Raw genomic sequence first — 72089 nt, forward strand, 5'->3', positions numbered from 1 at the left:
TTAGTACCTAAAGTTATCTTGTCTCCGTAAATCTTGAAGTTCAAATCTGTTTGAAAAGTAAGGAGCTGAAAATTTAGTTTTCAGAAATAATCAATGTATGAGATATATGTGATATCTAAGACCTTATTGCAAGATGATAGAATATAAATTTGGTGAGACTACATAAACTCATAAGTTTTATGGGAATGTACGAAGGTTGAAGACGCAAGGCGTCCCAATCCTCCAACTATTGGGGCACTAACGATATTCGCATATCCATGAAGTTATTGTCCTTAGTTTGCACCGTTGCTAAGACTCGTCGTTTTCGAAGCATCACGTGATGATGATCGGGTGTTATAGATTCTACGTGTGCATACAACGGGTGCAAGCCAGATTTGCATATGCGAATACTAAGGTTAAACTTTTTGAGCCTAGCATGTACAGACATGGTCTCAGAAAGTCGTCATGAATTGATGGATAAAATTATGAGTGAAACTGTTCATCATATTACAAAGTTACTAATAGTGAAATCTAGAACACTTATCATATGATGATCAACTTCAAAGTAAGAACCTCAAGGTTATTGGTATTTGACCAACAAACTTAGAAGTTATTAAAGATGAAGTGTTTTTCTGAATAATGAGGAGAACTAAAAGAGAAACTACAAAAGATTATTGGTAGAAAGAAAGAAAAGACTAGAAAGTCTAGCTCAGGTGTATATAAATGATATACATGTTATGGTTGTATTCCTAGTTAAGTCACACAATGAAATTCTTGGGTATTAGTACCATATTGGTTGGTATGAAGTGTCATACAAAACAACGCAATACAAGAATACAATGGCCTAAGTGATTGACAAGGAATATGATAGGAATGCACGTCTGGAACAAAAATAAAGTGTTATTATGTTCGTCGTTGGCATTCTATCTAGCCCTTAGAATTTATAATAAAGAACTTAATAATTGTTATTTTGCTCTAGTCAAATAAAAATAATGAGTTGTTCAAATTATGACATTACTCCATGTACGATGGATAAGTTATTATAAATCTTAATGGTGAAACACACATACATAACACTGACGCTAAAATGCCATAAGGCAAAATGATTTGAATTCCACTTATTTGTGGAACCGCCATTTAGGTCATTTTAGAGAAGAACGCACGAAGGAACTCCATGCAAATGGATTTTTTTGGAGTCATTTGATTTTTGAATCGTTTGGCGCTTGCAAATCTTTTCTAAAGAGAATAACTAAAATACCGTTCATAGGCCAAGAGTTGAACAGGCAACTAACTTAGTGGAAACATGCATGATGATGTATGTGGTTCACTGGGCATAGTTGTGTGCGGGAGATTCTTCCACTACATGAAAACTTCCAACAATGAATTGAGTATATATATGTAGATATATTCGATAAGGAAGAAGTTTAAAACATTTGAATAGATTCAAATAAATTTCAGCATGAAGTGGAAATCATCGTAATAGAAAAGTCAAATATCTATGATTGGATCATGGTGGAAATATTTGAATTACGAGTTTTAGCGAACATCTAAGAGAGTTATGAAGTTGTTCTACAACTCACGTTTCTTGGAGTATCATAGTGATGATGAAGTATCTGAAAGACGTATCCAAACCTTGTTGGATTAATGATGAGATAAAATGAAGCCATTATATTTTTTGTGGATTATGCTTTAGATACTACCGCTTTTACACTAAATAGAGCATCATCATGATCCGTTGAAATGACACCATACAAGTTATGGCATGGGTATAAACCCTAATAGTCCTTTCTTTAAATTTTGGTCTAAGAGTTTACAACCAAAATCGGATGAATGTCTTTGTTGGTTATCCCAAAGAATTGATTGGGAATTCTTTCCACTATGAAGTAAACGACAAAAGTGTTTGTCGTTGTTACTTGCTTATTTCCAAGAAATTGTTTTCTGGCGAAGTATTTGAGTGGGAGGACAATAGAACTTGATAAGGTTTATGAACCTGAGCATAATGATCAGAGTAGCGCAGCATCGGAAATTGGTTCCGGAAGCGGTCACGACGATCATGGCTCCCATGACTACAAAGTGTTATAGCCATGGAGATCAAAGTACATATTGAACCTTGTAGGTATGGTTTACTTTGTGATCAAATAAATGATTTGTGGACAAAGGATTAAAAGAAGTTATGATGGGCCCTGACTCCGTTAAAATGGCTATACGCCATGAAATCCAAGATAGATGAATACTTTTTGAAAGTAATGGATCTATAAATTTGATGGACTTGGATGAAATATCCTTGAAGAAGCTCGACTTGTCGAAAAGTTGTTTACGACAAAGTTCAAAGAGTTGAATACGATAAGATTAGATCTTCTGTAGCAATGCTTATAGTCTATGTGGATTATTCTAGTAATCACTACATATTTCTTTTAAGAGATATGCTAGTAGGATTGCAAAATACATTACTTATCAGAAGTGTGTATTAAAGGTGTATACAAGATACAACCAAGAGTTTTGCTGGTCCGTGGAATACTAGATAGGCAACTGGATGAAGTGAGTATCGCGGAGTTGGAATCTTCACCGGATGAAATAGTCAAAGAGTTTTTGATTTCATCAGAGACGATGAAGAGACTTGCATTTGCAAGAAATTAAGTGGGAGCGCTGAGACATATTTATAATACTTATGTAGATGACATATAATTGGTTATAAATGATGTAATTATATACTTGATTAAAAGATTTCATTGAGAAACTAAACTTCAATGAAAGGATATGGACTGAAACAAATTTAGTGTCAAGATCTATGAAGATAGATTGAAACACATAATAAGTTTAAGTCAAAGTACATAAAATAGATATTGAAGCAGTTCAATATAGAAATATTAAGAAAATGTTCTTGTCATGTGAAGGTTTAACAAGACTTGAGTGTATCTGACACTCAATGAGTAAAAACACATGAGTGATTATAGATCACGAATAATATGTACACAATCAGATATCCTGTGCTCTAAAAGTGTTATGAGCATGTACCAGAATGATTCATATGATGATCATTGAAAAACAGTAAGAATATTCTTGAGTACTTAAGAAGAACCAAGGATATATATATATATATAGTTTTGTATGGAGAAATGACAAACAAATCGCCGTAAGGTGTTGCACCAATATTTGTTTTGTCACATATAAAAAATAAAATCTCAAATTAGACTAAGTGTTGTTTTAAAAGGTAGCACAATGAGTTAGAAGTTGTCTATGCTAGATTTAGAAGAGTTCTAAACATTGTGATGGATTCTACAAAAGAAGACAGAGTATGTCATTGTTTTGACAATGACAAAGGATGTTAAGTCAAAAGGTTCTTTGAGAACTTGGTGTAGTTCTGATAGTGTCAGAACTTTGAAGCTATATTGTGTATGACAATATTAGTGACATATTTCAGACCGCGGAATTAAGGTTCCACCAAAAGACCAAACATATTTAATGCCGACTCATTTGGAAATGAGTGATGCGTTGAGACACAAATGAATTACAAAATACATATGTTTCTGAGCGTGTCAGATCCGTTGACTAAAACCTCTCCCGTGAGCAAAACATGATAAAGCACCGGAAGGCCAAGGTGTTATATCTTTACAAATGTAAACTAGATTATTGACTCTAGTGCAAGTGGGAGACTGTTGGAGATATGCCCAAGAGGCAATAATAAAATGGTTATTATAATATCTTTGAGTTTATGATAATGTTTACATACCATGCTATAATTGTATTAATCGAAACATTGATACATGTGTGTTATGTGAACAACAAAGAGTCCCTAGTAAAGCCTCTTGTATAAACTAGCTTGTTGATTAATAGATGATCATGGTTTCGTGATCATGAACATTGGATGTTATTAATAACAAGGTTATGTCATTATATGAATGATGTAATGGACACACCCATTTAAGCGTAGCATAAGATCACGTCATTAAGTTATTTGCTATAAGCTTTCGATACATAGTTACCTAGTCCTTATGACCATGAGATCATGTAAATCACTTATACCGGAAAGGTACTTTGATTACATCAAACGTCACTGCGTAAATGGGTGGTTATAAAGGTGGGATTAAGTATCCGGAAAGTATGAGTTGAGGCATATGGATCAACAGTGGGATTTGTCCATCCCGATGACGGATAGATATACTCTGGGCCCTCTCGGTGGAATGTCGTCTAATGTCTTGCAAGCATATGAATAAGTTCATAAGAGACCACATACCACGGTACGAGTAAAGAGTACTTGTCAGGAGACGAGGTTGAACAAGGTATAGAGTGATACCGATGATCAAACCTCGGACAAGTAAAATATCGCGAGACAAAGGGAATTGGTATCGTATGTGAATGGTTCATTCGATCACTAAGTCATCGTTGAATATGTGGGAGCCATTATGGATCTCCAGATCCCGCTAGTGGTTATTGGTCGGAGAGAAGTCTCAACCATGTCTACATAGTTCGCGAACCGTAGGGTGACACACTGAAGGTTTGATGTCGTTTAAGTAGATATGGAATATGGAATGGAGTTCAAAGTTTTGTTCGGAGTCTCGGATGGGTTCCAGGACATCACGAGGAGTTCCGGAATGGTCCGGAGAATAAGATTCATATATAGGAAGTCATATTCCAAGTTTGGAAATGATCCGGTGCATTTATGGCAGGTTCTAGAAGGTTCTAGAAAAGTCCGGACGAAAGGCACTATGGAAGGTGGAGTCCCGGAGGGACTCCACTAGCATGGCCGACCAAACCCTAAGGGGGAGGAGTCCCAGGTGGGCTCCACCTTGGTGGCCGGCCAGCCCCACCTCAAGGAAAGGTGGGAGTCCCACCTTGAGTAGGACTCCCCCCTTGAGTAGGTTTCCCACCTTTGGGAAGTTTTGGTGTTGGGGTCTTATTTGAAGACTTGGACTACAACTCTTGGGGCTTCCACCTATATAATGAGGGACAAGGGGAGGGTGGCCGGCCACTCTTGCCTCCAACCTTGGCTGCCCCCTTCATGGCCGGCGCCCAAGGCACCCCTCTCCCCAAACCCTAGCGCCCCTCCTCCACATACAACTCCCGCATACGCTTAGGCGAAGCCCTGCCGGAGTTCTCCATCGACACCGCCACCACGCCATCGTGCTGCCGGGATTCCGAGGAGGATCTACTACTTCCGCTGCCCGCTGGAACGGGGAGAAGGACGACGTCGTCATCAACACCGAACGTGTGACCGAGTACAGAGGTGTTGTCCGATTGTGGCACCGTCAAGATCTTCTACGCGCTTTTGAAAGCGGCAAGTGATCGTCTACCGCAGCAACGAGAGCCTCCTCTTGTAGGCTTTGGAAATCTTCAAGGGTTAGTCTCGTTCATCCCCTCGTTGCTCCCATCTTCTAGATTGCATCTTGGCATGGATTGCGTTCTCGCGGTAGGAATTTTTTTGTTTTCTATGCTACGAATCCCTACAATCTCCCCCCTTCAAAAGGCGTCGACCTCGACGCTCCAAGGTCTTCTCCGTCATATGGTGTCAAATCAGCAACATTGAAAGAATTACTGACACCAAACTCATCAGCTAGAAGATCTATTGAGTATGCATTATCATTGATCTTGGCAAGCACTTTGTAAGGACCAGCACCACGAGGCTTCAACTGAGACTTCCGCTGCTTCGGGAACCTATCCTTGCGAAAATGTACCCAGACCATATCACCAGGCTTGAACAACATCTCCTTGCGCTTCTTGTTCATCCTTGCAGCATTGCTCTTGCCTTTCTTTTTGATCAGCTCTTTAGTCTTCACATGGATCTTTCGCACAAAATCTGCCCTCTTGGATGCCTCCATATTAACTCGCTCATGTATGGGCAAAGGCAACAAGTCAAGTGGAGTAATGGGTTTGAAACCATACACCATCTCAAAAGGACATAACTCTGTAGTAGAATGTACCGCCCTGTTGTAAGCAAACTCCACATGCGGCAAACACTCTTCCCACTCCTTCAGGTTCTTCTTGATCATGGATCTCAACATTTGTGACAATGTTCTATTCACCACTTCAGTTTGACCATCAGTTTGGGGATGACAAGTAGTACTGAAAAGTAGCTTTGTCCCCAGCTTTCTCCACAGCGTCTTCCAGAAGTAGCTCATAAACTCCACGTCACAATCAGAAACAATAGTCTTTGGGACTCCATGTAGTCGCACAACCTCCCTGAAAAACAGGTTAGCAATATGCGACGCATCGTCGCTTTTGTGGCAGGCAATAAAGTGTGACATCTTAGATCTACCACAAATATAGAATCATGGCCTCTCTTAGTACGCGGCAAACCCAACACAAAATCCATACTAATATCCTCCCAAGGTGTAGTAGGTGCCGGTAAAGGAGTATACAAACCGTGAGGCTTCAGCTTGGACTTGGACTTGTTGCAAGTAATGCACCTCTTCACATACCTGTCCACATCCCGCCTCATCTTTGGCCAATAAAAGTGGTCAGCTAGCATGAGTAGCGTCTTCTCACGCCCAAAGTGACCCATCAAACCTCCAGCATGTGATTCCTGCAATAAGAGCAAACACACAGGCGATTCTGGAACACATAGTTTGTTAGCTCTAAACAAGAACCCATCATGTATGTGATATTTTTCCCATGCTTTACCAATAGCACACAAGCGATATGGTTCAGCAAAATCATGATCAGTAGCATACAAATCACATAGTACTTCTAATCCAGGAATTTTAACATCAAGTTGAGTTAATAGCATATTCTTCCTAGATAGAGCATCAGCAACAATATTATCTTTTCCCTTCTTATGCTTGATAATGTATGGAAAAGACTAAATGAATTCAACCCATTTAGCAAGACACTTATGCAAAGTAGACTGAGCTTTCAGGTATTTTAAAGCTTCATGATCAGAATGTATGGTAATTCTTTTAGCCACAAGTAATGTTGCCAAACCTCAAGAACTCTAATTAAAGCATAAAATTCTTTATCATAGATAGGATAGTTCAACTTAGCACCAGACAGGTTCTCAGAAAAATATGTAATTGGGCGACCCTCTTGCATCAACACACCACCAATTCCAATACCACTAGCATCACATTCAATCTCAAATTGTTTATTGAAATCAGGAAGTGCAAGCAACGGTGCAGAAGTTAACAATCTCTTAAGTTCATCAAAAGCATGATCTTGGGTTGTGCCCCACTCAAATATGACACACTTTTTAGTCAAGTCATTCAAAGGTGCAACAACAGTACTAAAGTTGGGCACAAATCTTCTATAAAACCGAGCTAGACCATGAAAACTTCTAACTTGACTCACATTCATGGGAGTAGGCCAATTTTGAATAGCTTCAATTTTAGACACATCCACCTCTACTCCATGCTTAGAGACAACAAAACCCAGAAATATGACCTTATCTTTGCAAAATGTGCACTTCTCAAGATTACCATAGAGTTTATTATCGCGCAACACTTGCAAAACGTGTCGAATATGTATATTATGATCAGATTCATTGCGGCTGTAGATTAATATGTCATCAAAGTACACAACCACAAACTTGCCAATAAATTCACGCAAAACATGGTTCATCAGTCTCATGAAAGTGCTAGGTGCATTAGTTAGACCAAAAGGCATTACTAACCACTCATATAAACCAAATTTTGTTTTAAAGGCTGTTTTCCACTCATCCCCTTCTTTCATCCTAATTTGATGATAACCACTATGCAAATCAATTTTAGAGAACACAGCAGCACCACTCAATTCATCTAGCATATCCTCTAAACGGGGAATAGGATGACGATATTGAATAGTAATGTTGTTTATCGCTCTACAATCTACGTACATACGCCATGTACCATCTTTCTTAGGAACTAGAATAACAGGAACAACACAAGGACTAAGGCTTATGCGGATATAACCTTTGTCGAGTAGCGCTTGTACTTGCTTCTGTATCTCCTTTGTCTCTTCGGGGTTTGTTCTATATGGTGCCCGATTGGGTAGCGAAGCTCCGGGAATCAAGTCAATTTGATGCTCAATACCTCGCAATGGTGGAAGTCCTGCGGGTACCTCATCCGGAAACACGCCGCCAAATTCCTGCAAAATATTAGAAACACCAAGAGGAAGAGGGGTCATGTCGTTAGAAACCAAAACCGTACCCCTGTACAAGAGCACAAGAGGCATGGTTGTAGGATCCTCACTAAATTCTCTCATGTCTTCTTTGGTGGCTAATGAGACTAAGGAATTCACTCTCTCACTTTTCGTTATATCACTCACGACATTACAATTCTCTCGCCTATCTAAAGAAGCATCCTCCAAGTTTACTTCAATTTTCCGATGAGATTCATTGACAATTTGCTGTGGTGACATAGGTTGTGAGTTAATTTTCTTACCCTTGAACTCCAAGTGATATGTATTGGCGCGACCATTGTGTTGCACAGAATGGTCATAGAGCCAAGGCCGACCCAATAGTAGGTGGCACACTGATACGTCTCAAACGTATCTATAATTTCTGATGTTCCATGCTAGTTTTATGACAATACCTACATGTTTTGCTCACACTTTATAATGATTTTATGTATTTTCCGGAACTAACCTATTAACAAGATGCCGAAGTGTCAGTTCCTGTTTTCTGCTGTTTTTGGTTCCAGAAAGGCTGTTCGGGCAATATTCTCGGAATTCGACGAAACGAAAGCCAAACATCTTATTTCACCGAGACGGACCAGAACAGTGCGGGTAAAGCATAGTTGCAGGATCCTAGGCTCGGCTCAAGATAAAGAGCGATCCAGGGTCTTGGTTTCAATTCTCCTATTGGTATTGCCTAGTCTTCTACTTCAACGTACGGATTCAAGCCCAGTAGGTCCACCGAAGGGGAGACGGAGAGGGGGCCCAGGGCCCCCAGACCACAGGGCCGCGCGGGTGGCCCCCTGGCCGCGCCGGCCTATGGGGAGGGCGCCCTGGTGCCCCTCCGACGCCGCCTCTTCGCCTATTTAACCCCTCGTGACCTAAAAACGCGACACGAATTGACGAAACTCCAGAAAGACTCCAGGGGCGCCGCCGCCATCGTGAAACTCCGTTTCGAGGGACAGAAGTCTCTGTTTCGGCACGCCGCCGGGACGGGGAATTGCCCCCGGAGTCATCTCCATCGACACCACCACCATCTTCATCGCCGTTGCTGTCTCCCATGATGAGGAGGGAGTAGTTCTCCCCCGAGGCTGAGGGCTCTACCGGTAGCTATGTGGTTTATCTCTCTCTCCCATGGTGTGATCTTTATGTGATCATGAGCTTTGTATCACTATTAATCTATATGCTACTCTAGTGATGTTATTAAAGTAGTCTATTCCTCCTCCATGATGTAATGTTGACAGTGTGTGCATCATGTAGTACTTGGCGTAGGTTATGATTGTAATCTCTTGTAGATTATGAAGTTAACTATTACTATGATAGTATTGATGCGATCTATTCCCCCTTTCATAGCTATTGTTGACAGTGTGTATGCTATGTTAGTACTCGGTCTAAATTGCAACGGTCTATTATGCACTCTAGAGGTTATTTAAATATGAACTCTGGATGTTGTGGAGCTTGTTTACTCCGGCTTGAGGTGTGCTTTTATAGCCCTCCACAACGAATGGTGTTTGTTATCCAACAAGAGAGTGTAGAGTAGTTTTATTATGTGATCATTGTTGAGAGTGTCCACTAGTGAAAGTAGGATCCCTAGGCCTTGTTTCCAAATATCGAAACACCATTTCCAACAAGTTCTGCTACATGTTCGCTTGCTGCCATTTTTATTTCAGATTGCAATTACTACTTATACTCATCCATATTACTTGTATTTCACTATCTCTTCGGCGAACTAGTGCACCTATACATCTGACAAGTGTATTAGGTGTGTTGGGGACACAAGAGACTTCTTGTATCTTAATTGCAGGGTTGCTTGAGAGGGATATCTTTGGCCTCTACCTCCCTGAGTTTGATAAACCTTGGGTGATTCACTTAAGGGAAACTTGCTGCTGTTCTACAAACCTCTGCTCTTGGAGGCCCAACATTGTCTACAAGAATAGAAGCGTGCGTAGATATCACACACCGTCATAGGAACCACATCAAAATAAATGGCATCCTTATACGGTCCAATCGCAAATTCAACACGCACCATGTAGTTTACCTTCATCTCACCATTGTTGCTCAACCACTGAATATAGTATGGATGCGGGTGCGGTAGATACTTCAACTTCAGCTTGGTACACAACTCCTTGCTTGCTAAATTGCGGCAACTCCCGCCATCAATAATGACCTTGCAAGACTTGTCAGGACCAACTAAAGCCTTTGTTTGGAACAAATTGCAGCGCTGAGTAGATGCACTAGGCAACACATTAAGAGCACGCCGCGACACAACAATGGTGCGAACTTCAGACGGATAAGCATCTTCACCATCAGTGTCATAGTCATCATCTTCTGGAGTATCAGGATCAACATCATCTCCAGTCTCATACTCATTGTCCTCATTGATAAGCATGACTTTACGGTTAGGACAATCTCTCTTGAAGTGACCTTTACCTCCACATGTATGACAAACCATATCACGATTACGCGTAGTAGACATGTAGACATGTTAGAGCAACTCGTACTTGCAGCAGATTCGGACTTCTTTGTGTTAGGCACATTGGAGACCGACTTGCTAGGCGGAGTAGAGTAGGGTACGAAGCGCATCGAGGGCGCGGGCGCCGTAGATGGGGCCGCGCGGGGTGTGAAGCGCCCAGCTCCTGTAGCTCGACCTTTAACCTTTGCTTCATCAGCCAATTGTGATTTAGCTTCTCTTGCATGATGTAACAATTGATTCATATTGGTGTAACTGTAGTGACGAGCAATGCCTTTGATATCATACTTCAAGCCGTTCAGAAAACGCTGCATTGTCATCTCAAGAGACTCACGGACACGGCCACGCTGCATAACCATCTCCATCTCCATGTAGTATTCATCCACAGTCTTCACACCTTGTCTCAACAGGGTCAACTTATCAAATATATTCCGCAAGTAATTTGTAGCCACAAAGCAATAAGTCATCGCCTCCTTCATAGCACGCCATGTGCGTATAGGTTGCTCATCATCCTTGGCTCGATTACGAACAAATGCATCCCACCAACGCAAAGCATACCCATCAAATTCAGAAGAAGCAAGCTTGATCTTTCTATCTTCAGTGTAATGCGGATGTAAACTCCATAACTTCTCAATCTTGAGCTCCCAAGTGAGGTATTCTTCAACATCAGCACCTCCTTCAAACTTGGGTATAGAAAACTTGGGCTTACCCAATCCATCTTCCTCATCATGTCCACGACCATTGCGGCCAAGTGCAGCCCATCCTCGAGGACGATTACCACGTGGCGCACCACGAGCATTGTGTGCGTCATCTTGAAGCTCAGGGTCTTCCTCATCTTCTTGTTGTTGTTGGGCGGTCAAATTCTCAACAGCTAAGCGCAAATCAACAAGACTGCGTTGTATATCCGTCATTTGATATTTCATCGTAGTGACGGTCTCACATGTAGTATCCAGCTTCTGGGAGATTTCTTGGACCGTCCCTTTAAGATCACCATCCTGAGCGTGGAATTCACGTCGCATCTTATTACGAAGAGCCTCATACTCCCTCCATGTGATGAGGTATGCAGAACTCTTGTTTTCCTGGTTAACAAGTTTTTGATCACTAGCAGACATCGTTAGTAGATTAGTGCCCTAAATCAAAAATATATGGTGGTACTCTCACAACTCACTCAAAAACTGATAAGAAAAGGAGATCTTACCGTTCCAAAGTAAATTAGTGTTGCTTACCACTTGTAGTAACAACTAGTGCACGGATGTAGCGAAGCGAATATCAAGGGTATAAGAAAAAATCACACGGCAAAGCAGGATATATGTGGGGTTGTAGGTAGGCTACCTATTTGCACCAATAACAAGCTCTAGCGCTGACCGTAGACAACCAATGATACTCACACAAGGCGATAAATGTGGCAAAGCAACTATATGTAGGAAAGTTTACAATGCACTAGAGAGACGCTAGCAAAGCTCAATGAGACAGGCACAAGATTGCTCAACTACGGGTGCAGTAAAGTAAACTTAGGCCTTCACTTGATTCTTCTAGCACTTCACTTTTCTTTTTGGATTTTTCTTTTGTAACACAACTATGTAGCTCTTTTTTTTGCTTTTTTTTTCAATTTTCAATTTTTTTTATTTTATGACACAACTCCTTGATAACACGGCCAACTAGATATGCAAAGCACTGATAACCTAACGAGCAGCCTGTCGAGTGGTAAAACTAGTCTCTTATGGGAAAGTTCCTAGTCACTTAGATAGGCTGTGTCTATGGTTGGGAACAAGCACACTGTACGCTATGTGGACTTGGAGTAACAAAAACTGAAACTAGATGATAATAGAGAATTAAACCCTAACAATACTAGATGCAAGAAAAGAATAGCAAAAAGAACTACGCAAAGCAACTAAAACTTGAAATTAGTGCAATCTAAAGCTATGGCAAACCCTAACCCTAATATTGTTGGCTTTTTCTGGATAGGAAAACACTCACAACTCAACTATGTGGTGGATTGCGGATGGCTTACCGAGGAAAACTGGAAATCTGATACCAAGATGATAAGGGGTGGCCTGATCTTCTCAGTAAGCAACGGTGGTGATGATGATCACGGGGTGATAGCAGCGGAGGAACACGATGATGTAGTGGATGATAACTTGTATGACGCAACGAGATCTCTCGATTGGTCTCTGTCGCCAATGCAACAGCTCTCAACCCTGCAAGATATTCGCAACTCCACACACTTGCGCACGTAGCCGCCGACCACGAAGCGGTAAGTTGCAATCTACTAATTCCCAATGGAACAATATATCACACAAGACTTTCAGATCTACACAATATCAAGCAATATGGTGTAGGGATTCAATAGTTTTGCTAAAGCAAACAACTAAGAACTAGGATTTATCTTAAACATGGTCTAAAGCAACTTTGGGGGCGTCCTATGTGTTGGAGATGTGCCCAAGAGGCAATAATAAATGGTTATTATATATCTTTGTGTTTATGATAATATTTACATACCATGCTATAATTGTATTAACCGAAACATTGATACATGTGTGTTATGTGAACAACAAGGAGTCCCTAGTAAGCCTCTTGTATAACTATCTTGTTGATTAATAGATGATCATGGTTTCGTGATCATGAACATTGGATGTTATTAATAACAAGGTTATGTCATTATATGAATGATGTAATGGACACACCCAATTAAGCGTAGCATAAGATCACGTCATTAAGTTATTTGCTATAAGCTTTCGATACAAAGTTACCTAGTCCTTTCGACCATGAGATCATGTAAATCACTTATACCGGAAAGGTACTTTGATTACATCAAACGCCACTGCGTAAATGGGTGGTTATAAAGGTGGGATTAAGTATCCGGAAAGTATGAGTTGAGGCATATGGATCAACAGTGGGATTTGTCCATCCTGATGACGGATAGATATACTCTGGGCCCTCTCGGTGGAATGTCGTCTAATGTCTTGCAAGCATATGAATAAGTTCATAAGAGACCACATACCACGGTACGAGTAAAGAGTACTTGTCAGGAGACGAGATTGAACAAGGTATAGAGTGATACCGATGATCAAACCTCGGACAAGTAAAATATCGCGTGACAAAGGAAATTGGTATCGTATGTGAATGGTTCATTCGATCACTATGTCATCGTTGAATATGTGGGAGCCATTATGGATCTCCAGATCCCGCTATTGGCTATTGGTCGGAGAGAGTTCTCACCCATGTCCACATAGTTCGCGAACCGTAGGGTGACACACTTAAGGTTTGATGTTGTAATAGTAGAACTTGAATATGGAATGGAGTTCAAAGTATTGTTCGAAGTCTCGGATGGGATCCCAGACATCACGAGGAGTTCCGGAATGGTCCGGATAATAAGATTCATATATATAGGAAGTCATTTTATAAGTTTGAAAATGATCCGGTGATTTTACGGAAGGTTCTAGAAGGTTCTAGAAAAGTCCGGAAGGAATCACTAAGGAAGGAGGAGTCCCGGAGGGACTCCACCTCCCCATGGCCGGCCAACCCTAGAGGGGGGAGTCCAAGGTGGACTCCACCAAGGGGGCCGGCCACCCCCCTTCATGGAAGGGTGGGAATCCCACTTGGGTGGGAGTCCCACCTTGGGTAGGTTTCCCTACTACATGGAAGGTTCTTGAGTTGGGGTCTTATTCGAAGACTTGTAGTCCAACACTTGGGGTTCCACCTATATAATGAGGGGCATAGGGGAGGGGGACGACCACCACAAAGCCACAAGCTGGCCGCACCCCTTGAGGCCGGCCACCCCCTCTCCCAAACACTAGCCGCCCCCTCTCCTCCACCTCTCCCGCACGCTTAGCGAAGCTCCGCCGGAGTTCTCCATCGCCACCGCCACCACGCCGTCGTGCTGCCAGATTCAAGGAGGAGCTACTACTTCCGCTGCCCGCTGGAACGGGGAGAAGGACGTCGTTTTCATCAACACCGAACGTGTGACCGAGTACGGAGGTGCTGCCCGATCGCGGCACCGTGATCAAGATCTTCTACGCACTTTTGCAAGCGGCAAGTGATCGTCTACCGCAGCAACAAGAGCCTCCTCTTGTAGGCTTTGGAAATCTTCAAGGGTGAGTTTCGATCATCCCCTCGTTGCTCCCGTCTTCTAGATTGCATCTTGGCTTGGATTGCGTTCTCGAGGTAGAAATTTTTTTGTTTTCTATGCAACGAATCCCTACAGTGGTATCAGAGCCGTGTCTATGCATAGATGGTTGCACGAGTAGAACACAATGTTTTTGTGGGCGTTGATGCTTTTGTTGTCTTTAGTTTGAGTACTTTGCATCTTTGTGGCATAGTGGGATGAAGCGGCTCGGACTAACTTTACATGACCGCGTTCATGAGACTTGTTCCTCGTTCGACATGCAACATGTATTGCATAAGAGGCTTTGCGGGTGTCTGTCTCTCCTACTATAGTGAAGATTCAATTTACTCTTCTATTGACAACACTAGTATCACCGTTGTGGTTCATGTTCGTAGGTAGATTAGATCTCTCTCGAAAACCCTAAACCACGTAAAATATGCAAACCAAATTAGAGACATCTAACTTGTTTTTGCAGGGTTTGGTGATGTGATATGGCCATAAGTGATGATGAATATGTATGAGATGATCATTATTGTATTGCGGCAACCGGCAGGAGCCTTATGGTTGTCTTTAAATTTCATGTTGAGTAGTATTTCAAAGTAGTTGTAATAGTTGCTACATGAGGTGAACAACCATGAAGACGGCGCCATGGACCTTGACGCTACGCCGACGATGATGGAGATCATACCCGTTGATGATGGAGATCATGTCCGTGCTTTGGAGATGAAGATCGAAGGCGCAAAGACTAAAGGGCCATATCATATCACATATGAATTGCATGTGATATTAATCCTTTATGCATCTTATTTTGCTTAGAACGCGACGGTAGCATTATAAGATGATCCCTCACATTAATATCAAGATAATAAAGTGTTCCCCCCTCGTATGCACCGTTGATATAGTTCATCGTTTCGAAGCATCTCGTGATGATCGGATGTGATAGACTCAACGTTCACATACAACGGGTGTAAGCCATGTTGCACACGCGGAATACTTGGGTTTGCTTGACGAGCCTAGCATGTACAGACATGGCCTCGGGACAACGGAAACCGAAAGGTTGAACACGAGTCATATGGATGATATGATCAACATGTTGATGTTCACCATTGAAGCTACATCATCTCACGTGATGATCGGTTTTGGTGTAGTGGATGTGGATCGTGTACCACTTAAAAACTATGAGGGATGTTATATTAAGTGGGAGTTCATTAGTAATTAGATTAAAACATGAACTAATTATCATGAACATAGTCTGAGTAGTATTTTGAATTAATTTTGTAGTATTGGCATCCGTTTTCTACCATACGCTAGTCTTGTAATTGAGATAGAAATATTGTTAAGTCTGACAAGAAACTTTACGGACTGGTACCGTATTGTTAAAGAATCAAGAAATGATTAAGTCCTATTTGCAAACTTTTAGTAAACCTCACATTGTTGATTCAAAGAGCTATGGTTTCAATTAGTACCTAAAGTCATCTTGTCTCCGTGAAACTTGAAGTTCAAATCTGTTTGAAAAGTAAGGAGCTGAAAATTTATTTTTCAGAAATAATCAAGGTATGAGATATATGTGATATCTAAGACCTTATTGCAAGATGATAGAATATATTTTGGTGAGACTACATAAACTCATAAGTTTTATGGGAATGTATGAAGGTTGAAGACGCCAGGCGTCACAATCCTCCAACTATTGGGGCACTAACGATATTCGCATATCCATGAAGTGATCGTCCTTAGTATGCACCGTTGCTAAGACTCGTCGTTTCGAAGCATCACGTGATGATCGGGTGTGATAGATTCTACGTGTGCATACAACGGGCGCAAGCCAGATTTGCACATGCGAATACTAAGGTTAAAACTTTACGAGCCTAGCATGTACAGACATGGTCTCGGAAAGTCATCATAATACAATGGATAAAATTATGAGTGAAATTATTCATCATATTACAAGGTTACTAATAGTGAAATCCGGAACACTTGTCATATGATGATCAACTTCAAAGTAAGAACCTCAAGGTTATTGGTATTTGACCAACAAACCTAGAAGTTATTGATGTTGAAGTGTCTTTCTGAATAATGAGGAAAGCTAAAAGAGAAACTACAAAAAAAAATTATTGGCAGGAAGAAAGAAAAGACTAGAAAGTCTAGCTCAGGTGTATATAAATGATATACATGTTATGAATATATTCCTCGTTTGATCACACAATGAAATTCTTGGGTATTTGTACCATATTGGTTGGTATGAAGTGTCATACAAAACAACGCAATACAAGAATACAATGGCCTAAGTGACTGACAAGGAATATGATAGGAATGCACATCTGGAACAAAAATAAAGTGGTATTATGTTCGTCGTTGGTATTCTATCTAGCCCTTAGAATTTATAATAAAGAACTTAATAATTGTTATTCTGCTCTGGTCAGATAAAAACAATGAGTTGTTCAAATTATGACATTACTCCATGTACGATGGATAAGTTATTATAAATCTTAATGGTTAAACACACATACATAACACTTATGCTAAAATGCCATAAGGCAAATGATTTGTATTCCACTTATTTGTGGAACCGCCATTTAGGTCATGTTAGAAAGGAACGCATGAAGGAACTCCATGCAAATGGATTTTTGGAGTCATTTGATTTTTGAATCATTTGACGCTTGCAAATCTTTTCTAAAGAGAATGACTAAAATACCGTTCATAGGCCAAGATTTGAACGGGCAACTAACTTAGTGAAAACATACATGATGATATATGTGGTTCACTGGGCATAGTTGTGTGCGGGAGATTCTTCTACTTCATGAAAACTTCCAACAATGAATTGAGTATATATATGTGGATATATTCGATAAGGAAGAATTTTGAAACATTTGAATGGATTCAAATAAATTTCAGCATGAAGTGGAAATCATCGTAATAGAAAAGTCAAATATCTATGATTGGATCATTGGGAAAATATTTGAATTACGAGTTTTAGCAAACATCTAAGAGAGTTATGTAATTGTTCTACAACTCACATTTCTTGGAGTATCATAGTGATGATGAAGTATCCGAGAGATGTATCCAAACCTTGTTGGATTAATGATGAGATAAAATAAAATAAAGCCATTATATTTTTGTGGATTATGCTTTAGAGACTACCGCTTTTACACTGAATAGAGAATCATCATGATCCGTTGAAATGACACCATACGAGTTATGGCATAGGTATGAACCCTAATAGTCCTTTATTAAATTTTGGTATGCATAGCATAAGTAAATAAGTTTACAACCAAAATCGGATGAATGTCTTTGTTGGTTATCCCAGAGAATTGATTGGGAATTCTTTCCACTATGGAGACAAAGACAAAAGTGTTTGTCAATGTTTCTTATTTCCAAGAAATTGTTTCTAGTGAAGTATTTGAGTGGGAGGACAATATAATTTGATAAGGTTTATGAACCTGAGCATAATGATCAGAGTAGCGCAGCATCGGAATTGCTTCCGGAAGCGGCCACGACGATCATGGCTCCCATGACTACAAAGTGTTTTAGCCATGAAGATCAAAGTACATATTGAACCTTGTAGGTATGGTTTACTTTGTGATCAAATAAATGATTTGTGAACAAAGGATTGATTTTGAACAATGATAAACCAATTACAAACAAAGAAGTTATGATGGGCCCTGACTCCGTTAAAATGGCTATACGCCATGAAATCCAAGATAGATGAATACTTTTTGAAAGTAAATGGATTTATAAAATTGATGGACTTGGATGGAATATCCTTGAAGAAGCTTGACTTATCGAAAAGTTGTTTACGACAAAGTTCAAAGAGTTGACTACAATAAGATTAGATCTTTCGTAGCAATGCTTATAGTCTATGTGGATTATTCTAGTAATCACTACATATTTCTTTTATGAGATATGTTAGTAGGATGGCAAAATAGATTACTTATCAGAAGTGTGTATTAAAGGTGTATACAAGATACAACCAAGAGTTTTGTTGGTCCGTGGAATACTAGATAGGTATACAAACTTCAATTGGATGAAGTGAGTATCGCGGAGTTGGAATCTTCATCAGATGAAATAATCAAAGAGTTTTTGATTTCATCAGAGACGATGAAGAGGCTTGCATTTGCAAGAAATTAAGTGGGAGCGCTGAGACATATTTATAATACTTTATGTAGATGACATATAGTTGGTTATAAATGATGTAATTATATACTTGATTAAAAAGATTTCATTGAGAAATTAATGAAAGGATATGGACTGAAACAAATTTAGTGTCAAGATCTATGAAGATAGATTGAAACACATAATAAGTTTAAGTCAAAGTACATAGAATGGATATTGAAGTAGTTCAATATATAAATATTAAGAAAATGTTCTTGTCATGTGAAGGTTTAACAAAACTTGAGTGTATCTGACACTCAATGAGTAAAAACACATGAGTGATTATAGATCACGAATAGTATGTGCACAATCAGATGTCCTGTGCTCTAAATGTGTTATGAGCATGTACCAGAATGATTCATGTAATGATCATTGAAAAACAGTAAGAATATTCTTGAGTACTTAAGAAGAACCAAGGATATATATATATATAGTTTTGTATGGAGAAATGACAAACAAATCACTGTAAGATGTTGCACCGATATTTGTTTTGTCACATATAAAAGTAAAATTTCAATCTCAAATTAGACTAAGTGTTGTTTAAAAGGTAGCACACTGAGCTAGAAGTTGTCTATGCTAGATTTAGAAGAGTTCTAAATATTGTGACGGATTCTACAAATGAAGGTAGAGTATGTCATTGTTTTGACAATGACTGAGGATGTTAAGTCAAGAGGTTCTTTGAGAACTTGGTGTAGTTCCGATAGTGTCAGAACTTTGAAGCTATATTGTGTGTGACAATATTAGTGACATATTTCAGACCACGGAATTAAGGTTCCACCCAAAGACCAAACATATTTAATGCCGACTCATTTGGAAAATGAGTAGTGCATTGAGACGCAAATGAATTGCAAAATACATACATTTTCTGAGCATGTCAGATCCGTTGACTAAAACTTCTCCCGTGAGCAAAACATGATAAAGCACCGGAAGGCCAAGGTGTTATATCTTTACATATGTAAACTAGATTATTGACTCTAGTGCAAGTGGGAGACTGTTGGAGATATGCCCAAGAGGCAATAATAAATGGTTATTATATATCTTTGCGTTTATGATAATGTTTACATACCATGCTATAATTGTATTAACCGAAACATTGATACATGTGTGTTATGTGAACAACAAGGAGTCCCTAGTAAGCCTCTTGTATAACTAGCTTGTTGATTAATAGATGATCATGGTTTCGTGATCATGAACATTGGATGTTATTAATAACAAGGTTATGTCATTATATGAATGATGTAATGGACACACCCAATTAAGCGTAGGATAAGATCACGTCATTAAGTTATTTGCTATAGTTACCTAGTCCTTTCGACCATGAGATCATGTAAATCACTTATACCGGAAAGGTACTTTGATTACATCAAACGCCACTGCGTAAATGGGTGGTTATAAAGGTGGGATTAAGTATCCGGAAAGTATGAGTTGAGGCATATGGATCAACAGTGGGATTTGTCCATCCCGATGACGGATAAATATACTCTGGGCCCTCTCGGTGGAATCTCGTCTAATGTCTTGCAAGCATATGAATAAGTTCATAAGAGACCACATACCATGGTATGAGTAAAGAGTACTTGTCAGGAGACGAGGTTGAACAAGGTATAGAGTGATACCGATGATCAAACCTCGGACAAGTAAAATATCGCGTGGCAAAGGGAATTGGTATCGTATGTGAATGGTTCATTCGATCACTAAGTCATCGTTGAATATGTGGGTGCCATTATGGATCTCCAGATCCCGCTACTGGTTATTGGTCGGAGAGAGTTCTCACCCGCAAACCGTAGGGTGACACACTTAAGGTTTGATGTTGTAATAGTAGAACTTGAATATGGAATGGAGTTCGAAGTATTGTTCGAAGTCTCGGATGGGATCCCAGACATCACGAGGAGTTCCGGAATGGTCCGGAGAATAAGATTCATATATAGGAAGTCATTTTATAAGTTTGAAAATGATCCGGTGATTTTACGGAAGGTTCTAGAAGGTTCTAGAAAAGTCCGGAAGGAATCACTAAGGAAGGAGGAGTCCCAGAGGGACTCCACCTCCCCATGGCCGGCCAACCCTAGAGGAGGGAGTCCAAGGTGGACTCCACCAAGGGGGCCGGCCACCCCACTTCATGGAAGGGTGGGAATCCCACTTGGGTGGGAGTCCCACCTTGGGTAGGTTTCCCTACTACATGGAAGGTTCTTGAGTTGGGGTCTTATTCGAAGACTTGTAGTCCAACACTTGGGGTTCCACCTATATAATGATGGGCATAGAGGAGGGGGGCCGGCCACCACAAAGCCACAAGCTGGCCACACCCCTTGAGGCCGGCCACCCCCTCTCCCAAACCCTAGCCGCCCCCCTCTCCTCCACCTCTCCCGCATGCTTAGCGAAGCTCCGCCGGAGTTCTCCATCGCCACCGCCACCATGCCGTCATGCTACCGGATTCAAGGAGGAGCTACTACTTCCGCTGCCCGCTGGAACGGGGAGAAGGACGTCGTCTTCATCAACACCGAACGTGTGACCGAGTACGGAGGTGTTGCCCGATCGTGGCACCGTGATCAAGATCTTCTATGCGCTTTTGCAAGCGGCAAGTGACCGTCTACCGCAGCAACAAGAGCCTCCTCTTGTAGGCTTTGGAAATCTTCAAGGGTGAGTTTCGATCATCCCCTTGTTGCTCCCGTCTTCTAGATTGCATCTTGGCTTGGATTGCGTTCTCGCGGTAGGAAATTTTTTGTTTTCTATGCAACGAATCCTTACACTATGGACTTATATAGGCGTCCAGGACGACCTCAGGTCGAAAAAGTATGAAAATAACCGACCCAGAATAGATCTGGTCGAGACAGACTCGGAGCCGGCCCGTCTGGCGGCCGGTCGACCGGGTTTGGGATGGGCCGGTCCGGTTCAAACCGGGCCTGGCGCCGGGTGGTGACCGGGCGAGGCTCCCGGGCTTACTGGATAGTGATACGTCTCCAACGTATCTATAATTTCTGATGTTCCATGCTAGTTTTATGACAATACCTACATGTTTTGCTCACACTTTATAATGATTTTATGCATTTTCCGGAACTAACCTATTAATAAGATGCCGAAGTGCCAGTTCCTGTTTTCTGCTATTTTTGGTTCCAGAAAGGCTGTTCGGGCAATATTCTCGGAATTCGACGAAACAAAGGCCAAACATTATATTTCAACGAGACGGACCAGAACACCGAAGGGGAGCCGGAGAGGAGGCCCAGGGCCCCCAGACCACAGGGCCGCGCGGGTGCCCCCTGGCCGCGCCGGCCTATGGGGAGGGTGCCCCCCTGGCCCCTCCGACTCCGCCTCTTCGCTTATATAAGCCCTCGTGACCTAAAAACTCGATACCGATTGACGAAACTCCAGAAAGACTCCAGGGACGCCGCCGCCATCGCGAAACTCCGTTTCGGGGGACAGAAGTCTCTGTTCCGGCACGTCGCCAGTACGGGGAATTGCCCCCGGAGTCATCTCCATCAACACCACGGCCATCTTCATCGCCATTGCTGTCTCCCATGATGAGGAGGGAGTAGTTCTCCCCCGAGGCTGAGGGCTCTACCGGTAGCTATGTGGTTCATCTCTCTCTCTCATGGTGTGATCTTTATGTGATCATGAGCTTTGTATCACTATTAATCTATGTGCTACTCTAGTGATGTTATTAAAGTAGTCTATTCCTCCTCCATGATGTAATGTTGACAGTGTGTGCATCATGTAGTACTTGGCGTAGGTTATGATTGTAATCTCTTGTAGATTATGAAGTTAACTATTACTATGATAGTATTGATGCGATCTATTCCCCCTTTCATAGCTATTGTTGACAGTGTGTATGCTATGTTAGTACTCGGTCTAAATTGCAATGGTCTATTATGCACTCTAAAGGTTACTTAAATATGAACTCCGGATGTTGTGGAGCTTGTTTACTCCGGCTTGAGGTGTGCTTTTGTAGCCCTACACAATGAATGGTGTTTGTTATCCAACAAGAGAGTGTTTATGAGTAGCATTTATTTATTCAGTTATGTGATCAATGTTGAGAGTGTCCACTAGTGAAAGTATGATCCATAGGCCTTGTTTCTAAGCATTAAAACACCGTTTCCAACAAGTTTTGTTACATGTTTGCTTGCTGCCATTTTTATTTCAGATTGCAATTACTACTTATAATCATCCATATTACTTGTATTTCACTATCTCTTCGCCGAACTAGTGCACCTATACATCTGACAAGTGTATTAGGTGTGTTGGGGACACAAGAGACTTCTTGTATCGTAATTGCAGGGTTGCTTGAGAGGGATATCTTTGACCTCTACCTCCCTGAGTTCGATAAACCTTGGGTGATTCACTTAAGGGAAACTTCTTTAACTTTGTTCTACAAACCTCTGCTCTTGGAGGCCCAACACTGTCTACAGGAATAGAAGCGTGCGTAGACATAAAGCTATTTTCTGGCGCCGTTGCCGGGGAGGTAAGGTAAAAGGTATTCACATCCTCCGACTACTAAGCTATTTCCTAGCACTGTTGCCGGTGTGTGAGTGCTCGAAGCTATTTCCTTTAGATTCTGCAATTATATCTCTTTGTTTCTTGTTTTTATTTCACTAGTTAGGCTTAATGGAAAACAACAAAAAAATTAGAGATCTTTATGAAATTTATCTTGAGTTAGGACATGAGGTGTTTGAAGAGAAAATTAAAAACCTATGGAACTTTATATGCATGCTAATGGCAATGTTGTTAGTATGAATGCTTTGAACACCATTGTTGCTAATGCTATGGAAGAATTTAAGTTTGGGGAAGCTGGTTGTGATATTTTTAGTCCCCCAAGTTTTGAGGAGAAAATTTTCTTTGATGATACTTTGCCTCCCATTTATGATGATTATAATGATAGTGGTATTTTGGTGCCACCTACTATGGAGGATAAAGTTTATTATGATTATACCATGCCTGCAATTTATGATGATTACAATGATGGTTGTGATAGTTTTACTCCCACTATTAGTAATAAAATTGATTATGCTTATGTGGAGAGTAATGATACTTTTATGCATATGAACCATGATAAGAATGTTTTAAGTGATGGTTATATTGTTGAGTTTGTTCATGATGCTACTGAAAGTTATTATGAGAGAGGGAAACATGGTTGTATGCATCTTAATAATATTAAGTTTCCCCTCTTTATGTTGAGAATCTTGAAGTTGCGCTTGTGTTGCCTTTCTATGCTTGTTGCATTATGCTTACATGACTTGTTTATTTACAAGATTCCTTTTCATAGGAAGCGGGTTAGGCTTAAATTTGCTTTGAAATTTCTTCTTGATGCTCTTTTTCGCTTCAATTCTTATTCCTTATGTGAGCATCATTAAAATTACTGAGCCCATCTTACTGGCTATAAAGAAAGCACTTCTTGGGAGATAACCCATGTTTTTATTTTGCTACTGTTTTGTTGTGTCTTGGAAGTTGTTACTACTGTAGCAACCTCTCCTTATCTTTATTTTATTGCATTTTTGTGCCAAGTAAGTCTTTGATGGTAAGGTTGATACTAGATTTGGATTACTGCGCAGAAACAGATTTCTTGCTGTCACGAATTTGAGCAGCCCCCTCTGTAGGTAACTCAGAAAATTCTGCCAATTTACGTGAATGATCCTCAGATATGTACGCAACTTTCATTCAATTTGAGCTTTTTCATCTGAGCAAGTTAAGTGCCTCTAAAAAATTCGTCTTTACGGACTGTTCTGTTTTGACAGATTCTGCCTTTTATTTCACATTGCCTGTTTTGCTATGTTGGATGGATTTCTTTGTTCCATTAACTTTCAGTAGCTTTGGGAAATGTTCAGAAGTGTTAAGAAAGATTATGTCACCTCTGAATATGTGAATTTTTTATTATGCACTAACCCTCTAATGAGTTTGTTTTGAGTTTGGTGTGGAGGAAGTTTTCAAGGGTCAAGAGAGGAGGATGATACAATATGATCAAGAAGAGTGAAAAGTCTAAGCTTGGGGATACCCCGTGGTTTATCCCTGCATATTTCAAGAAGACTCAAGCATCTAAGCTTGGGGATGCCCAAGGCATCCCCTACTTCATCGACAACTTATCAGGTCACCTCTAGTGAAACTATATTTTTATTCCGTCACATCTTATGTGCTTTACTTGGAGCGTATGTATGTTTTTATTTTTGTTTATGTTTGAATAAAATTGGATCCTAGCATTCTTTGTGTGGGATAGAGACACGCTCCGCTGTTGCATATGAACACTGGTGTTTTTAGCTTTACTTCTAATGTTCATGGCGAAGGTTGAAACTGCTTCGTTCATTGTTATTTGGTTGGAAACAGAAAATGCTTCATGTGGTAATTGGTATATGGTCTTGAATAATTTGATACTTGGCAATTGTTTTGCTCAAATAGATCATGTTTAAGCTCTTGCATCATGTACTTTGCACCTATTAATGAAGAACTACCATAGAGCTTGTTGAAATTTGGTTTTCATGATTGGTCTCTCTAAAGTCTAGATATTTTCTGGTAAAGTGTTTGAACAACAAGGAAGACAGTGTAGAGTCTTATAATGCTTGCAATATGTTCTTATGTAAGTTTTGCTGTACCGGTTCATATTTGTGTTTGCTTCAAACAACCTTGCTAGCCAAAGCCTTGTACTGAGAGGGAATTCTTCTCGTGCATCCAAATCCTTGAGCCAAAAACTATGCCATTTGTGTCCACCATACCTACCTACTATGTGGTATTTCTCTGCCATTCCAAAGTAAATTGCTTGCGTGCTACCTTAAAAATTTCATTCCTTGTCTTTGCAATATATAGCTCATGGGAAAATAGCTTAAAAACTATTGTGGTAAAGAATATGTAGCTTATGTATCTTATTTCTTATAAGTTGCTTGTTGAGCGGTAACCATGTTTCTGGGGATGCCATCAACTATTACACCTTTGTTGAATATCATGTGAGTTGCTATGCATGTTCGTCTTGTCTAAAGTAAGGGTGATTTATCATGATCAAATGGTTTGAGTATGCATACTGTTAGAGAAGAACATTGGGCCGCTAACCAAAGCCATGTATCATGGTGGAAGTTTCAGTTTGGACATTAATCCTCAATCTCTTATGAGAATATTATTTGTTGTTGAATGCTTATGCATTAAAGAGGAGTCCATTATCTGTTTTCTATGTTGTCCCGGTATGGATGTCCTTAGGTGAGATCTATCAAAAACGAGAAATCAAATGCGATCTATCTTCTTGGACCTTTGTACAGGCGGCATAGAGGTACCCCTTTGTGATACTTGGTTGAAACATATGTAATGCAATGATAATCCATGGAAATCCAAGCTAATTAGGACAAGGTGTGAGCACTATTGGTATTCTATGCATGAGGCTTGCAACTTATAGGACGTCTTATGCATAACACATATGAATTATTACTACTGTTGACAAAATTGTTTCTATATTTTCAAAATAAAAGCTCTAGCACAAATATAGCAATCCATGCTTCCCTCTGCGAAGGCCCCTTATTTTACTTTATGTTGAGTCAGTTTACCTACCTCTTTCTATCTTAGAAGCAAACACTTGTGTCAACTGTGTGCATTGATTCCTACATACTTGCTTATTTGCATTCATCATATTACTCTGTGTTGACAATTATCCATGAGATATGTATGTTGAAAGTTGAAAGCAATTGCTGAAACTTAAATCTTCCTTTGTGTTGCTTCAATGCCTTTACTTTGAATCTATTGCTTTATGGGTTAACTCTTATGCAAGACTTTTTGATGCTTGTCTTGAAAGTACTATTCATGAAAAGTTTTGCTATATGTTATCTATTTGTTAGCAAATATAGATCGTTGCCTTGAGTCACTTCATTCATCTCATATGCTTTACAATAGTATGATCAAGATTATGTTAGTAACATGTCACTACAAAAATTATTCTTTTTATCGTTTTACCTACTCGAGGGCGAGTAGGAACTAAGCTTGGGGATGCTTGATACGTCTCCAACGTATCTATAATTTCTGATGTTCCATGCTAGTTTTATGACAATACCTACATGTTTTGCTCACACTTTATAATGATTTTATGCATTTTCCGGAACTAACCTATTAACAAGATGCCGAAGTGCCAGTTCCTATTTTCTGCTATTTTTGGTTCCAGAAAGGCTGTTCGGGCAATATTCTCGGAATTCGACGAAACAAAGGCCAAATATCATATTTCACCGAGACGGACCAGAACATCGAAGGGGAGCCGGAGAGGAGGCCCAGGGCCCCCAGACCACAGGGCCGCGCGGGTGCCCCTCTGGCCGCGCCGGCCTATGGGGAGGGTGCCCCCTGGCCCCTCTGACTCCGCCTCTTCGCCTATATAAGCCCTCGTGACCTAAAAACTCGATACCAATTGACGAAACTCTAGAAAGACTCCAGGGACGCCGCCGCCATCGCGAAACTCCGTTTCGGGGGACAGAAGTCTCTGTTCCGGCACGCCGCCGGGACGGGGAATTGCCCCCGGAGTCATCTCCATCAACACCACGGCCATCTTCATCGACATTGCTGTCTCCCATGATGAGGAGGGAGTAGTTCTTTCCCGAGGCTGAGGGCTCTACCGGTAGCTATGTGGTTCATCTCTCTCTCCCATGGTGTGATCTTTATGTGATCATGAGCTTTGTATCACTATTAATCTATGTGCTACTCCAGTGATGTTATTAAAGTAGTCTATTCCTCCTCCATGATGTAATGTTGACAGTGTGTGCATCATGTAGTACTTGGCGTAGGTTATGATTGTAATCTCTTGTAGATTATGAAGTTAACTATTACTATGATAGTATTGATGCGATCTATTCCCCCTTTCATAGCTATTGTTGACAGTGTGTATGCTATGTTAGTACTCGGTCTAAATTGCAACGGTCTATTATGCACTCTAGAGGTTACTTAAATATGAACTCCGGATGTTGTGGAGCTTGTTTACTCCGGCTTGAGGTGTGCTTTTGTAGCCCTACACAATGAATGGTGTTTGTTATCCAACAAGAGAGTGTTTATGAGTAGTATTTATTTATTCAGTTATGTGATCAATGTTGAGAGTGTCCACTAGTGAAAGTATGATCCCTAGACCTTGTTTCTAAGCATTGAAACACCGTTTCCAACAAGTTCTGGTACATGTTTGCTTGCTGCCATTTTTATTTCAGATTGCAATTACTACTTATAATCATCCATATTACTTGTATTTCACTATCTCTTCGCCGAACTAGTGCACCTATACATCGGACAAGTGTATTAGGTGTGTTGGGGACACAAGAGACTTCTTGTATCGTAATTGCAGGGTTGCTTGAGAGGGATATCTTTGACCTCTACCTCCCTGAGTTCGATAAACCTTGGATGATTCACTTAAGGGAAACTTGCAGCTGTTCTACAAACCTCTGCTCTTGGAGGCCCAACACTGTCTACAGGAATAGAAGCGTGCGTACACATCAGATAGTGCCCGGATGGCACAAGCGCCGCGGCCGGTTGAAACCGGACGGACCCGGCGCTGGATCCGGTTGGACCGGGCCTGGGACCGGATGGTCCGGCGGCACGGCCGGTCGGACCGGATCTGGCACCGGCCTGAACTTCAGCTTTTCCTCTCGCGCATTCCTTTCGCTCCTCCCTCGCGCGTCCATGGGATGTCTTCATGTCCAGCTCCATGTCCAGCTTCACGTCCATCTTCTGGTCCAGCTGCTTCTCTCCTCCTCGTGCGATGCTTGCTCCCTCCTCATACCTGATCATACATAAGTAATAGCACTTAGGCAGTATAAATTTCTCATCAATCAAAGTATCGTTTAGGAACAAGTTCACCTGTAGTTTAAGTAGCTTCGCACGAGCTCGTGTCATTGGTCCAATCCTAACTTCATTGGACTTGAGCTTCACAGCAGGATCATCTTCAACTTGCAATGACGGAGGTAGTAGTGAGGTAGGGATGTCCTCATCACATAGATTGACCATAACGCAATAGTAATCTTCTATGCCTACTGCCATGTATAAGTGTATAGCTGATACAAGGAGTAGTTGTACATATCGTAGAACCAGTCCTCGTACAAACTATCACACTTATACGTGGACGACTGGGCTTAGAAGAACGCATACACATGTGTTCGGCGAAATGACGAGCACTTGACTCTTTACATATCCAAGCAAGAACTGAGCAAAACAACTGTACATGTACAGATCGAAGCAAGAACTCATGTGCAAAACTACTCTACTCTTACATATCGTAGCAAGCCCTTACAAATCTAATCATGAACGTAGCAAAAGTACGCTAAATGTAAATGTCGAAGCAAGAAACATAGTTAAACTACTTTAGGTCTTATAGATTGAAGCGCCAAGTAAGCTAAACAGGACCAACAACTCAATATTCGTACACGTAGTAGCAACTTTGATGTAGATCTAAGCCAGAGTTGGGTGGTACTCACAGCGATCTGCCAGTCGAACCCACCGGAGAAAGAAGACAACATCTTGGCAAGGCGGAGGAGGAAGAGCAGCCGCGGCGGAGGTCCATCGTCTGCAGATGAGCTCGTCACTTACCTTGCTGGCCAGCGAGTAGCTATGGATGGAGAGCTTGAAAAGTGGAAAATGGTGGCGTGCCTTTGGGCGGCGAGCCAGGCCGATGTAAATAGGGGGCAGTATCGGTGGGAGGTGACCGAATTGCTCCCGCTGTATTTTTCCCGGCGCGCGCGGGCTCCCGCCATCTCTCCGTCGCACCACTGCGGTGGAGTTTGGCTCTAGCGAGCGAGACGAGGCTACATCACTGAAAACGGTCGAATCGAGCGTTTCTCCGCATACAACTTTTTGGGTGCTTTAAAGTTGGTGCGATGCAAAGATTTTTCTCCCATGGACATCAAACCACCATTTTCTTCTCTCTCCATGCGAGAACACACATTGTTGGCAACCAAACACGCTTTATGTGCCATGTTTCAAAAAAAAAAACACGCTTTATGTGCCAGGAATACCGGCGAGCGGAGGATGAAACCACGGGAGGAGGTTTTATTTGGGAAGGAAAAAAGCTGACCTTGGAGCACGCGGGAGCACGCGGCAGCTTTTCCTCGCGCACGCCGACGAAGCGACGCCGCCACGCCGGTGGTGAAGAATTGGCGGGCCACGGAACGAGCTGGACCATGCTGCTCATCGTGGTGGTGGTGGTCTCTGAAATCGGTGGTCACCGCTCTGCTATTCTGCTACTCTGCTACCCGGCCGGCGGCCAGCGCGCAGAGGTGGAGATTTTCCTTCTTTTCGGGAGGAACAAGAAACTGAAGCTGCAAGTGCGTCTTACAGCTTCACAAATTACAGGTGAGAACGATTGAACGAACGAGTAATAGTGGGACTGAACTGAAGTTGGGGGGCGAGGTTATGCCTCAGCTCTGAAAGCGTGACATGAATCACGAATCAGATATATAGGAGAGATCAGCTTACCAGGCAGACATTGAGGGTTCCAACTGTAACCTAAAATAACTTTTCATGCAATTAGCCAAGTTAAAACACCTCAACTGAGTCCAAATGAGAGGTATAGATACTAACATGCCCATAGATTCTCAAGATTGATCTAAACCACAAGTGAACAACAAGGTGGCCTTTGGTCCGATAGTCCAACATGTACGGCAATAACAAACTAGAAATTCAGCTTCAGTCACACTGATTCATCCTAGTACATGCAGGCTTCTTTGGCTTCGGCCGAACAAACATCTTAATCCACCTCTCTCTCGCCGCACCCCGTTAGTCTTACAGGAGATCGAGCAACTTTCCCGCAGAGCAAGTTTTACTTCTGCATTTCCATGTACACCACTATACCAGCAAAGAACAGTTTCAATTATGCAGATGAATAGGAGCGTACAAATGGTTCATCAACAAGTAATTTGCAACACTTCAATTGCCGCTATACTTTCACATGGTAACCAACAAGTCAAGCACAAGCCTGGAAAGTAAAAAAAAAAACCACGAAATTGACAGGCATTATCAATAGAACAGAAGTTTAATGACCATGAAATGGGCAGTGCTATTACATAAAATTGAACCGATCAAACCAGGCTATATGATGTCAAGAACATCAAATGTTCTGAACATTTCAAAAAGATCCCATGATGCAAATTACAAGATGCCAGAAAAGTGTTAGATCCGTGTTCGTGTAGTGTACAGCGGAAGGCCGAGCTTGCAGCCTCCAACTCTCTGTTTCCCGTTCAATCCTTCCTCGATCAGGTCTAATATTAATACACAGACTAAGATGCTATTAAGTCTTCTGCTGCTGTCTTAATGCTGAAACTTTGGAAAGTATCAACTCGTTTGGCGGTCCAGAGCAAGCAAGAGAAGTTTAGTGTTGTGTCTGATAATGTATGCATCAAATCATGTTTTTGGCTAGCTTACCCTTTCTATATTTTCCATAGACCTTGTTTGCTGATGCAGTTGATGCAACCTGAAGAAGACTTTTGTATGCCACAGGATATACGGTTCATGGACGGATAAACATTTAAACCAAATAGCAAGTTCATCCCACCCACATAAACAGTTTTGCCCACAGAACTACAAGCTTGCAGTTTGGCCAATATACCTACCCATAGAAGTTAGAGTTCGTGCACCTCGGCATTACATCCGGGGAGAGGAAGTAAGAAATATAATTTTTTCCACGACTTTATATATTGAAAAGAACAAGAAAGACTTCAGATGAGTAGTAGAAAGAGCACGAAATAAAGCATCTACACTTAGTTCCCTAATCTGTAATGTTTGTAACTGAAAAAGTATTGAAATAATCGATCTACAAAGCGTAAACGGTTGGCAGAACCAGTTGAAAATTACATACCAGGTCAAGGGACTTGGAGAACAGTACATCATCTACTATGATTCTGCAGTTCAATGGGCCAGAGGACACAAGATGGCAGCTGCTAAATTACAAAGTAGATGATATAATTACCGATTACACAGGGGCTACAAATGGGGCAAAATTGTCCTCCGTAGCAGTGTTAGAACGGTGTATCATCTTTAACATTCCTGCTGCTGGAAACATAAGCGTAATCCAGACATATATATCATTCTGCAGACCACCATCCTGTTAGACAAATCCTTCAAATTTAATTTTACCCTCATATGCCTTCACAACATCTGGCACATCATCGGCATGCCTCAATACATATCTGGTCGAGAATATCTTGGAACTACCGAGCAATGCCTGGAGCAACTTGATATCTCTCTGGATCTTCCCCTCCCTCATCAATACGGTCAGCACAGCGCACCTTGGCAGGATGCACTTGTCCAGGCTATAACTTAGAATCACAGGATGCAGCATTATATCAGTTATTCCAAGCTTCAGCTCGTCCAGCAAGAACTGGACCTTCCTTTTTATGCTCTCATCGGCTAAAAGAACTATCGTGGGCTGCTTCTTGAAGGCCTCGAGCACCTCACCCTCCGACACACCGAAGCTCTGGAACAGTTCCAGCTTCCGGCGCCATGTGCCCCTCTTAACGCCCCACATCGCACTGAAGCAGTACACGAAGCGCGAGTCCGGGATGCGCATATCGATCGCCTTCAGTTCCTCGAAGATTTCCCTGATGCGATCCGGCGACGCCATGAGCACGCCCATCCTGATGACGAGGAGTTTTGAAATGGCCGCCTCAGTCAAGCCGCATCGGCGGAGAGCTTCCACGACGGGGCGCATGTTCTTGTCCACGTCAGCCATGAGGGCCCGAGGGATGCGGGAGATGCCGAGGCGGAGGTCGTCGTCGCTGCCGATGATGCCGCGGATGAACTGGATGGACGGAACGAGGTGCTTGTCGAGGCTGCGCGCGAGGAGGAAAGGCGCGGTGGCGATCTTGCGGGGCTCGAAGCCGAGGGAGGCCAAGAAGTCGAGCTTGGGGCGCAGGATCCGTTCGGGATCGACGATGAGGATCGACGGCGCGCTGCGCAATGTCCGGATGATGTCCGCGTTGGCGAAGCCGTAATGCCTGAGGAGGGCACACACGGCGTCGGCCTTGTCAGTGGAACAGATGCGGAGGCGTTGACCGGTGGTGGCCGCGGCGGCGGCGGTGGGGGAGAGGCCGCACGAGATGAGGTAGGAAACGGTGTCGGGGCAGGGCTCCGAGTTGGAGACATCGGCGACGGCGGACGAGGAGTAGCTGTTGCGGGCGGGGGGGATGGTGCCAAGGATGGACTGGAGGGGATTTGTGCCGCCGCCGCCGCCGGGGATCTTGCGGATGTGGAGGAGGAGCCGCCGCCGGCACAAGGAGGCGAACATGATGAATGGAGGTGCCGTGAACTCGAGGAAAAAACCAGGCCGTGGCCCGCCCTCCCAGAAGCAGAAGCAAAGTTAAACATAGGCATATGTGTAAAGCCCAGCCCAGCCCATCAACAGCTAGAGCGCATCCGTCTATTCCCGATTCAGTTCGTTCGTGCATGGTGCAACTGAGCGGCGGCCGGCGGAGGTTCCAGTACCAGCAGCAGCAGCAGCAGCAGGGACAGCCTCGATCCGGCATTCCGGGAAGGGGCGAGCCTTTAGCAGCGTGTAGCGGCGCCGAGCCGGTGTGGGCGCCCAGGCCTCAAGGCTAGCAGCAGCGCACCTCCTCTCCAATGTTCCTGCTTCACATGTAATTTACTTTCCCCAAATTTTACTTCACGGAGTCTTATTTCTCGATACCGATTTTCCGACGGAAATCTCTCCAATGTATACTTTGCCCCTTGATTCCTAAGTTAATACTATGGTTTAGAATTTTGTACGGAGTACTAGTTTTTGTGCCCAGCTTGGTCCGCCCAACAATTTCTTGGTAGCTCCTCCGCTGCCAGTGGGTGATAGTGGGATGGTTAGTCTTTCAGTTGAGTTTCACACTCTTCAGTCTAGAAGAAGCACCTACTGCTGAATAGTAAGGATGTTTTGGCTCTAATATGTACTCCTTTTCCGAAGCAAGGACTGATGGAAAATTCAAGTCAATGTGTGATGCAGCTTCACTAGTCGATATAGCCCATAGGATCAAAATACCCTGATGGACGGCAGAAGCCGAAATAGAAGACTCGCCAACTAGTTGGCCCCACTCATCACAGAAGAACCCATTGTTAGGTCTAGTTCATCTTGCTTCTGAATTCCACCACTCCATGAGGACCATGGAAAAAAAAATAGCACGCTATTTCGGCGCTAATAGCACGCTATAGCGTTTTTAGATAGCCCACGCTACATCATTTCGGCGCTATAGCGTGCTATAGCGCGCTATTAGCACGCTAATAGCATATTTTTCGATCGACGCTATTTTGTTATAGCGCGCTATTTTTTTCCTTGATTGAGGACACAAGGCACACAAAAGGACTCGGCCACTCGGTGCAGAGCCCATCATTATTCATTAAGCATAAACTTACACATGTCCAAGATAATTACAACCTCGGTGGATTGTGTGCATGCATACACCTTAGGCACATCCTACATGCCTCTTGCTAATACTAGTACAACACGTAAAGAAGATCCATACCTAGTAAAATCCCCACGGTATGAATTGTAGCACACCAAGAAGCAGTGATGTCAAACAAACAATGGTGTTGATATCAACTCCTACCCACTGTGTTGTGTCTTGTCCGGGAAACCCAGCCAACAGCCACTTGCACATAAACTCGGTCATACAAGCTGTCACAGAACGAGAACCAGCAAATTCTCCATTTTCTCTTGAATAGGAAGGTGCAGAAGACCACCCAGAGGCCCATTACACATCCAGAACCCATGGCAATGAGAAATGAAACCGTATCGTTGACATCTTCATGATGCTCTAAAGTAGCTGGAATCAACTCGGTCCCAAGGCATTTCTTAGAGATCATGGGACCACATAGACCCGGATTGCCAACATAAATAAATTCCTGGTCATCGAGTGCTTGTAGTTGATTTCCAGATGGTATCCCGCCTGTCAGATTGTTGTAGGACAGGTTCAAGTGACTCAGTGATGTGAGAGCTGATAAGCTTGTAGGAATTCTACCAGACAACTCATTATGTGATAGGTCAAGAGACTCCACTTGCACTAACGAGCCAATCTTGTCCGGAATTTTTGAACTGAAGTCATTCCATGATAAGTTCAGACTCTTTAGAGCCACAAGAGTACCGATCTCTTCAGGAATATCTCCGGTAATACTATTACAGGATAAATCAAGATTTACCATGTACACAATTTCTCCTGTATACAAACGCTCTTGGCCCTTTGTGACTACTGTAAAATTCTCACCATAATGAGCAGGGTCATAATGCATATAAGCCAACACAAAGGTGAGTGCACTACCTGGATCTCTCATTCGAATCATCCCTGTGTAGTTAACAATAGATTTCGGTATGTGTCCTGATATATTGTTGTAGGAAAGGTCCAGAAACTGAAGATTAGTTAGCATAGTAAGCTCCACCGGAATGTGACCATAGAACATATTAGATCTTAACCGCAAGAATACCAAAGATGATAGCTTCTCTCCAATCCACGATGGCAGAGTCCCAGAGAATTGATTATATGCAAGGTCAAGAAATATGAGTTGCTTGCAGCTTTGGAGAAATGAAGGGAAATCGCCTGACAACTTGTTGTTGGTCAAGCTGAGATGAGTAATACTCAGACTTGTCGTCTTTGTTGTTGATTGATTGACTAGGCAATCAGGAATTGACCCAGTGAGCTTATTTCTTGATAGATCTAAAATCATCAATGATTCCAGTTTGCACAAGCTTGAAGGAATGGTGCCAGAGATTGAGTTGTCAGGCAGATGTAGTGTTGCAAGTCTTGGCGCTCCGAAGTCAAATGGCAGGCTAGAAAATTTGTTTCCACTAAGATCCAAGTCGGTTAGATTAACAGGTAGCTTGGGTATTGGACCACTAAAATTGTTAGAACTAAGATCCATCTTAAATGATGTCATAAACTCCATTGTGGATGGTAGATAGCCACTGAGTTGGTTATGTCCCATCATTAGCGAGTCCACCGAGGAAGCTGTTATCCAAAACGAATCTGGCACTATGTCAGATATGCTTGTGTTTGAAATATCAAGACGATATAGATGCATTGGCCATCTAAGCCACAACGGAAACTCAGGCCCTAAAAAGCATGATCTGATTACAATATCTGTTAAACTGGAAGGAGGAACCCAAGTTGAATTCGGTGCGATGGCAATAGAATTATCATACAACCACATCGTCTCCAAGCTTGCTAATCCTGATAAATGACCTTCATGAATGACGCCATCCAGATTGTTTTGTTGCAGGTTCAGGTCCTTTAACTTCGTGAGACCTCCGATCCACAGGGGCAAATGACCTATGAGATGGTTCTCACTGAGATCAAGCACGACCAGATTTCTTAATGGTCCTAGCTTTGTTGGTATGCTTCCTGTCAAACTACTGTTAGACAAAGACAACCATGATAATCTATTCCAAGAACAACTAGGCAAAAGCTGAAAGATTTCTGATATGCTCCCGCTGATGTTGTTCCCAGATGCTTTCAACTGTTCCAAGCTACATAGGTTCTTCAAGTTTGATGGTATCATGCCCACTAGGTTGTTTTGTGATAAATCAAGGCTTCTCATGGAGGTCATATTCCCAATCTCGTCAGGGAACATGCCACTGAACTGATTATAAGAGATATCAAGTTGCTTAAGGCTGGTCAAATCCCAAAACCAGTTGGGTTTGATAGGCTTGCGGAACTCGTTGGACGAAATGTCCAGAATTTCAAGAGATGACAGATTTGAATGCACATGATAATCAGGGCTGTTTTGAAGTCCGCAACCAGAAATAAGAAGAACTTTAAGGGAAACAAGACTATTCAGGTCCGGAAACAAGTTTGTAAGGTTGCCGAGATTTATATCGCTCATATCTAGGTGTTCAAGGGAAGATAACCTCGGCAACCAGGCGATATCCGTGAAGTATGCGCCATGATTATAGCCAAGACTCAAGTAACGTAAGTTGGTGAGATTACCCAGCTGGGACGGTATTCTTCCCGCGAAGTCCGAGCCCAACAAGCTTAGATATCTCAAGCTGTGGAGAGAAGACAGGAAGTCCGGTACCTGTAGGCCGCTAAACCAGTTGCGGCTGAGGTCTAGATACCGCAGATGTTGCAGACCGAGCAACGAGGAGCTTATGTTGCCTCCTAGCATGGTTTTGACAAACCCAGGAGGCCCCTGGAGGTCGAGCTTCACAACATGGCCGGTTCTGTTGCTGCAGCCGACGCCCTTCCACCGGCAGCAGTCGTGGCCCTCCCATGACGAAAGGACGTTTGCAGGGTCCGAGAGGCCTGCTTTGAAGTGGAGAAGGGCGGACCTCTCACTCGTGATGCAGCTGTCCGCCTTAGTGGAGGTGGTTTGTGTTATCAAGAGTAAGGCTATGGTTATTTGGAAGTAGAGGCATCTAAAGACGATCATTGTGTTTGGCAGTTCGGGTCTGTTTTGCTTTCACTATGGCAGCTGCGTTGGGCGATATATATAGAACAACAAGACCTCCAGTTTTAATGGCCAATAAGGTCTCTATTGAAGTCTTCATGGTGTTGTACATGGTCAAGTCTAGCTTTGCTGGAATAAAGAATTGAGTCAAGTCATCCAATAATGCCTGGGATGGATGCTGATCGGAAAGTGCTACTGCAGCTGCGGAAACTTTTTCCGTGGGCTGGCTTCAATGCGTCCACACAAGGCATGGAATCCATGCTTCAAGGTCATGTTCTTATGGAATGCACATACAGTATGTTATAGTTTTTTGTTAGCATTGTAAGATCGATTAAACTAGTGAAGTACTTCTGCACTGATCGATGTTGTTCGGAAACTTCCCCGGGCTTGCATGTGTCCACACAAGGCATGGGAATTTTTGTTTTTTGGGAATAGAGCTGCTGACTCGAGTCCATGCTCCATGCTCTTATGGATTGCACATGTGCTTAAGGTTTGTTAGCATTCCAAGAATTAGTTAGGTTTTGCTAGTACTAGGTTAACCATAAATTAAGTTAGAGCTCGGTCGACGCTGGAACTGTTGGATTAGTATCGTGATTTGTGCAACTCAGAATTGCACGTTGGGTTGCAATTGCAGCAAAAAAAAAATCTCCGTTGCAAATAAAATTGGATGGTGTCATCTGATTTAATTCTAGGTCGGTCAAAAATTAGTCGCGTCCAAAAGTTAGTTGTTTCCAAAGATATAGAAAGAAGAACCGAACTCCTGGAGGGTGAAAGAGGAATCTGACTCCAATCTGGACTTAGCTTCTTTTTTCGGTTGTTTGTTGGCTGTAAGCTGCTTTGTCAGCCAATATACGTACCATTTGGAATTTATATTAATTTATTAAATCTGGGCATAATGCTTTTTATTTATCAAAATGTCGAACTGGTGCAGATATGTTTCTGCACTGATGCTGATCGCGAAACTTCTTTCGTGAGCCTGAACTTGAGAGAAGACGTGAAGAGGATCCTACTGGCCTCAGTGGCCTGGAGTAGTATAAGGCTGGACATGTATTGTGAAAGTAAAATGTGATGGAGCGTTCTACCATGATGCTGTGTTTGGCTGGGATTCATCAGGTGCTGCTTTGGGGAGTAGCCGAGTCGCCTATACTACCGAACGTTGCATCGCACCATGTGGAAATGCTCTTTGGCTCATAGGTGGTAGATACACCCATTGCCTAGAAAACATATTTTAAAATGTCGAAAAATTCCAGAAAAATATGTGTGCGTACATCTATATATTCTATGTTCGCACATAAAATGTTCGTGAAGAAATGATATTTTTATGACCTGTGTAAAAAAGACAATTTTTTGTGCTCAAAAATAACTTTTCACGAGATATTTTTTTGTATTTTTTACATAGGTCACAAAAATGTCTTTTCTCCGCTAATTTTTTTTAAGTGAACATAACATGTCCAGATGTACACCTAGGATTTTTGTTTAGAATTGTTTAAATGAATTCAAAATATAATTTTCTTAGTGGGTGTATCTAGACCTATGAGTCAAAACACCATGCCCTCGCACCATGCCACTATGTACCATTGCTTACCATGGTCAATCCTTTCAATGGTCGGCTACCATTAAACTGAAACCTGTATCAGATGGTCAGGCCCCAATGACTCCTACACAGATTGTTCCAGAAGTTCTATGTCAATCCCGTAAGAACACAATGCTCCTTCAGACGATACCAACAATGAGCAACCAATGGTGTCTGTTCCAACGCTACCACAGCCAGGGTACACGCAACTGAATTCTGCTTTAGTACCACGCGGATCTTTCATATATAAAATGACATAAAATTTGTCTTTTTCTCATATTGCTGATTATGTAAATTAATATATAATATGAAGAGAAATGTAAGTCCACTGTACAAATATATAGTTACCTAAGATCAAATCAGTGTACAAAATCTAAAAGAAGTTCTAAACGTTCTTAAGGGTCCACTAACAGATATCAAATCATAGCCTACACTACACTAGACGTCAGATCAATGTTCTTGTATGAGAAAGGCTGAAGCCAAGCTTGGAGCCATAGTGTCATTCTCTGGCTTGATCCTGCCCTCAACAGGTCCAACAATAACTTACACACCAAGAAGTTGATAAGCTTTGCAGGCTTTCCTGATGTTAATAACTAAAGTTTCTATATTTTACACATAACATGCTTTCTAATGCAGTTGATGCAATGCAACCCAAAGAAATCAATCACCTTGTATCCACTATGAGTCTGACCATCCATCAACTTCAAGGGGAAGTGTCAATGTCCAGCAAAAGAGACATCGCTGCATACTAACATTTCCAGATGTAGTATTACTTACTGGACACAAACAGATGAACATTTCAAACCAAGTTCATTCCACCCAGATAAACCAATTTATCCACGGAACAACAAGCTCGAACTTGGAAATGGCTTCAACAGACCTACACACAAAAGTTTGTCGGTGTGCCTTACTCACTAGCATTACATCCAGGCAGAGAGAAAGTAAGACATGGATGTTCTCAACTTTCGATAAATCGATGCATTTATTTATTTGAAAAATCAAAGATACTTCAGGTGAGTTGTGGAACACAATGTAAAACCGAATTCAATCCTTTGAACAAATCAAAACATATTGGGACAATCGATCAAAAAGGATAACCATTCATTTGGTGATGTATAACAAGTTAGACAAGTTGACAGGCTTTACAGGCATTCCTGATGTTGTGATGTTATTAACTATAAACTTTCTATATTTGCAAAAATGCAACATAAAAGAAATTAATCACCTTGTGTCCACAATGACCATCTGTCAACTTCAAGAGTGAGTGTCAATGTCGAAAAATGAAGACATGCTGCAGACTAGAAATTTCCAGATGTAACATTAATTACTGTACATAAACAGATGAATATTTCAAACCAGTTCATCCCAGCCAGATAAGCCATTCTGTGCACGGAACTACAAGTTTGAACTTAGAAATGGCTTTAACATACCTACACACAAAAAATCTGTCGGTGCACATTACTCACTTGCATTACATTCAGGCCGAGAGAAAGTAAGACATGGATGTTCTCAACTTTCGATAAAGCGATAATTTTATTTATTTGAGAAAATCCAAAGATACTTCAGGTGAGTTGTGGAATATAAATTAAAACCGAGTTCAATCGTTTGCGTAAATCATAACATATTGGGATAATCGATGAAAAAGTAAAAGAACCAAGTCAGCATGAGAAATGAGGGAACTTTAATATGAAGGCACAATCATCATCTGCTACGCTTCTATATTTTAATAGGCCACGGGACGCAAAATAGCAGCTGCTAAACTACAAATGTAGATGATACCGAGTCCACATGGACCATCAATAGGGGAAATAATTTGTTCTCTGAAGCAGAGTTAGAATCATGCATGGGTCATGATTTGATATATTTAATCACAGCGGTAGGATAGGAACATAAAGCCTAATAATCTAGAGTTATACCGTCTCATAAGGGAAGAACCGGGCTATCGAACATAAAGTCATGTGTCACATCCGAATCCTTCAAATTTGATCTTACCCTCGTATGCCTTAACAACATCTGGAATCTCATCGGCATGCTTCAATACGTATTTGGTCGAGAATTCCCTGGAAGTGCCGAGCAACGCCTGAGGCAATTTGATTTCTCTCTGGATCCTCCCCTCCCTCATCAGCACGCTCAGCACGGCGCACCTCGGCAGGATGCACTTGTCCAAGCTATAACATAGAATCACAGGCCGCGACATTATAGCATGTATTCCAAGCTTGAGCTCGTCCAGCAAGAACCGGACCTTCTTTTCTATGTTGTCATCGGCCAAAGCCAGCATGGTGGGCTGGGTCTTGAAGGCGCTGAACACCTCGCCCTCCGACAGCCCAAAGCTTGTGTACAGTTCCAGCTTTCGAAGCCACGTCTCTCTCTTGAGGGTGCACATCACACCGAAGCAGTAGAGGGATTGCGAGTCCGCGATGCACATACCGATCTCCTTGAGGTCCTCGAAGACTTTGCGTATCCGATCCGGCGACAACCTGAGCACGCACAGGTTGATGACGAGGAGCTTCGAAATGGCAGCCTCGGTAAGGCCGCCGCGGCGGAGGGCTTCCACGGCGGGGCGCATGCTGGTCTCGAGGTCGCTGGAGAGGGTGCGGGGTTGGCGGTGGAGAGCTTGGCGGAGGTGGTCGTCGCTGCCGATGATGCCGCGGAGGAACTGGATGGAGGGGACGAGGTGCTTGTCGAGGCTGCGCGCGAGGAGGAAAGGTGCGGTGGCGAGCTTGCGGGGCTTGAAGCCGAGGGAGGCGAAGAAGTCGAGCTTGGGACGGAGGATCCTTTCGGGGTCGACTAGGAGAAGCACCGAGGCGCTGCGCACGATCCGGAGGATGTCCGCGTTGGCGAAGCCATAATGCCTGAGGAGTGCACACACGGCGTCGGCCTTGTCGGTGGAACAGATGCGGAGGCGTTGACCGGTGGTGGCCGCGGCGGCGGCGGTGGGGGAGAGGCCGCACGAGATGAGGTAGGAAACGGTGTCGGGGCAGGGCTCCGAGTTGGAGACATCGGCGACGGCGGACGAGGAGTAGCTGTTGCGGGCGGGAGGGATGGACTGGAGGGGATTTGTGCCGCCGCCGCCGCCGCCACCGCCACCTCCACCTCCAGGGATTTGATGGATTCGGAAGAGGAGCCGCCGCCGGCAGATGGAGCCGAACATCATGGGTGGGGTGCGATGCCGATAGTGAGGGGCTGGGACTGGGAGGAGCGAGTGGATTTTATCTTTTACTAGTTAAATGCCCGTGCGTTGCAACGGGTTAGCAAAAGATATATGAAATGATGAAATTATTGTTATATTTTGTGAATGAGTTCAATTTCGAACCATATCACGGTGAATGTTTGTTTTTCCCCGGTAATCTATGATGATAAATATCATCATGGTTCCTTTATAAATGGCTTCTCGCGATGTGCCATCATGGTCCCTTTCTAAATGGCTTCTCGCAATGTCGATGTCCTTATGTGGTTGCATATCTCATTTTCTTCCATGTTTCCTATTTTGTATGCATCTTCACTATGCTAACGATTTCATATTTGTTTGTGCATCTCAATATTCTCAATCTACGATAAATATATTTGGTAGTTCGTGTCGGCTTGCAGCAGATTGAGAGCTTCACCTTGGTTTAGTATTTGTTGCATAATCTCATTTTCTTCCCTCTTTCATATTTTTATGCACATCTCCACTATGCTAACGATTTCATATTTATTTGTGCATCTCAATGTTCTCAATCTACGATAAATATATTTGGTAGTTCATGTCGGCTTGCAGTAGATTGAGAGCTTCACCTTAATCAACAATGAAAAGATAGGGGTCCGGGGCATGTGCAAATAGAATTATTTATCAGAGTAGAGATCAGAAAGATAGTATAGTTCATTTTTCCTTTCTGAACAAGGGAGATGTTTTATTCAGCTCAAGAGTATATTATAGGGTTCAGTACAAGACCCTGGAGATCTGAATTCTGAAAAGCTAGAGACAGGACAAGGCATGTTTATATGAGCTGAGTTAAGACAAGAAAACATAGGTTCAAACAAGGATTGTCACGACTAACAGTAGTGAGCTACGCCATAGGAATCTCTATCAATGTGAAACACACTTGGCTACATGCCTGCATCATACTACGGGTCAGATACTTGGATGGTCTCTCTTAGCTGCAGCTTCGGCAAGAGATAAGTTGTGGACTTGTGGCGTTCCAAAGATGAAGAAATTGAGTTATCTTTGACAACTAAAGATGTGCAGTATTTGTTGCAAGGAGTGCCGAAACTTCTGCTTGTAGAGGAGTGGTTACCATTGATGACATCAAGTACAATTGTTTAAAAGCATGTTCATGTATTACTAAACCTGGTCATCCGCAGCAGACATAGGTGCAGCAGTATTGTTGTTACAATGACTCAATTTTATTTGCAACATGACGCTAATATAATGCCTTTGCATCATACAAACATGTAGTGACTAAGAGCCAAACAACATTTGTCATGCTCACCAGCATCAACTGGGACAACCCGAGCTTTGTGATGCACGACTTTGGCAGTCACCACCTCTGCTAGCGCGGTGGCAAACCGGATGGCAGGGCGCTGAGTCGTCGCAACTTCCTTTGTTCCCCTTATCGTTGGCGGAAGTACCGAACCCGGCGCTGCAGGTGGAGACGTGTGGCGCTCACGCTATAGTACTCATATCACCATCCATATCACATATGGTACTGATACATCTGAAATAAAGCAAGTACACAAGACATGCAAGATTGGGTCCTATAAATAAAATTCGGTAGTTCATTTGATTTGGGAACACAAGAAACCCATCAGATCGCATGCAAAAATATTAAATATTTTTGGCAACACCAGATCTTGTACGCATATTTTTTAAAGTCTCGTTGAGCAATACTAAGTGCAGCTTTAGCTCAAGATCCGTGAGTTCAAAATGCATGGTTTCTTTGCAGTAAGGTAACTACAAATTGGAGTGTGTACTACATATGTATATATAGTGGTGTAAATCTAACTCTTAATGGTACAACCGAATGGATGATCTTTCATCACTTGCAGGAAAAGAGTTCACTACCAGATGTATGGAGAGATAGACTGTTGTAGCACCATTTATCTCTAATACAGCCAAGTTCATCATTGTACCTTAATCAAGTCAATACCTTCCAAGAAAGCATTAGGAATAAGCCCCCAGATTTCTTAGTGGAATTTTTGGAACAAATGAAAAATATTAGCACCACAAAAGCATTCAATCCAATGGATGTTGACAGAACTCACTTCACCTGAAAAAACTGGAAGCTACTTGAAGGAGGCAGGTTCATTCCCTGCCAGACAGACAGAGTGATCCGGGTCATAAAGATTCATAAGGGGAAACTAAAAAACACAAAATCACTAACAAATGATTTATATGACGGAACATGATAAGATGTCATTTATTTTTTGTATTAGATAGATTGTACTAAGCGGTAAGCAAATAGATAGAATACATAAATAAAAGGTGTAATTGTAAACTAAGTGTTTATTTATAATACATGCAGAATAGTTCACCTATAGATGGTGTGTTTACAGCAGAACCTCTAAAGCCTAGTAACTTAAAATAACATGATGGTTTTAGGTAAATAATTAATAGAGTAACATGAAATCATCATACAGAAATTCACCATCTGGTAGAAACACAATCCGTGCAAGGAGGACAGGGAGCATACTTCTCTTGCCAACCCAAAGTCGGTAATTTTAACAACACCATTTGTCACCAACAGATTTTCTGAAACAGAAGTCTCCTTAGATTTTAGTCATTTTGCTGGTATAGAGGCAGCACAAGCACAATTCAAACAGAAGACATAACCAAATTACCAGGTTTGAGGTCACCATGGAAAATATCATTATTACTCATATACATAAGCCCTTGCAGTATTTGGAACATAAACTTCTCGATCTCCTCTTTAGAGGAAGGAACATCCTTTCCACTATAACATAATATAATTACAGACCTGGAAAGGAAAAAAAAATCAATTACACTTACATAGAACACAAGTCCAGTTGAGAAGAGAAAGTTTACAAAAACCCAAAAAACTCCAGCCCACAAATGAAGATGTATTTCTTACTGAAAACTAAGCTATGGCAACCTAAGCAAATGCAGTGATGTTAATAACCCAAACAGTGAAAAACATTCTTAACTAATGTGATGGTCATGAATATTGGAAAATCCCTACGAACATACACACTACAGACTATACAAGCAGCAGATGCAGATGTAATTATAACAGTGATTATCCCTGAGATATGTAGATGTTGTCATAACAGTTGGTACAAAAATCTAACAACATAGAGTAGCGGGAAGTGTTGGTAGGACTCTTTTGCAATAGTAGTTTTTTGGAGGTACTAGTATGTAAACTCACCATGTATGGATATACACAGAGAAAGCAAGTGAAGGATTGTGAGTCTTCCAGAAAACTCGTTCTAGCATCCCCACTGAAACTGACCTCTGGCGAACTTCTCGTGGTCGACTCATGGTGATCTTCAACATGGTATCAGAGCTATGGCGCGCCGGAGGCCCTGATTGGTGACTGGCTGCGGAGAGGAGGTGGTGCTGCAGGGGCGCAGCGGGAGCTGTGGTGGTGCCGGGCGCCTCGGATCGGAGCAGCGGCGGCGGCTGCGCAGCTGGGGGAGGTAGAAGGAGCAGGAGAAGAGAGGCGCTGGGCTCGTGGAGCTGTCCGTGACTAGAAGCTTGAGGTACTGTCGTTGGTGGATTTAGAGGAAGGGGAGTTCTGCTCTTGCCTTTTTTTCCTTCTCTGTACTGAAAAGGCAAATTCTTGGTAAGAATTTGGGAATTTGTCTGTCGATTTGAGGGAGTGTGTACTGAAATTCAAGAGGAGCATCAAGAGAAGGCTAATTTGTGACTTCAGAAGATGGCGGGTGAGGTCAGTACTTCTACGCCAGTTACATCTGGTGAACTTGCTGCAGTCCTGCGGGCTATGGATGAGAGGTACAGTCAGATGTTTGATGCCCTTAGTAAACAACAAGGAGGTGGGGCAAGGCAAGACAGTGAAGTTAAGGAGGAAATCCATCCTTTGCAGATGCCATTGGTGAAGCTAGAGGGTTCAGAGAGCTATGCAAGCTGGGCAGAGCATGCTGAGACAATATTGGTCTCAAGAAAATTAGAGGGATATATACTTGGCACGGTGGAGAAGCCATCTGAAGAGGAATCAAAGGAAGGTCAGCGGTGGAGAATGACAAATGCTCTAGTCAGGGCTTGGTTGCTGAGCTCCGTGTCACCCAAGATTGCAAAGCAAGTTGAGAGGATTAAGGATGCCTCAGAAATCTGGAGGCTTTTAAAAGGTACTTTTTCAGGAGTTGGTAATGAAATGCTTGCTTGTAAGATACAGAAAGAATTGCAAGGTTTGAGCCAAGGAGAGCGATCTGTGGTGGATTATGTATCTGAGTTGAAAAGGCTATGGAGTGATCTGGACTTTTATGATTCAATAGACTTGGAGTGTGGAAAGTGTATAGAGAAAGTGCATAAATGGACAGAGAAGAGGCGCGTAAGAGATTTTCTTAATGGTCTGGACTCTAAATATGAAAATAGGAGGGCTGCAATATATGGGAGTACAACACTACCCACCCTAGAGCAAGCTATTTCAGCTATAATCAGTGAAGAAACTCGGTTGAAGCTAGAGACATCTGGGCAAGCTATACATGGCATCGCACAAACAAGATCTGCACTTTACGCCGCCAATGGTGGAAATTATCAGCGACCAGCACCGAATTTCTCTGAGAATAAGTGTTTCGAGTGTGGACAGCCTGGACACTTCCGGATGGCATGTCCTGAGCTAACAGGAGGAAGGCGTGGCAGAGGACATGATTGGCGAGGACGGGGCCGAGGACGTGGCTTTGATGGAAGAGGTCGTGGCCGAGGAATCCATCCAACAGGCAGAGCAAATATTTCTGCAACTTCTGCGGAATCCCCTCAATCATCTGCGAAATTTGAATTGACTGCTGAAGACTGGGAGAAGTGGTGTCAGTTTAAAGGCCTACATCTGAGTGACAAGCAAACAATGGAGACAACATCGGCTTCCACCTCTGCTGCCTCTACAAACTTCGGGGGTAACAACTTTTCTATGGATGTACCTTGGTTAATTGATTCGGGCGCATCTAGGCATATGGCTGGTTCAAGGAAATCCTTTAGTGGGTATAATCTTGAAACAAAACTTCAAAATGTTAAACTAGCTGATGGGTCATCACAGAAAATTATGGGGTCAGGAACAATTATTTGCAACAATGGCATGTTACTTTCATCAGTCTTGCATGTTCCCTCATTTCCAATCAACCTATTGTCTGTGAGTTGCATTACACATGAGCTTAATTGTGCCGCTATCTTTTTTCCAACATGGTGCTTATTTCAGGAACTTGGGACTGGAAGAAGTCTTGGGATGGGGAACATGCGTGATGGCCTATACTACATGGATGCCAACATAACATCTGCAATAGTTGCTGCTGCATCTCTCTCTCCATTGGAAGAACTTCTTCTTCATCATCGTAGATTAGGCCATATGTCTTTTGCCAATCTTGGATATCTTTACCCAGAACTCTATAAGAAGGTCAAGAAAGAGGATTTAGTATGTGATGCATGCCAATATGGGAAGCAGACCCGTATTTCCTATGTTTTGTCTGATAATAGGAGTTTGGTTCCACTCCAAACAATTCACTCAGATGTTTGGGGTCCAAGTGGGGTAACCTCTCTTAATGGTTACCGTTATTTTGTTACCTTTATAGACTGCTGTACTAGGACTACTTGGGTGTACGTGTTGAAGAAAAAAAGTGATGTGTTTGAATGCTTCAAGGATTTCCATAATATGATTATGAATCAGTACAATGCATGTGTGAAGTTTTTCCGTACTGATAATGGCACCGAGTATGTAAATTATGAGTTTGATGAATATTTGTCTGGTTTTGGTATTATCCATCAAACTACCTGTCCAGGTACATCTGAACAGAATGGCTTGGCTGAGAGGAAGAACAGGCATCTACTGGATATCACCCGGTGCATTATGATAGGTATGAATGTTCCTAAATTCCTATGGAGTGAAGCTCTAATGACAGCTGCATATTTAATGAATAGGATGCCATCACGGGTACTAAATAGTAAAACACCTATTGAGTGTTTAACAGGAAAGTTGACATACGTTGTTCCTCCAAAAGTGTTTGGGTGTGTATGTTTTGTAAAGGATTATAGACCCTCTGTTGGAAAACTGGACCCCAGAGCACTTAAGTGTATTTTCGTAGGATATTCTGGTAAGCAAAAGGGGTATAAATGTTGGTGTCCATCTGAAAGGAGAATGTTTGTGAGTATGGATGTGGTATTTAGAGAGCAAGAACCGTTCTATGGAGAATCAACTGACTTAACAGATGTATTTCCTGATTTGGTTACTAATGATATCTCAGATGCAGATTGTGAGATAGGGGGAGATAAAGATGAAGAAAACAATGACACAACACTGAGGAAGGTAATAATTGGAGCAATACCGGTTGGAGATGAGATTGAACAGGAGCAAATACAACGGGAGGAACAGGATATACAAAACGAGGCACCACAGTGGCCAAGACCAAATGAGCAACGAGAGATCCAGGTGTATAAGAGAAGACACATAATTGAGGAGCAACATGTGCAGGGGGAGGAAACCACTTCATCGGGACATGATTCTGAAGCCCAAGAAGAATCTGAGATGGACTCAACCTCAAGTAATAATACTCCTCCTCCTCTGTATACTGACTTGGATGTTCCTATTGCACAAAGGAAGCAACCTCGTATCAATGCAGGAAAATTGCCCTCAAAACTAACACCATATAATGTCTCCAACTATTTATCTTACACATCTGTTGGAACTTCATATAAATCTTTTATTGCAGCATTGGATGCTGCTCAACCTATTCCACATAATTGGCAAGAAGCAAAAATGCATCCACATTGGAGGGAAGCGATGCTTGAGGAGATGGCTGCACTCGACAAGAACAATACATGGGTAATTACCACACTCCCCGCTAATAAGAAAGTTGTAGGTTGTAAGTGGGTATTTACTATTAAACAAACTCCCGATGGGAAGGTGGAAAGGTATAAAGCTAGGCTGGTGGCGAAGGGGTACAACCAAACACATGGAGTTGATTACGACGAAACCTTTGCCCCGGTTGCAAAAATGAACACAATTAGAACCTTGATCTCAATAGCAGCAAATAAGGGGTGGAAACTATATCAGATGGATGTAAAGAATGCCTTCTTGCACGGCGATCTACATGAAGAGGTTTACATGGAAGTTCCCCCAGGATTTAGTAGTAAAGAAACTGAAGGTAAAGTGTGTCGGTTAAAAAAATCTCTGTATGGTCTTAAACAATCACCTAGAGCATGGTTTGGAAGGTTTCGAAGGGAAATTTGCAACCTGGGATATCTACAAAGCAATGCCGATCACACCTTATTCTTTAAGCATCAAGGGGAGAAGATTACAATCTTGGTTGTATATGTTGATGACATAGTGATTACAGGTGATAATGAGAAGGAGATACAACGTCTGAAGAAAATGCTGGCAAAATCATTTGAGGTGAAAGACTTGGGTTATCTACACTACTTCTTGGGCATTGAGGTTGCTTATGGACTGCAAGGTATTTATCTTTGCCAGAGGAAGTATGTGTTAGATTTACTTGCAGAAACTGGTATGTTAGAATGTAGACCGGCAACAACTCCAATCGAACAAAATCTTCGTATATTAGCAGATTTAGGTGACCCAGTGGATAAATACCAATACCAAAGACTAGTTGGTCGATTAATCTACTTATCACACACTAGACCAGATATTGCTTATGCTGTTAGTGTTGTAAGCAGATACATGCATGATCCTAGATCAGGCCACCTAGACGCAGTGAACAGAATTTTGAGATACCTCAAGAGCTGTCCTGGTAAAGGCATTTTATTTTCAAAGAATGGTCACTTGAACATAGAAGGATACACGGATGCAGATTGGGCTGGGTGTCTAGATGACAGGCGGTCTACATCAGGTTATTGTATTTTTGTTGGCAAAAATATAGTGGGGTGGAGAAGTAAGAAACAGAGTGTGGTGGCAAGATCGACGGCGGAGGCTGAGTTTAGATCCATGGCATCTGGAGTGTGTGAGTTGATATGGCTTAAAATCTTACTTGGTGAACTCCATCTTTATAATGGTGCTCCACTCCGACTGTACTGTGACAATCAGGCTGCCATAAAAATCGTCAATAATCCTGTTTATCATGATAGAACTAAGCATGTTGAGATTGATAGGCACTTCATTAAGGAGAAATTAGAAAAGGGAGTTTTACAGGTTAGCTATGTGAAATCAGGGGAGCAACTTGCTGATGTATTAACCAAAGGAGTGTGTGTGTTGAACTTTAATAAAAATTGTAGCAAGATGGGGCTGTTAAATATCTTTGCCCCATCTTGAGGGGGAGTGTTGGTAGGACTCTTTTGCAATAGTAGTTTTTTGGAGGTACTAGTATGTAAACTCACCATGTATGGATATACACAGAGAAAGCAAGTGAAGGATTGTGAGTCTTCCAGAAAACTCGTTCTAGCATCCCCACTGAAACTGACCTCTGGCGAACTTCTCGTGGTCGACTCATGGTGATCTTCAACAGGAAGGTTTCGCACCAGTACCAAGAATAAATATTGTATTCCCCACCATGTGTTCAAAAATAAAGAACAACTCGTACCGAGCTCCCCATGGAGTCTGCACTCTGCACATGTGCATACGCAGCACGAGGAGGGGTTGTCCTGCCTTCCGCGCCCTTGAAGCAGCTTCGAAGACGAATCTAACACCACCACTACAGGTGCGTCGCGGCTGGGGTGCGATGGCATCGTGTGGACGGCTAGATCTGGATGTGCACGGTCGGGAAGCAGCTCCGCCAGGGGCAGGGTCGTATCGACTTGGCCGGCCACAACATCGGCCTCTCGGTACGCCGCAAGAAGCACTGTCCCCTCGCACCTTATCGGGGACATTACTCCCCGCGCCGTCGTGGCGGAAGTCGCCGATAAAGGGTTTGCGGAACCCCGGAGTGGCCCTCATAGAAGAGGTCGAGGTGGGCGCCTCGGAGCGGACGAAGACCTCGGTGACATTAAACTCGATCTCAGAGGAGGAAGAGGATGTGTGGGCGCAGCGGAGAGAACGGATAAAGGCGGCATCAGCGGGAGCTCGAGGTTGCCTCCTCGCTTCTGAACGAAGGGGGTATGTGGGAAGGGCGGTCAACATGCGATGAGATCGTCGGGAGGGTTGGCGCCGGCAGCAGTCATGAGCGGGTCATGGAATCCACGAGGGAGCAGGATGTCGAGTTCGGCGGCGAGGGTTTCAGGTGCTGGGCTCCCGTTCCTGTCACACGAGATCGTTGGGCTTGGCCCAGTTGGTCGCCTGCGGGACGAGGGAAACGATCGACGAAACGAAACGACGTACCACGGATTGGTTGACGACGGAACACTAACTTTCTTTTTAGGTAGTAGAGATTTTATTTTATAAAGCTGAGGTTTTGATATTTTTATTTTCTTTACAAACAGAAGCAGTCCGTTCTCTCATCCGATTATATACAGAGAAAAAAAATGTTTTAATTACAGAAGTTTTCCGGACAAGCTCCAAGACACAAAAAAACGGAAAAGTGATATCTAAGGACATCTCCAAAATGTTCTAATTACAATCGTCTCTAAGTATCCGCTTTAGTCGAACCAAAATGATTCTGTGGCCTCGTTTATCTGTTTGGAACTTTTCATCATTGATAAAAGGATATAATTTACATAGGTTTAAATAGGAAATACATAAGAAAAATTAAAACAGGCCTCTAAACTCTAGCCTAGGCGCCAACGACTACTCCTCCTCGTCCTCGTTCTTGGTCAGGTCGATAAGCTCCGGCAGCGGCCATAGCCAATTGGGAACCGGCAATTGCATGCGGTATACCAGTGGAGTAGGAGGAGGGGGAGCGGACCCCGTCGGCGCATGCCACTGATCCCACGACGACGGCCAAGATAGGATCGATAGTTTTGCTGGATCCCTGGGCTGGGTCCATGTGGACTGGGATGAGAGGAGGAGGGGCGGAGGCGAGACTCGAGAGGGGTGGCCAAGATAGGATCCGACTGAGGAGGAGGAGTAGACATATCTGCATAAATAAGTTATTGCCACTGGACTATCCGGAAACTATATGACTCGTTCACATTACCCCGTTCATCGTTACGAGCTTCGATAACGAAGCTTGAAGATGGAAAACTCACCGGAATGGCGGTCGCGGCGGTCGAGTTTGCCGGCGATGAGGTTTCAGTGCGATGGTTCACCAAAGTTAAGAACACCGATGAACACGGCGCAACGGAAGGAGCTCCGGCGAGGATTCGGCACGGCGGCGCTAAAGTGAGAGCAGTGAATGGGGAAAATGACTGAGTTTAGGGTTTAAACCCAACGGCCTCGATATTTATAGCCAAGAGATGACATTCGTGCTCCGCATTCTATGGTCGAAACGCAAGCGTCGGCGTCGCACAGTTGGATGCGTGACACATGTCAGAAACCCTAGTGGTAAATTCGGCAAAAGGATTAATTATCGTTGGAAATACCCGAGATTGAAGCCTAAATCGGCGGAGCAATTTACTCCCCGCAGGTTCTAGGTATGTTCGTGGTATTTGATTTGAGACCTTACAAGGTAGACATCCGGAGAATGAATTTGAATATTTGATCGATGGATGATGTCCCGCGAAAGAAGAAGCATTTCCGACAAAGAAGTTGGAAAGGCATTTTTGAAGTTGGAGTTCTTCAAGATTCCCAAGACTTCCGAGAAACGAACCGGAGATTTCTACAGCGTGAGCAAGATGGAAGACATGGTGAACCTCGGAGAACTCTGGGGCTACTATTGTGGGTATACTTCATAGTTGTACCATGGACAGTGACTAGATCTGGCAAGCCCGGGTGGCCCATAGATGGTGATGGTGGCATACGGCCCACCGAACGGCCTAGTTATTGTTGATTGAAGATGGAAGATGTCCAGCCTAGGAACAAGGAGCCAGATCCAACCCGAACTGCGACAGGAGTCGGATCCGGCAAGGCCCAAAGAAATCGGATCTAGTACGACAAGTTAGGTATAGGCGGATGTAGGATAACGTTGCATAGAAAACAAAAAATTTCCTACCGCGAACACGCAATCCAAGCCAAGATGCAATCTAGAAGACGGTAGCAACGAGGGGGTATCGAGTCTCACCCTTGAAGAGATTCCAAAGCCTACAAGATGAGGCTCTTGTTGCTGCGGTAGACGATCACTTGCCGCTTGCAAAAGCGCGTAGAAGATCTTGATCACGATCGGTTCCGGCGCCACGAACGGGCAGCACCTCCGTACTCGGTCACACGTTCGGTTGTTGATGAAGACGACGTCCACCTCCCCGTTCCAGCGGGCAGCGGAAGTAGTAGCTCCTCTTGAATCCGACAGCACGACGGCGTGGTGTCGGTGGCGGTGTAGAAGTCCGGCGGAGCTTCGCTAAGCTACGCGGGCAATATGGAGTGGAGGAGCAAAGCTAGGGTTTGGGAGGGGGTGGCCGGCCACTCAAGGGGGGCGGCCAGCTTATGGTCTTGGGGTGGCCGGCCCCCTCCCTTGGCCCCTCATTATATAGGTGGATCCCAAGTGTTGGTGTCCAAGTCTTCGAATAAGACCCGAAACCAAAACCTTCCATAGGAGGGGGGAAACCTAGCCCAACTAGGACTCCCACCCAAAGGTGGGATTCCCACCTCCCATGTGGGGGGTGGCCGGCCCCCTATGGTGGAGTCCACTTGGGACTCCACCCCCACTAGGGCTGGCCGGCCATGGAGGTGGAGTCCCTTGTGGACTCCACCTTCCTTGGTGGTTTCTTCCGGACTTTTCTAGAACCTTCTAGAACCTTCCATAGAACCTTCCGCGACATTTTATTTCACATAAAATGACATCCTATATATGAATCTTATTCTCCGGACCATTCCGGAACTCCTCGTGATGTCCGGGATCTCATCCGGGACTCCGAACAAATATTCGAACTCCATTCCATAATTCAAGTACTACCATTTCAACATCCAACTTTAAGTGTGTCACCCTACGGTTCGAGAACTATGCGGACATGGTTGAGTACTTACTCCGACCAATAACCAATAGCGGGATCTGGAGATCCATAATGGCTCCCACATATTCAACGATGACTTTAGTGATCGAATGAACCATACACATATATTACCAATTCCCTTTGTCTCGCGATATTTTTACTTGTCCGAGGTTTGATCTTCGGTATCACTCTATACCTTGTTCAACCTCGTCTCCTGACAAGTACTCTTTACTCGTACCGTGGTATGTGGTCTCTTATGAACTCATTCATATGCTTGCAAGACATTAGACGACATTCCACCGAGAGGGCCCAGAGTATATCTATCCGTCATCGGGATGGACAAATCCCACTGTTGATCCATATGCCTCAACTCATACTTTCCGGATACTTAATCCCACCTTTATAGCCACCCATTTACGCAGTGGTGTTTGGTGTAATCAAAGTACCTTTCCGGTATAAGTGATTTACATGATCTCATGGTCATAAGGACTAGGTAACTATGTATCGAAAGCTTATAGCAAATAACTTAATGACGAGATCATATGCTACGCTTAATTGGGTGTGTCCATTACATCATTCACACAATGACATAACCTTGTTATTAATAACATCCAATGTTCATGATTATGAAACTAATCATCCATTAATCAACAAGCTAGTTTAAGAGGCATACTAGGGACTTCTTGTTTGTCTACATATCACACATGTACTAATGTTTCGGTTAATACAATTCTAGCATGATATATAAACATTTATCATAAACATAAAGATATAAATAATAACCACTTTATTATTGCCTCTAGGGCATATCTCCTTGATCTCCCACTTGCACTAGAGTCAATAATCTAGATTACATTGTAATATACCTAACACCCATGGCATTCTGGTGTTGGTCATGCTTTGCCCTAGGGAGAGCTTTAGTCAACGGATCTGCTACATTCAGATCAGTGTGTACTTTGCAAATCTTTACTTCTCCATCTTCGATGTACTCGCGAATCGAGTGGTAACGCAGCTTGATATGCTTCACCTCTTGTGTGACCTTGGCTCTTGTGCATTGGCGATGGCACCCATGTTATCACGATAAATGATTAATGGGTCCAATGCACTAGGAACCACACCGAGCTCTACAATGAACCTCTTCATCCATACCGCTTCGATGAAGCCTCCGAAGCCGCTATGTACTCGATTCTGTTGAAGACTTCGCCACCGTGCACCGCTTCGAGCTTGCCCACCATCGCAGCACCATTCAATATAAACACGTACCCAGATTGTGACTTAGAGTCATCGGGATCGGTGTTCCAACTTGCATCGGTGTAACTTGTTACAACGAGCTCTTGGTCACCTCCATAACAAAGAAACATATCCTTAGTTCTTTTCAAGTACTTCAGGATATTCTTGACCGCTGTCCGATGTTCCATTCTGGATCACTTTGATATCTGCTAGTCAAACTAACGGCATGTGCTATATCCGGTCTTGTACATAGCATGGCATACATGATAGATCCCATCGCCGAGGCATAGGGGATGTTACTCATCCTTTCTCTTTCTTCTACGCGTAGCCGGTCCTTGAGTTTTACTCAATACCTTGCCTCGGTAACATAGGTAAGAACCCTTTCTTACTTTCGTCCATTCTAAACTTCTTTAGAATCTTGTCCAGATATGTACTCTGTGATAGCCCTATTAGGCGTCTTGATCTATCTCTATAAATCTTGATGCCTAATATATACGATGCTTCACCAAGGTCTTTCATTGAAAAACTATTATTCAAATAACCCTTAACACTGCTTAATAGTTCTATATCATTCCCGATCAATAATATGTCATCTACATATAATATCGGGAATGCTACAGAGCTCCCACTCACTTTCTTGTAAATACAGGCCTCTCCATGACACTTGTATAAACCCGAAGTCTTTGATCACCTTATCAAAGCGTCGGTTCCAACTTCTTGATGCTTGCTTCAGTCCATAAATTGAACGCTGAAGTTTGCATACTTTGTCGGCATTTTTAGGATCGACAAAACCTTTGGGTTGTACCATATACAACTCTTCCTCAATGTCTCCATTTAGGAACGCCGTTTTGACATCCATCCGCCAAATCTCATAATCGAAAAATGCAGCTATTGCTAACAAAATCCTCACAGATTTTAGCTTCGCTACGGGTGAGAAAGTCTCATCGTAGTCAACTCCTTGAATTTGTCGGAAACCCTTTGCGACAAGTCGAGCTTTATAGACAGTAATATTACCATCGGCATCTGTTTTTCTCTTGAAGATCCATTTATTCTCGACAGCCTTTCGGCTATCAGGGTAAGTCTACCAAAGTCCATACTTTGTTATCATACATGGATCCCATTTCGGATTTCATGGCTTCTTGCCATTTGTTGGAATACGGGCTCATCATCGCTTCTTCATACGTCGCCGGGGTCCTCATCATTGTTATCTACAATCATGACATTTAGACAAGGATCATACCAATCAGGAGTGGCACGTTCCCTTGTCGATCTGCGAGGTTCGATAGTTTCCTCGTTCGAAGTTTCATGATCATTATCATTAGCTTCCTCTGTTGCCGGTGTAGGCGATGCACGGTACAACTTCCGATCTTGCGCTACTACGATCAACGAGTATAGATTCATCAATCTCATCGAAGTTCTACTTTTCTTCCAGTCACTTCTTTAGTGAGAAATTCTTTCTCAAAGAAAGGTTCCGTTCTTAGCAACAAAGATTTTGCCTTCGGATCTGTGATAGAAAGTGTACCCTATAGTTTCCTTAGGGTAACCTATGAAGACGCATTTCTCCGCTTTGGGTTCTAGCTTGTCCGGTTGTAACTTCTTTACATAGGCTTCGCGACCCCAAACTTTCAGAACAGCATACTTAGGTTTCTTATTAAACCATAATTCATACGGTGTCGTTTCTACGGATTTTGATGGTGCTCTATTTAAAGTGAATGCGGCTGTCTCTAATGCATAACTCCAAAATGATAACGGCAAATCAGTAAGAGACATCATACTACGAACCATATCTAAGAGAGTTCGATTACGACGTTCGGACACACCGTTTCGTTGAGGTGTTCCGGCGGTGTCAATTGTGAAAGTATTCCGCATTTCTTTAAATGCATGCCAAACTCATAACTCAGATATTCACCTCCACGATCAGATCGTAGAAATTTGATCTTCTTGTTACGTTGATTTTCTACTTCACTTTGAAATTCCTTAAACTTCTCGAAAGTTTCGGATTTATGTTTCATGAAATAGATATACCCATATCTACTCAGATCATCTGTGAAGGTTAGAACATAACGATAACCACCGCGCGATGCTACGCTCATTGGTCCACATACATCGGTATGTATGATTTCTAATAAGTCAGTAGCTCGCTCCATCATACCAGAAAATGGAGTCTTTGTCATTTTTCCCATTAGACATGCTTCGCATCTATCAAGTGACTCAAAGTCAAGTGATTCAAGTAATCCATCAATATGGAGTTTCTTCATGCGTTTCACTCCAATATGACCAAGACGACAGTGCCACATATAAGTAGAATTATCATTAAGTTTAATTCGCTTAGCATCAATGTTATGTATGTGCGTATCACTACTATCGAGATCTAACAGAAATAAGCCATTCTTTTGTGGTGCTCGACCATAAAAGATATTATTCATAAAAATAGAACAACCATTATTCTCAGACTTGAATGAATAACCGTCTTGCATTAAACAAGATCCAGATATAATGTTCATGCTCAACGCAGTACATAATAGCAATTATTTAGGCTTAAAACTAATCCCGAAGGTAGATGTAGAGGAAGTGTGCCGATTGCGATCACATTGACCTTGGATCCATTTCCAACGCGCATCGTCACTTCATCTTTCAGCGGTTGTCGTTTATTCTTTAGTTCTGTTTCGAGTTACAAATATGAGCAACCGAACCGGTATCAAATACCCGGAGTACTAGAACGAGAACTAGTGAGATAAACATCTATAACATGTATATCGGATATACCTTCTTTCTTCTTCTTGACAAGGCCGCTCTTTAGATCTGCCAAATACTTGGAGCAATTACGCTTCCAGTGTCCCTTCTCCTTGCAGTAATAGCACTCAGCATCAGGCTTAGGGCCGTTCTTAGGTTTCATAGGAGGCGTGGCAGCTTTCTTGCCACCCTTCTTGAATTTTCCCTTAGACTTGCCCTGTTTCTTGAAACTGGTGGTTTTGTTGACCATCAACACTTGGTGCTCTTTCTTGATCTCAATCTCAGCAGCTTTTAGCATGCCAAAAAGTTCGAGTAACTCCTTGTTCATGTTCGCATATTGTAGTTCATCACAAAGTTCTTGTAACTTGGTGGCGGTGATTGAAGGACACGATTAATCCCGATCTGTTAGGAATCACTATTCCCAAGTCACCGAGTTTCTTCGCATGCCCGGTCATGGCGAGCATGTGCTCACTAACGGAGCTGCCTTCTTCCATCATACGGTGAAGAAATGTTTCGATGCTTCATAGCATTCCACTGCCGCATGAGTCTCGAATATAGCTTTCAGCTCATTCATCAACTCATGAGGATCATGGTGCTCAAAACGTTTTTGAAGATCGGATTCAGATCGCACGGGATGGCACATCGAACTTGAGAGTACCGAGTTTTCCGAGTCGCGTAAACAGCTTTTACTTCATCGGATTCATCTTACGGGAGGGTCACCTAGCGGTGCATCAAGCACAAATTGCGATTTCCGCCGAGAGGAAGATCCTCACATGACGGAACCAGTCGGTGAAGTTGCTACCGTTGCTCTTAAGTTTCTCTTTCTCTAGGAACTGATTAAAATTGATTGGGGACGCCATCTCTACAACATATATTTGCAATAGTTTAGACTAAGTTTATGACAAATTTGAGTTCAAATTTTAATTCAACATAATTAAAAACCTAAGTGAACTCCCACTCAAAACAATATCCCTCGCATTGTCTTAGTGATCACACGAACCAAATCCACCGCACCTAAACCCGATCATCACGAGAAAAGGTGTGATTTCAATGGCGAACACTCAAAGTATTCATCATATCAACCATATGATTCATGCTCTACCTTTCGGTATCACGTGTTCCGAGACCATGTCTGTACATGCTAGGCTCGTCAAGGCCACCTTAGTATCCGCATGTGCAAAACTGTCTTGCACCCGTTGTATGTACTTATCGAATCTATCACATCCGATCATCACGAGATGCTTCGAAACGATAAGACTTGATAACGGTGCTACTAAGGATGAACACTTTATTATCTTGAGATTTTAGTGAGGGATCATCTTATAATGCTACGAAATCGCGATCTAAGCAAAATAAGATGCATAAAAGGATTAACATCACATGCAGTTCATATGTGATATGATATGGCCCTTTTGTCTTTGCGCCTTTGATCTTCATCTCCAAAGCACGGACATGATCTCCATCATCTTCGGGCATGATCTCCATCATCGTCGTAAGCACCAAGGTCAATGGCACCGTCTTCATGATTGTCCTCCATGTAGCAACTATTACAACTACTTTGAAATACTACTCAACATGAAATTTAAAGACAACCATAAGGCTCCTGCCGGTTGCCACAATACAATAATGATCATCTCATACATATTCATCATCACATTATGGCCATATCACATCACCAAACCCTGCAAAAACAAGTTAGACGCTCTCTAATTTGGTTTGCATATTTTACGTGGTTTAGGGTTTTCGATATAGATCTAATCTACCTACGAACATGAACCACAACGTTGATACTAATGTTGTCAATAGAAGAGTAAATTGAATCTTTACTATAGTAGGAGAGACAGACACCCGCAAAGCCTCTTATGCAATACAAGTTGCATGTCGAACGAGGAACAAGTCTCATGAACGCGGTCATGTAAAGTTAGTCCGAGCCGCTTCATCCCACTATGCCATAAAGATGCAAAGTACTCAAACTAAAGATAACAAGAGCATCAACGCCCACAAACCATTGTGTTCTACTCGTGCAACCATCTATGCATAGACACGGCTCTCGATACCACCGTAGGATAACGTTGCATAGAAAACAAAAATTTTCCTACCGCGAACACGCAATCCAAGCCAAGATGCAATCTAGAAGACGGTAGCAACGAGGGGGTATCGAGTCTCACCCTTGAAGAGATTCCAAAGCCTACAAGATGAGGCTCTTGTTGCTGCGGTAGATGATCACTTGCCGCTTGCAAAAGCGCGTAGAAGATCTTGATCACGATCGGTTCCGGCGCCACGAACGGGCAGCACCTCCGTGCTCGGTCACACGTTCGGTTGTTGATGAAGACGACGTCCACCTCCGTTCCAGCGGGCAGCAGAAGTAGTAGCTCCTCTTGAATCCGACTGAGCACGACGGCGTGGTGTCGGTGGCGTGTAGAAGTCCGGCGGAGCTTCGCTAAGCTACGCGGGCAATATGGAGTGGAGGAGCAAAGCTAGGGTTTGGGAGGGGGTGGCCGGCCACTCAAGGGGGGCGGCCAGCTTATGGTCTTGGGGTGGCCGGCCCCCTCCCTTGGCCCCTCATTATATAGGTGGATCCCAAGTGTTGGTGTCCAAGTCTTCGAATAAGACCCGAAACCAAAACCTTCCATAGGAGGGGGAAACCTAGCCCAACTAGGACTCCCACCCAAAGGTGGGATTCCCACCCCCCATGTGGGGGTGGCCGGCCCCTATGGTGGAGTCCACTTGGGACTCCACCCCACTAGGGCTGGCCGGCCATGGAGGTGGAGTCCCTTGTGGACTCCACCTTCCTTGGTGGTTTCTTCCGGACTTTTCTAGAACCTTCTAGAACCTTCCATAGAACCTTCCGCGACATTTTATTTCACATAAAATGACATCCTATATATGAATCTTATTCTCAGGACCATTCCGGAACTCCTCGTGATGTCCGGGATCTCATCCGGGACTCCGAACAAATATTCGAACTCCATTCCATAATTCAAGTACTACCATTTCAACATCCAACTTTAAGTGTGTCACCCTACGGTTCGAGAACTATGCGGACATGGTTGAGTACTTACTCCGACCAATAACCAATAGCGGGATCTGGAGATCCATAATGGCTCCCACATATTCAACGATGACTTTAGTGATCGAATGAACCATACACATATATTACCAATTCCCTTTGTCTCGCGATATTTTTACTTGTCCGAGGTTTGATCTTCGGTATCACTCTATACCTTGTTCAACCTCGTCTCCTGACAAGTACTCTTTACTAAATGCCGTGGTATGTGGTCTCTTATGAACTCATTCATATGCTTGCAAGACATTAGACGACATTCCACCGAGAGGGCCCAGAGTATATCTATCCGTCATCGGGATGGACAAATCCCACTGTTGATCCATATGCCTCAACTCATACTTTCCGGATACTTAATCCCACCTTTATAGCCACCCATTTACGCAGTGGTGTTTGGTGTAATCAAAGTACCTTTCCGGTATAAGTGATTTACATGATCTCATGGTCATAAGGACTAGGTAACTATGTATCGAAAGCTTATAGCAAATAACTTAATGACGAGATCATATGCTACGCTTAATTGGGTGTGTCCATTACATCATTCACACAATGACATAACCTTGTTATTAATAACATCCAATGTTCATGATTATGAAACTAATCATCCATTAATCAACAAGCTAGTTTAAGAGGCATACTAGGGACTTCTTGTTTGTCTACATATCACACATGTACTAATGTTTCGGTTAATACAATTCTAGCATGATATATAAACATTTATCATAAACATAAAGATATAAATAATAACCACTTTATTATTGCCTCTAGGGCATATCTCCTTCAGCGGATCCTTGACGTGCACAGCAATGTAATATTCCGTGGATAGGTGATACGTCTCAAACGTATCTATAATTTCTTATGTTCCATGCTACTTTTATGATGATACTCACATGTTTTATACACACTTTATGTCATTATTATGCATTTTCCGGCACTAACCTATTGACGAGATGCCGAAGAGCCAGTTGTTGTTTTCTCATTGTTTCTCATTGCTTTTGGTTTCAGAAATCCTACAAAGGAAATATTCTCGGAATTGGACGAAATCAACGCCCAGGGTCTTATTTTTCCACGAAGCTTCCAGAAGACCGAAGGGGATACGGAGTGGGGCCACGAGGTGGCCAGACCATAGGCCGGCGCGGCCAGAGGGGGGCTCGCGCCGCCCTATGGTGTGGGTCCCTCGCACCGCCTCCAACCCTACCCTTCCGCCTACTTAAAGCCTTCGTCGCGAAACCCCCTGTACCGAGAGTCACGATACGGAAAACCTTCCAGAGACGCAGCCGCCGCCAATCCCATCTCGGGGGATTCAGGAGATCGCCTCCGGCACCCTGCCGGAGAGGAGAATCATCTCCCGGAGGACTTTTCATCACCATGATCGCCTCCGGATTGATGTGTGAGTAGTTCACCCCTGGACTATGGGTCCATAGCAGTAGCTAGATGGTTGTCTTCTCCTCATTGTGTTATCATATTAGATCTTGTGAGCTGCCTATCATGATCAAGATCATCTATTTGTAATGCTACATGTTGTATTTGTTGGGATCCGATGAATATGGAATACTATGCCAAGTTGATTATCAATCTATCATATATGTTGTTTATGTTCTTGCATGCTCTCCGTTGCTAGTAGAGGCTCTGGCCAAGTTGATACTTGTAACTCCAAGAGGGAGTATTTATGCTCGATAGTGGGTTCATGCCTCCATTGAATCGGGACAAAGGATGAGAAAGTTCTAAGGTTGTGGATGTGCTGTTGCCACTAGGGATAAAACATCAATGCTTTGTCTAAGGATATTTGTGTTGATTACATTACGCACCGTACTTAATGCAATTGTCTGTTGTTAGCAACTTAATACTGGAAGGGGTGCGGATGCTAACCCGAAGGTGGACTTTTTAGGCATAGATGCATGCTGGATAGCGGTCTATGTACTTTGTCGTAATGCCCTGATTAAATCTCATAGTAGTCATCGTGATATATATGTGCATTGTTATGCCCTCTCTATCTGTCAATTGCCCAACTGTAATTTGTTCACCCAACATGCTATATCTTATGGGAGAGACACCACTAGTGAACTGTGGACCCCGGTCCATTCTTTTACATCTGAAATACAATCTACTGCAAACTCTGTTCTTTACTGTTCTTCGCAAACAAACATCATTTTCCACACCATACGGTTAATCCTTTGTTTACAGCAAGCCGGTGAGATTGACAACCTCACTATTTCGTTGGGGCAAAGTACTTTGATTGTGTTGTGCAGGTTCCACGTTGGCGCCGGAATCCCTGGTGTTGCGCCGCACTACACTCCGTCACCAACAACCTTCACGTGTTCCTTGACTCCTACTGGTTCGATAACCTTGGTTTCATACTGAGGGAAAACTTTCTGCTGTACGCATCACACCTTCCTCTTGGGGTTCCCAACGGACGTGTGTCAACTGCACGCATCAATAGGCAACTTGTATTCCGAGTAGGACTCTCCATAGAAACGCTAGATCTGTGTGCCTATATAAGCCGGATCTTGGGAGCCCTAGGCACAACCATAACTCATTGTAACAACGCTAAAGCGCCCACATAATTCCAGACAAGCAGCAGTAGACCCTGCCTCCGTGTAGCGTATTCCAAAGCTGGGTAAAATCGCGTACTCCTGTCCCTATGGCTCTCCGCCCTTTGGCCCCATCTTCTTCCCCTTCCGTGAGGATACCTCCTCCAGGGTATTGTCGAGTAGGCAACGACAGGGTGGAGGAGGAGGAGGAGGAGGAGGAGGAGAGGAGAGGTTTGCAATACCAACCTGAGAACCTCTTTCTGCGAGAGGCTTGGCGACATGTGCATCGTGGTGTACCGGGGCAGAGATTGCGGTGGTTCCGGCAGGTGTGACATGAGGACGCCGAGCCTCGTCGCCTCCTCTTCTTTTAGCTCTTCCGGCTGTGCGGGAAGCTAGTCCAGCCTTCCCTTATCCCTGGCCTTTTGCCCCTCGTATTGCAGGAGGCCGATGTAGTCGTCGATGTCGTCCCTGTTCTCCTCGCCTGGGATATTGTGTCTGCCGATGAGCAACTCCTTGGCCTCAAACGGAGCCGCATCCTCCATCTTCACAACCCAGGGCCACAACGCAGCCGTGGAGGCAGGTCATACACGTACCCGTCGCCACGAGGAACTTAGTCCGCCGCCTTAGGTCGTACTCGGTCAGTGAGAATGTGTCTGATGGTGCTCCGGTGATAGCGCCAGACAATCTTGTTGGCAGTTGTTGTGGAAGCTGTTGGGAAACCCCAAGAGGAAGGTGTGATGAGCACAACAACAAGTTTTCCCTCAGTACGAAACCAAGGTTTAATCGACCAGTAGGAGAAAGGCGTGACTTCTGAATGTGTTGCTGGCTGACTAGTGGCAGGGCGCACTACCGGTGTCAGCAACAACGTGGAACCTGCACATAACACAACCAAAGTACTTTGCCCCAACTTGCAGTGAGATTGTGAATCTCACCGGTTTGCTGAACAAAGGATTAGACATATCGAGTGGAAAGAGATGTTTGCAGGAAGTGAACATAACATGATTGCAGTAGAATTTATCAGTAAAGGAAATAGGACCGGGGTCCACAGTTCACTAGATGCATCTCTCCATAAAGAAATAGCATGTTGGGTGAACAAATTACAGCTGGGCAATTGACAGAATATCCATCAATACATGACAAGATGATTACTATGAGATTTGATACTGGGCATTACAACATAATACATAGACCATAATCCAAGTGCGTCTATGAAAAATAATCCACCTTCAGGTTAGCGTCCGCACCCCTTCCAGTATAAAGTTGCAAGCAACAGACTATCGCAGTAAACAATGTATGTAAAGTAAACAATGGAATTACCCTTGGATAAAACATTGTTGTTTTCTCCCTAGTAGCAACAATAAATCTAAAATCTTAGAAGTTATAAAGTCACTCTCCCAGAAAACTAGAGGCATGAACCTACTATTGAGCATAAATAACCCCTCTTGGAGTCACAAGTGTCCACTTGGCAGAGTTTCTACTAGCAACGGAGAGCATGCAAGATCACAAACAACATATGACATGAATATATAATCAATCTAATCCACCTCGAGCATTTATGACTAATAATCCATCTTCAAGTTAGCGTCCGCACCCTTCCAGTATAAAGTTGCAAGCAACAAACTATCGCATTAAAGAATATGTGTAAAGTAAACAATAGAATTACCCTTGGATAAAATATTGTTGTTTTCTCCCTAGTAGCAACAACACATCTACAATTTTTGAAGTTATAAAGTCACTTTCCCAGAAAACTAGAGGCATGAACCTACTATTGAGCATAAATAACCCCTCTTGGAGTCACAAGTGTCCACTTGGCCAGAGATTCTGCTAGCAACGGAGAGCATGCAAGATCACAAATAACATATGACATGAATATATAATCAATCTCAACATAGTATTCAACATTCATCGGATCCCAACAAACCAAACATATAGGATTACATAAAGATGATCTTGATCATGTAGGGGCAGCTCACAAGATCGATACATGAAGCACAAAGTGGAGAAGACAACCATCTAGCTACTGCTATGTACCCATAGTCCAGGGATGAACTACTTACGCATCACTTCGGAGGCGGGCATGGCGATGTAGATGCCTCCTGCGATGATTTACCCCTCCGGCAGGGTGCCGGGATGAGCTTCAGAACCCCCGAGATGGCTTCGGCGATGGCGGCCGCGACGGAATTTTTCGTGGATGGAGGCTCGGGTATCCAGGGTTTTCCCGAGAAGATGTATAAATAGGCGGAGGAATTAGGTCGGTGGGGTGCCTGGAGGGCCCACACCACCCCTTGGCGCGGGCCAAGCCCAGGCCGCGCCTAGGGGTGGTCTGGGCGCCCTGGTGCGCCTCTTCGTCCCCCCTTCGGACTTCATCTTTGTTTCGGTAAAATATTGACTTCGGCTTTTGTTTCGTCTAATTCCGAGAATATTTCATGTACAAATTTTCTGAAATACAAAAACAGCAGAAAACGGGGAACTGACACTGTGACATCTTGTTAATAGGTTAGTGCCGGAAATCATGTAAAAGTGCAACAAAGTGTAAACAAAACATATATGAATTGGTGTAAAACAAGCATGAAGCATCAAAAATTATAGATACGTTTGAGACGTATCAGTGTCCCACATTGGGAATTCGTGGTGCACGCTGGATCGGGCCGGAGGTCCGGCGGTAGGAGGGACCGTCTACGGACGATCTCATTGCATCGCGCCCGACCCGAATGTGGCACCGACGGAATGGGCACCCGCCGATGGCTGAGGAGCCACCCGTCGGGCGGGTGCACGTTGTCCCAGCCCTCACACAGTGTCCTCGTGTAGTATAGGGCTAGGCGATGTTGATGCGGATGGGCAATCGGTTGTGCAACTTCGCCTCCTTCTTATTTGCTGCCGAGGACCCGGCCTTGACGTCGTCCGTCTTCAGGTGCCTCCATGGGAAACCCTTCTTCCCTATGGCCTTGTTGCAAGGGTGGGGTGGCTGCTGGAGGTGATGCATGTAAAATGCATACATTAACTTTGTAGTTTATTGATACATATTCCCACATATTTGCATCTTGTATAATGTTATAATCATGTTTTATATTGATTTATGGGGATTTACCAATGACCTCCCTTATTTTGGTTATAACTCTGCAGAACAGGAGTTCCCTATTTTGCGTACTTTTAACTTTCACGGACCTAAACGAAGTTAAATTTACATGGAATTTTTCGAGGCTTGATATTTCGCGAAGATGATGACCTGGAGCACTAGAACCTCACGAGAGGGGCCCTGGGGCCCAAAAGTGCCCAGGTGGTGAGGCCCATGAGGGGGACCATGCCACCCTAACTCTTTTCCCCCTCGAGCATCGCCAGTCGTTTGTCTTCATCTTCAATTCATTGTTTTGACCTAAAAACACCTATAAAAAGGGGGCCGTTGAAAGTGCATGGAGCCCCCATGTATGATTTTGGTAATTAATGACAATCCCTATGGACTAATGGTTGCATTAAGCTATACTTGTAGGAGTTGTTCATAATCAATGCTTGAACCAAATGTTAGCTTCAAGGTTGCAATATAGAAGAAATAAGATGCACCGAAGAAGGAGCTCTCCCATAGTGGAGTATGGGGAGCAATTCGCAAGACTTCATTAGGCAAACACAATCAAGAAATGCGTTTCCATCTTGTTGCGGTCAAGATCGTCTTCATCTAGCTCAAGTGGAAGGCGCAAGGTTAAGGTTTGCTTTTGATAGAGTTTCTTTTCTACCGATCTCGTGGTTTAGTTGGAAGACCGGTTCATAGGCTAGACGTCGTACTATCAAGCAGCTATCAAATGACTAAGTCTGGTGCCTGCAGCTCTTCCATATTTTTCTCTCTTGACCCCTTTTGCCTTGCTTTATGCATAGTTATCCATAACACCTTCAAACATGTAAAAGACAAAGGAAACATAATAAAATCCTAGTAAAACTACTAAATATGTGATGCTCATATGAAAATGAAGAAGAACTCGTAAGTATACAAAATAGGCTTAGGTGTATCTAGTTGGAGCATGAAATGAGTGACAATATGAGTAATAGTATACTTAAAAACCTCAGTAAAATAGTGCTAAATTTCGAGCTATCAACCGCAACGCTACCCGAGGCATCGTTAGTACGCCGGGACCCTGATCACGAACTATGCTCAGATGAAGACGATTTTCACGCCCCGGTTTGTCTGTAGGATGCAACTATTCCAACCTAACTTATTGGTCAGGCAATCGATTACATTGTAGACAACGAAGAAGAGTATGCCGAGTACCATAAGCAACCATCGAAGAGGAGGAGCTTTCAGCGCCACTCGCTAGGCCCTAGTCGTCCTTGATCCCTCCTCTCCTTGTTGGCTTGCTGCGGTCTGACAGTCTCCAATCGATAACTCTTCCCGGCTTCCTTCGGTAATTCGAATGAAAATTTCTCTGCCTCTCTTCTATTCATCTTTTGAGAGGATTGTGTCTTGTACATTAGTACATGCGTTTCACAAAAAATAGGCTTATTGTTAGGTTTTGTGCAGGCTATATGTATGAATAATTATCCCAAATTTCAGGTATAAATTATCATACAAATTCTGAAAAATTTGGAATTGTGTTGCCTGTTGCAACTGCTATATTTGAGAGGTGCTTTCCTGCCATGAAACTGGTGAATAATTTTTTCGTGCTATCGCCTCAATGATGACAGCTTGAGTGATGACGTTATTTGTTATGATTAAAATTGGAGTTTAGGGTTTGATACTTTACTTTATCATTCATTCCTTTTTGTCTTTCTACTCCGTATTTGATCATGTTTCCGTAAAAAAGGTACTATACTACAAGGGAACTGACTTCTTTTTGTGGGAATTTAAGGGCCTATTTTTCAATTCACATGGTGTTGATAGCGTATGCTACTGCATGGTTTGATTTCTATAAGGTGTGTTTGGTAGCGTGTGCCACTATAGAATGACTATCCCACTTGAGACAAGCTGACTTCACACAATCTAAGCTGAGATTTTACCACATGTTTGGTAGCTCGGGTGTGCCCACCCATACTGAGCAATGATGTTGTTTAGTGATCCAAGTTGAACTCAACAGGTTCACAGTTTTACAGAAATTGACTAATTTGCAAAGAGGTACACAATTTTACAACAAAACCCTTAAATGAAAAGATAAAAGCAATTAGGTCCATGGTGTTCTCTCTCTCTATGAAGCTGCTGGTTGGCGGCGCGGTTGCCGGTCCTAGCGGCACTTGGTCGTCTGCCCTCACAGCACTAGGTGGCGACACGAGGAGGCGATGGGCGACCACGCAAGGAGGCGGCGTTAGGCAGCGTCGTGAGGATGCGATAGGGGTGATGCCGGGTGGTATGCAACAACCGCACATCGAGGCTCCATGGGTCACGGCCGTGGCAGCGTGAGGGGAGTGTCGTGCCTTGCGGCGAGAGGATCCTCCGTCGACGAGAGGAGCCGCCGCCAGAAGGTCGAGCCAAATGAGTTGGCCTCCTTGGTCGATCGTTTCCTTTATCATGCTTCGGTTGTTATCAAAAGCTTGACACCTCTATGCATGTATTTAGGTGATTCACCTGCTTCCATGTGGGTCCTCTCTCTAGTTCAAGTTTCAATCATAACTTGCTCATCACCCGTTGAAGATGAGCTCGGCTAGTTACTTGCCTTGCACTCTAGTCTATCTTATTTGAACTCCAAATATTCATTCTATTACTGCCATCCATTTTCCATAGTTTCAGTTTACTTTACTGAAGATTTTAATTTCCTTGATGGTTACCGATAATTCACTTGTTCATTACTGCTTTATTAGTTGATGATTTCGTTATGATGTTGACTGCTAGTGTCAAGATCCTTTCCATTGCTCTGTTTTCCTTTTGTTGAATTCTAAATGAGCTTGGCAGAACTCTCTTGATTTGGTTTACTGTTATGGTGTTCCTGATGCTATTAGGTTTCTCTGCCTTTCTTCATGGTTTAGTAACATTGGATGTTAAACAGTATCAGTCATACCCTTGCTGGTCATTTATCACTTGGTCACTCACTTGATTATATGGTTCACTATATCCTTATTTTGATTTGCCTTTCTTTTCCAAACATAGATTCTAGGATTATTTCTATAGTCTAATAGTCAAGCTCATACACTAACATGCCTCACCATTATGGTGTTGGCAACATTTTAACGTTAACCATTCTCTTTTAGTTGTGTATGCGTGCACGCAAGAGACTTGAGAATGAATACTCTTTAGTCTAGGTTTAGTATTGTTGGAGATATGCCCAAGAGGCAATAATAAAAGTGGTTATTATATATATTTATGTTTATGATAAATGTTTATATACCATGCTATAATTGTATTAACCGAAACATTGATACATGTGTGTTATGTAAACAAACAAATGAGTCCCTAGTAAGCCTCTTAACTAGCTTGTTGATTAATAGATGATTAGTTTCATAATCATGAACATTGGATGTTATTAATGACAAGGTTATATCATTATATGAATGATGTAATGAACACACCCAATTAAGCGTAGCATAATATCACGTCATTAAGTTATTTGCTATAAGCTTTCGATACATAGTTACCTAGTCCTTATGACCATGAGATCATATAAATCACTTATACCGGAAAGGTACTTTGATTACATCAAACGCCACTGCGTAAATGGGTGGTTATAAAGGTGGGATTAAGTATCCGGAAAGTATGAGTTGAGGCATATGGATCAATAGTGGGATTTGTCCATCCCGATGACGGATAGATATACTCTGGGCCCTCTCGGTGGAATGTCGTCTAATGTCTTGCAAGCATATGAATAAGTTCATAAGAGACCACATACCACGGTACGAGTAAAGAGTACTTATCAGGAGACGAGGATGAACAAGGTATAGAGTGATACCGATGATCAAACCTCGGACAAGTAAAATATCGCGTGACAAAGGGAATTGGTATCGTATGTGAATGGTTCATTCGATCACTAAGTCATCGTTGAATATGTGGGAGCCATTATGGATCTCCAGATCCCGCTATTGGTTATTGGTCGGAGTGAGTACTCAACTATGTCCGCATAGTTCGCAAACCGTAGGGTGACACACTTAAAGTTGGATGTTGAAATGGTAGAACTTGAATATGGAATGGAGTTCAAATATTTGTTCGGAGTCCCGGATGAGATCCCGGACATCACGAGGAGTTCCGGAATGGTCCGGAGAATAAGATTCATATATAGGATGTCATTTTATGTGATTTAAAATGATGCGGAAGGTTCTATGGAAGGTTCTAGAAGGTTCTAGAAAAGTCCGGAAGAAACCACCAAGGAAGGTGGAGTCCCGAAGGGACTCCACCTCCATGGCCGGCCAACCCTAGAAGGGGAGGAGTCCCAAGTGGACTCCCCCAAAGGGGGCCGGCCACCCCCTCCATGGAAGGTGGAACTCCCACCTCTAGTGGGAGTCCTAGCTTGGGTAGGTTTTCCTATCATATGGAAGGTTTTGGGTTCGGGTCTTATTCGGAGACTTGTAGACTTGTAGTCCAACCCTTGGGGCTTCCACCTATATAATGAGGGACAAGGGGAGGGGCCCGGCCACCTCAAGACCACCACCTGGCCGCACCCCCCAAGTGGCCGGCCACCCCCTCCCAAACCCTAGCCGCCCCCTCTCCTCCATAGCTCCCGCGTGCTTTAGCGAAGCTCCGCCGGAGTTCTCCACCGCCACCGACATCACGCCGTCGTGCTGTCGGATTCAAGAGGAGCTACTACTTCCGCTGCCCGCTGGAACGGGAGGTGGACGTCGTCTTCATCAACAACCGAACGTGTGACCGAGTACGGAGGTGTTGCCCGTTCGTGGCGCCGTGATCAAGATCTTCTACGCGCTTTTGCAAGCGGCAAGTGAACGTCTACCGCAGCAACAAGAGCCTCATCTTGTAGGCTTTGGAATCTCTTCAAGGGTGAGACTCGACAATCCCCTCGTTGCTACCGTCTTCTAGATTGCATCTTGGCTTGGATTTCGTGTTCGCGGTAGGAAATTTTTTGTTTTCTATGCTACGTTATCCTACAGTGGTATCAGAGCCGTGTCTATGCATAGATGGTTGCACGAGTAGAACACAATGGTTTGTGGGCGTTGATGCTTTTGTTATCTTTAGTTTGAGTACTTTGCATCTTTGTGGCATAGTGGGATGAAGCGGCTCGGGCTAACTTTACATGACCGCGTTCATGAGATTTGCTCCACGCTCGACATGCAACTTGTATTGCATAAGTGGCTTTGCGGGTGTCTGTCTCTCCTACTATAGTGAAGATTCAATTTACTCTTCTATTGACAACACTAGTATCACCGTTGTGGTTCATGTTCGTAGGTAGATTGGATCTTACTCGAAAACCCTAAACCACGTAAAATATGCAAACCAAATTAGAGAACGTCTAACTTGTTTTTGCAGGGTTTGGTGATGTGATATGGCCATAATGTGATGATGACTATGTATGAGATGATCATTATTGTATTGTGGCAACCGGCAGGAGCCTTATGGTTGTCTTTAAATTTCATGTTGAGTAGTATTTCAAAGTAGTTGTAATAGTTGCTACATGGAGGACAATCATGAAGACGGCACCATTGACCTTGGTGCTTCGCCGACGATGATGGAGATCATGCCCGTTGATGATGGAGATCATGTCCGTGCTTTGGAGATGAAGATCAAAGGCGCAAAGACAAAAGGGCCATATCATATCACATATGAACTGCATATGATGTTAATCCTTTTATGCATCTTAATTTGCTTAGATCGCGACAGTAGCATTATAAGATGATCCCTCTCACTAAAATATCAAGA

At 43.1% G+C, this 72089-nt stretch overlaps 4 protein-coding genes across 9 annotated transcripts; all 4 read right to left on the bottom strand.

Annotated features, from left to right (window-relative positions):
• Nucleotides 1-31507: 31507 nt before the first annotated feature.
• Nucleotides 31508-33037, bottom strand: LOC127314662 (transcription termination factor MTERF8, chloroplastic-like). Its single transcript, XM_051345174.1, has one exon. The coding sequence runs from the start codon at nt 32977-32979 to the stop codon at nt 31801-31803; it is 1179 nt and encodes a 392-aa protein (XP_051201134.1). The 5' UTR covers nt 32980-33037; the 3' UTR covers nt 31508-31800.
• A 1234-nt stretch (nt 33038-34271) lies between these two features.
• LOC127335419 (receptor-like protein EIX2) lies at nt 34272-37094 on the bottom strand. Its single transcript, XM_051362079.2, has one exon. It carries the CDS (start codon nt 37092-37094, stop codon nt 34272-34274), a length of 2823 nt encoding a protein of 940 aa, XP_051218039.1.
• A 1885-nt stretch (nt 37095-38979) lies between these two features.
• Nucleotides 38980-41857, bottom strand: LOC127314674 (transcription termination factor MTERF8, chloroplastic-like). Of its 2 annotated transcripts, XM_051345183.2 has the most exons (2): nt 40678-41857; nt 38980-39565 (listed from the first exon to the last, which is right to left on the bottom strand). In XM_051345183.2, the coding sequence occupies exons 1-2, from the start codon at nt 41837-41839 to the stop codon at nt 39519-39521; spliced, it is 1209 nt and encodes a 402-aa protein (XP_051201143.1). In that variant the 5' UTR covers nt 41840-41857; the 3' UTR covers nt 38980-39518. The 2 variants fall into 2 exon arrangements, with proteins under 2 accessions (XP_051201143.1, XP_051201152.1); XM_051345192.2 differs by lacking the exon at nt 38980-39565 and having other exon boundaries at nt 39905-41857.
• A 1129-nt stretch (nt 41858-42986) lies between these two features.
• LOC139831068 (uncharacterized) lies at nt 42987-51023 on the bottom strand. Of its 5 annotated transcripts, none has more exons than XM_071820220.1 (5): nt 50380-51023; nt 44503-44639; nt 44355-44413; nt 43932-43973; nt 42987-43379 (listed from the first exon to the last, which is right to left on the bottom strand). In XM_071820220.1, the coding sequence occupies exons 1-5, from the start codon at nt 50913-50915 to the stop codon at nt 43359-43361; spliced, it is 795 nt and encodes a 264-aa protein (XP_071676321.1). In that variant the 5' UTR covers nt 50916-51023; the 3' UTR covers nt 42987-43358. The 5 variants fall into 5 exon arrangements, with proteins under 5 accessions (XP_071676321.1, XP_071676312.1, XP_071676320.1 ...); XM_071820211.1 differs by having other exon boundaries at nt 44310-44413; XM_071820219.1 differs by having other exon boundaries at nt 44300-44413.
• Nucleotides 51024-72089: the final 21066 nt, after the last annotated feature.

Source organism: Lolium perenne, chromosome 1 (genome assembly GCF_019359855.2).
Source record: "Lolium perenne isolate Kyuss_39 chromosome 1, Kyuss_2.0, whole genome shotgun sequence".
NCBI classification, from domain to species: domain Eukaryota; kingdom Viridiplantae; phylum Streptophyta; class Magnoliopsida; order Poales; family Poaceae; genus Lolium; species Lolium perenne.

Excerpts from the sequence above, each read along its gene's own strand:
- LOC127314662 (XM_051345174.1), bottom strand. The coding sequence starts at position 32,979 with ATGTTCGCCTCCTTGTGCCGGCGGCGGCTCCTCCTCCACATCCGCAAG.
- LOC127335419 (XM_051362079.2), bottom strand. The coding sequence starts at position 37,094 with ATGATCGTCTTTAGATGCCTCTACTTCCAAATAACCATAGCCTTACTC.
- LOC127314674 (XM_051345183.2), bottom strand. The coding sequence starts at position 41,839 with ATGATGTTCGGCTCCATCTGCCGGCGGCGGCTCCTCTTCCGAATCCAT. Across the intron at positions 39,566-40,677 it reads TGTTGTTAAGGCATACGAGG|GTCTGTTGAAGCCATTTCCA; the intron begins GTAAGATCAAAT and ends TTTTGTGTGTAG.
- LOC139831068 (XM_071820211.1), bottom strand. The coding sequence starts at position 50,915 with ATGTTGACCGCCCTTCCCACATACCCCCTTCGTTCAGAAGCGAGGAGG. Across the intron at positions 44,414-44,502 it reads CCATGGTGACCTCAAACCTG|AAAATCTGTTGGTGACAAAT; the intron begins GTAATTTGGTTA and ends CTTCTGTTTCAG. Across the intron at positions 43,974-44,309 it reads GATTGTGTTTCTACCAGATG|GGAATGAACCTGCCTCCTTC; the intron begins GTGAATTTCTGT and ends TCTGTCTGGCAG.